The sequence below is a fragment of the Stegostoma tigrinum genome, chromosome 2 (genome assembly GCF_030684315.1).
Source record: "Stegostoma tigrinum isolate sSteTig4 chromosome 2, sSteTig4.hap1, whole genome shotgun sequence".
In the NCBI taxonomy this organism is placed as follows: domain Eukaryota; kingdom Metazoa; phylum Chordata; class Chondrichthyes; order Orectolobiformes; family Stegostomatidae; genus Stegostoma; species Stegostoma tigrinum.
Window position 1 is genome coordinate 97,922,731 of NC_081355.1, and position 72,089 is coordinate 97,994,819.

Here is a 72,089-nt window from a genome sequence, read left to right on the forward strand (position 1 = left end):
AATTAATAATTGTCATGGACTCTCGCTGTGTAAAAATCATACAGTTCATTGGATGACATATAAGTGCTGAACAGTGAAGACAAGGTAAAGTTTTACATGTTCGTTCATTAAAACCATTTTTAAATCAATAGGCATTTTTGCAAGGAGATACAATCAAGTCTTGATGTGTTAATTGATGGAACTGACATGGAAAACATGACAGTCATAGAGTTATTCAGCATGGAAACAGACTCTTCGGTCTACCTGACCAGCGCCAATCAATATTCTGAACTGATCTAGTCCCATTTGCCAGCATTTGGTCCATGTTGCTCTAAAGCCTTCCTTTTCATATACCCTTCCAGTTGCCTTTTAAATGTTGTAATCGTGCACACTTCCACCACTTCCCCTGGTAGCCCGTTCCATGTATGCATCACTCTGTGCATGAAAAAGTTGTCCTTTAGATCCCTTATAAATCTTTCCCAACTCATCTTAAACCTATGCTTTCTCGTTTTGGGCTCGCCTATGCTGGGAAAAAGGACCTTGAATATTCACCCTATCCAACCCCTCACAATTTTATAAGCCTCTATAAGGTCACCCTTTGCATGTGACACTCCAGGGGAAAACAGTCCCAGCCTATTCAGCCTCTCCCTATAGCTCAAACTTTTTGACTGTGGCAACATCCTTGTAAATCTTTTCTGAGCCCTTTCAAGTTTCACAACATATTTCCTCTAGCAGGGAGACCAGAATTGCACTGAATATTCTAAAAGTGGCCTCACCGATGTCCATGTTTGTAATATTTGCCAGTTGTCAAACTGACTATTTTCGACAGACTGGATAATATCAAGAGTGTAAAAGCATTGCTTCTTTGGATGGAAAGCATATAATGCAACTTGCCTCACAGGAGCAATTTAGCTAGCTGAGTTGGGGGGTTAATTAATTAATGAGGAGAAGTTCTTACTGAATGGGCTGATCAACAGCCAAGTCCACTTGTGACTGTAAAAGTTTTGCAGCATTTTGATTGTATATTTTGCTTTAATAAAGAGAATTGGGTATGTTGTTGAAACTGTCTTGAGTTTTTGATATCCAGAGTAACCCCAGAGAACCAAGGAAAATGTGAATAAAAGTCTACAGTTACTCGCTGTAGAATTCCCAGCTATTGTAGTCTTAATGAAAACAGAAGTTCCTGGGAAAGCTCAGCAGATGTGGCAGCATCTGTAAAGAAAAAAATCGGAGTTAACGTCTCAGGTCCGGTGACCCTCTCTCAGAAGTGTAGTCTTAATATTTATAAGGCTGGTCCAGTAAGTTTCTCATGAATCGTAAACCCTAGGAGGCAGATGATGTAGGAATTAAGCGATGGCAATGCCATTGAATGTTCTTTTTCCGCAAAACTATCCCTATATTCTGATTTTCTGATGAAGGGTCTAGGCGCGAAACGTCAGCTTTCCTGCTCCTAAGATGCTGCTTGGCCTGCTGTGTTCATCCAGATCTACACCTTGTTAGCCCTATATTCCAATTGGTATTTAGAAATCTGTTAATTTCTAAATATCCTCGAAGGCTGAGCTTCCTCTCGGGTAAAGAACTGGGATTTTGAATTGCGACCATCACCTTACAAGTCTTGACAAACAGCGCCAGTCTGCGCGTTGAACCTTTCAAATGTAAAACCTCATGTGACTCAGGTTTATGTTAAATGTAACGCTTTGTGCACACCCAGGCGGTAAAATCAATGCAAATCATTCCCACGGCCAAGCCCCGCTCCTCGGCCACTCACTCACTCCCACGTCGAGCTGCGCTCCGCTCGCTCCGCCTCTCCGACCCTCCGAGTGGCACCATCCCATTGGGCCGCGTGACCAACCAATAGGAAACGGGCAGCTCAGGGAAGGCCGTCGAATGGGAAGAGAGACGTGTCTCCGTCCGACTCGCGCAGGCGCGACGGCCCGAGGATATACCCGTTAGAGAGCGCGAGCAAAGCGTTTTCCAGGTGGAGGGCGGTTAGAGAGCGCGAGGTAGAGTCTCCGAGGTGGGGGAGGGGGGGGGAAAAAGACACCGCTTGAGCTCCTCTGGGATTAGGACCGCACTGAGCTCGAATGGAGCTGAAGAAAGCGTCGTCGTTGCTGCTGCTCCTCCTCTTCGCGCAGCTCGCCCTGACTGCGCTGGCCCAGGATGAGACGGGTAAGCACCGTTCCGGTGGTATTCACGGATCCCAACCTGTGCGTCCGTCGCCTCCCTCCCCCAACCCCCGAATGCTTGCAAACTCTCCGGCGATCGGTTCTTTTTTAGATCGTTTTCGCGCTCGCTCCCGTTCCCCAAATCCACCGTCGCGACAACCCTTGAAGTTGTCCGAGCTCGATGATGAAGACCTCCAAAGAGAGGGGAAAAAAACACGACCTTTTGCGCTGGCGCAGGCAAAGTCGAGAGTTTGTTCTACGTGTGTCTTGAGACCAGAATTTTACGTGTTATGCCGGCTGAACGATGCTGATGGACTCAGTTGTGTATATATACAAAGAGACTGCTTTGTATTCGGTTTAGTTGCACGTTTGCTGAACAAGCAAAATACAAGTTAACTTGCGCTAACGACGGGACCAACATCAGGAGATAGTAGGAACTGCAGATGCTGGAGAATCTGAGATAACAAGGTGTAGAGCTGGGTGAACGCAGCAGGCCGAGCAGCATCAGAAGAGCAGAAAGGCTGACGTTTCGGGCCTAGACCCTGCTTCATAAATGACCCTTCTTTCCTGAAGAAGGGTCTAGGCCTGAAACGTCAACTTTCCTGCTCCTCTGATGCTACTTGGCCTGCTGTGTTCATCCAGCTCCACACCTTGTTATCTCGGACCAACGTTAGGATTTGCAATCTGTCCACTGTGACTTGTTAGGATTGAAGATAACGTACACGTGGAACAAGTTCGTGCGCTTAAGCACTTGATATTAGTATGAAATATTGTTAGCATCTGGTTTCAACGTTGTACTAAATTTTTAAAAATCCGTGGATGCTGGGAATCTGAAATAAGAACATAAGATGCTAGAGGAACTCAGTGGGTCTGGCAATATCTGTGGGGAGAAAACAGATAACACTTCTCATCCAGCGACTCTTCAGAACTGATTGTAGCTAGGGAAAGGTTGGTATGCTTGCGGAGCATGGGATGAGGGGGAGGATAAACGTCTGGAGATGTTCCCATAGAGGGAACAGCAGCACTTGACTAGACAAAGGAATGAGTAAAGATCAGTCTGGAAGAATTGGTAGCTGCTAATGGGGTCCATTAGTGGCTGACGGTTGATGAAAAGGTCTAGTATGTGGGGTTTGGGAGGTGAAGGACATGGAGGAAGGTGATCAGACCCTTTGTATTTTTTTCAGCTCTTTGCAAATGGTTACCTTGATTCAGCAGTGTTCAAGATCAGGTCTAGGTATTTTGATCAAATCAAAGGTAATTAAAATTCTGGAGAGCCCCTTGGATGTAGTGGTTAAAGATGTTGGCTCCCTTTTTTTTTCAGGAATCTGGTTTTAGGTTAAGAAAAAAGAGCCAAAGTCTGCAGATGCTGGAAATCAGAAATGAGAACACAAATTGCTAGAAAATCTCAGAAGGGTTACTGGACCTGAAATATTAATTCTGCTTGCTCTCTATTGCTGATGCTGCCTGGCCAGCTGTGTTCCTCCAGCTCCACACTGTTAACTGGGGTTTCTTAAATTTGCTTTTCAAAACCATTATTTTGTGCTTTTAACAAGCAAAGTTCATGCATACACTGTGAGAAATTTATTCAAAATGTAAACCAATTTTCTTACCAAAGAGTTGATGGGTGACAAGCAGCAAAAAATGAGTTAACAGAGAAATTGCCAGAGGAATCCAACAGGTCTATCAGCATCGTTGGAAGAAAAAAGTTCAAGTCCAGTGCTTCAGAACTAAATAGGATTAGTTGTGTATTAATGTGACATTGGCTATCTTGTGCAGACGGTAAACAATTGTGTCCTTTTTGAGAATATTTTGGTCCCTTTAAAAGTTGAGATAAAGAATGTTTTATACACATTTGCTGGCATGTTTGAAGGTAGGCATTGTACTTTGGAAATGGATTGTTAAATGTAAAACAAATTGCCAATAGATCATTTAAAAAGCTTAATATTTAAATGAGCAGATTGGACACATGTAAAAGCTGAAAAATGCCACATACAGAATTGTGGATCTGGATATCCAAAATAAAAGCAAATTTGCTGAAGATACTTAGCAGGTCAAGCAATGTCTGTGGAGAGAAAGCAAGAGTCAGATCCAGTAATCTAACTTCAGCAATTTCCGTTTTTATCTGACTTCCGTTTTTGAATTCCTTTCTGAGATTTCATGGCCACAGAATAGTGGAAAATCTTCAGACTAGATTTCAAATTTAGATGATAAACTGTTGGGGACTTTGCTATTTTAAACTTTTTTCAGTTTTTTTTTGTCCAAACTGTACCAGAGACACAGATTCTCCAGCATCTGCAGCTCCTACTGAGACAACAAGGTGTAGAGCTAGATGAACACAGCAGGCCAAGCAGCCTCATAGGAGTGGGAAAGCTGATGTTTCGGGCCTAGAACCGAAATGTCGGCTTTCCTGCTCCTATGATGCTTCTTAGCCTCCTGTGTTCATCCAGCTCTACACCTTGTACCAGAGACAGTGCTGCTTTCAGCTCCAAGCTCTAATTTTTACTGGCAAACAGGTCCTGCAAAGGTCTAGTATTCTCCAGCAACTGCACAAAGCTCTTAAGTGTACTAAACACACCTCAGTGTAAAGGCTTCTGTTAGGTGACAGTTGTTGAGATCCTTCAAAGTCCCTTTTTTTTGTAAATAGGTGAACCGTGGTGTGCACAGCCTTTTTGGACACTCCAGTTTCAAGCAAATTGCTGTTCATTCATGTCTAATCTTGTCCATGTTCTTATTTGCATAATTCATAAATATATCGATTTTTCAACATTCATTCAATGAAGAATACAGTAAGGAGGGAATACCAAATGCAGCACCACACATACCTAAAAATGAGATGTCAGCCCAGTAATGCTGCAGCACAGGATTATATGCATGCCATATAATGGTTGCAGTATGCAATTGATCAAGCTTTGTAAGCCTGAAACCAACAGATTGAAGTTTTACAGTACTCTCACATTCCGCCTTTAACGATGGTGGGCAATTAAACAACTAGCAGATTAGAAATACTGAAATACCTCCATTTTCAACAATTCAAGAGACAGGCACATCTCTGCAACAGATGAGACCAAATCCTTTGTATCCATCTTCAGTTAGGAGTGGCACATAGCTGATCAATTTATAACTCCTGAATTTCTAGCTAGGGGCTAGTCTTCAACTGAACCGTTTCAGCCCATGTGATGCCAACAGATGCCTGAAGGCACTGAGTATGGCAAAGTCTGCAGACCATGATAATGATCCCGTGGAAATTCTGAAGACTTAATATTCCAGAACTAGCTGCACCCAGTCAAATGACTCCAATACAGATACAACACTGCCATCTCCCTGACAATGTGGAAAATTGGACAAGAACTCCAGGGCAATCAAGCAGAACAAATCCAACTTTGCCACCCTATCATTCTGCACTTGACAATAGATGTCAACAGTGTTATCAAGCAGTACGTGCAAAAGAATAATCTGCCTGCTGATGTTCTGTTTGGGTTGCGCAAGTGTGTTCCAGTCCTTGACTCATTCACAGATTTGGTCCAGTGGACAAAAGAGCTGAAAACTTTGAGGTGAGAATGGCAGTCCTGGACATCAAGACAGCAGTTGACCAAGTATGGTGTCAGAACTCCATGTAAAACAAGTGAACGTGAATCATGGAAAACTCTCCATTGGTTAGAATCCTATCAAGCATAGAGATTGTGGTTGTTGGAGGGTAATCCGTTCGGCTGTAGGTTATCTGTGCAGAAGTGCCTCATTAGTGTCTGAGGCCCATGCATCCTAAACTGGTTCATCAATGATCTTTCCTCCATCATGAGGTCAAAAGTGGGAATGTTTTCCATCTGCAGCAAACAGTGTTCAGAATCATTCATGACTCCTCAGACTGAAGCAGCCCATGTGCATATGCAGCAAAAATCTGGATAATGCCTAGGCTTGGGCTGAAGTGGCGGTAGCACTTGTGAGACAATGATCATCTCCAACAATCTGAACATTCTGTGGTTTTTTTTGTGCGATGTTCAGTGGCATGACCATTCAAGGATTTCCCCCACTGCAATGGCTGTATGCTACCATTGATCAGAAAATGAACTGGACCAGCCATATGTATGTGCATTGACACAAAAACAAGTCACCGCGTAAGAATTCTACAACTCCCCTCCTGTCTCTACAGTACGTGCCTACCATTTACAAGGCTCAAGTCTGGAGTAAGATGTAATGCTTTCCATTTGTGCCTGGATAAGTGCAGCTCCTATAATCCTTCCATTCAGACACCCAATCCACAACCTTCCATGTTCACTCTCTGCTGCTAGCATGCAATAGCAGAAGTATGTACCACCTACATGATGCAGTACAATAACTCGCCAAGCTGCTGTCAACGCCAATATCTTCAAGTTCATTTCAAATCCCCTGCCACGTACAGTTAGAACAGTAGTGCAGTTTCTTTTCAGTCTGAGTCAAAGTCCCTGGAACTCTGACCAATTTGGACTACAGGATTTCAAGCAGTAGCTCGCCTCTTCTCTAGGACAATTGGGAATGGACAATAAATCCAGTGTAACCTATGTCTCTCAAATGAATAATTTTTACAAAACTTTGCCTCCCATTGCAGCACTATGGATGCCTGTAGACTTAATGATCTTCTGCAATTATACAAAAGTTCTAACCAGCACACAATCACTACCACTGAACTGCTCATTGTACATTAATCACTGTTGGCCAAAGTTCAAAAATGTACAGAGGCAGTAATTACTTGCAAAGAACTCAGCCAGTACATTTCTTTTAATGAATGTGCAAGTTAATCTCTTGCTAAACGCTTTGCCTGTGCTGACCTGCAAATAGAGTTATACAAAGTTTGGAGGATGTGGAAGTAATAGTGCATGATAATGCGTACTGAGTAGCAAATTGGTATTGACTTACATGTGATGTGGTATGTCATCTTGGAGTATTTACTTTTATCTACTTGTAGTTGTCTGGTATGGTTAACATAGCATTTGCCTATTTTTAATTCCACTTGCTGGCTGTAGTGAATCATCATTTTTAAACTTCTGCAGTCCACGTGATGAAGATATTCCTACAGTGCCATTAGGTCAAAATCCTGAACTCTTTACCCAGTAACATCGAAAAGAGAGCGGTGTTAAAGGGAGTTACTTTTTTACTTTTGTTTCTGTGCACCTGCTGTTATTTTCCTTCTGTAAGTGATTGAATTTAGGAAGGTCATGTAGAAATTACTTGGAGTGAGTTGTGCAGGTGAGTGGCTCCTGGTAAGGATACAATATTCTGTTCTAGGTGTGACTAATGCATAGAGACTTTTCCCCTTGGTTTTCCATTGAGCTCAATTGTCACCATCTATGCCATTTAAAGCCTGTAATTAACTACTTTGCCAGGATGCATATTTAAAGTTTTCGCAAAGATCTGTAGCTCGGTGGATGAGGTTGTTGACTTACTGAGCTGGCTTGTTTGTGTTCAGACGTTTCATCACCATGTTAGGTGACATCATCAAGCATAGCAACGAAACATCTCGGGGTGTACACTTTTCCTAACCCTAGTGTTTTGACTCTAGATATTCATAAGCATTTTGTTTCTCAGTGTTGTCAGATAAGTGAACTGGGATAACTTGACTAGAGAAATTTCTAATTCTGAAACACAAGTCTTCAGCACTCAGGTTGAGATCAGGGTTGATGGTTTTAGTTTATCCAGTATGTTTTGTCATGTAAATGGAATAGGTGGAACCCCAGATTATGATGATGGAGAGGTTGAGATGATGACAAATCATCCAGTCAGCACTTTTGACTGAAGTTGTGAATGTTTTCTGCCTCAGTCTTTGCAAATGTTTGAGGGTGGAGAGAATTTTATGGAGCTACCTCCTAATTAATTAATTGTCCCACTGCCATTCCCAGTTACCAAAATATATCAGGACTGGAAAGTGAGCTAAGAACATATAATGGAGAAAAGTCGGGCATTCAGTTATTGTCTGCTCTGCCATTCAGTGAGATTCATGATTGATAATCTTGTTTACTTTCCTACCTTATCCCTTTAACCTTTGATTTCTTTACTAGCTAAAAATGTTCATCTCAGCCTTGAAGATACTTAGACAACAAAATGTGAGGCTGGATGAACACAGCAGGCCAAGCAGCATCTCAGGAGCACAAAAGCTGACGTTTCGGGCCTAGACCCTTCATCAGAGAGGGGGATGGGGTGAGGGTTCTGGAATAAATAGGGAGAGAGGGGGAGGCGGACCGAAGATGGAGAGAAAAGATGGGTGGGGAGGTAGGGAGGGGATAGGTCAGTCCAGGGAAGACGGACAGGTCAAGGAGGTGGGATTAGGTTAGTAGGTAGATGGGGGTGCGGCTTGGGGTGGGAGGAAGGGATGGGTGAGAGGAAGAACAGGTTAGGGAGGCGGAAACAGGTTGGACTGGTTTTGGGATGCAGTGGGTGGAGGGGAAGAGCTGGGCTGGTTGTGTGGTGCAGTGGGGGGAGGAGACAAACTGGGCTTGTTTAGGGATGCAGTTGGGGAAGGGGAGATTTTGAAACTGGTGAAGTCCACATTGATACCATATGGCTGCAGGGTTCCCAGGCGGAATATGAGTTGCTGTTCCTGCAACCTTCGGGTGGCATCATTGTGGCACTGCAGGAGGTCCATGATGGACATGTCATCTAAAGAATGGGAGGGGGAGTGGAAATGGTTTGCGACTGGGAGGTGCAGTAGTTTGTTGCGAACTGAGCGGAGGTGTTCTGCAAAGCGGTCTCCAAGCCTCCGCTTGGTTTCCCCAATGTAGAGGAAGCCACACCGAGTACAGTGGATGCAGTATACCACATTGGCAGATGTGCAGGTGAACCTCTGCTTAATGTAGAATGTCATCTTGGGGCCTGGGATAGGGGTGAGGGAGGAGGTGTGGGGGCAAGTGTAGCATTTCCTGCGGTTGCAGGGGAAGGTGCCGGGTGTGGTGGGATTGGAGGGCAGTGTGGAGTGAACAAGGGAGCCACTGAGAGAGCGGTCTCTCCGGAAAGCCGACAGGGGTGGGGATGGAAAAATGTCTTGGGTGGTGGGGTCGGATTGTAGATGGCAGAAGTGTCGGAGGATGATGCGTTGTATCCGGAGGTTGGTGGGGTGGTGTGTGTGAACGAGGGGGATCCTCTTTGGGCGGTTGTGGCGGGGGCGGGGTGTGAGGGACGTGTTGCGGGAAATACGGGAGACGCGGTCGAGGGCGTTGAGACTTCTGCCATCTACAATCCGACCCCACCACCCAAGACGTTTTTCCATCCCTACCCCTGTCGGCTTTCCGGAGACCGCTTTGCAGAACACCTCCGCTCAGTTAGCAACAAACTACTGCACCTCCCAGTCGCAAACCATTTCCACTCCCCCTCCCATTCTTTAGATGACATGTCCGTCATGGGCCTCCTGCAGTGCCACCATGATGCCACCCGAAGGTTGCAGGAACAGCAACTCATATTCCGCCTGGGAACCCTGCAGCCTAATGGTATCAATGTGGACTTCACCAGTTTCAAAATCTCCCCTTCTCCAAGTGCATCCCTAAACCAGCCCAGTTCGTCCCCTCCCCCCACTGCACCACACAACCAACCCAGCTCTTCCCCTCCACCCACTGCATCCCAAAACCAGTCCAACCTGTCTCTGCCTCCCTAACCTGTTCTTCCTCTCACCCATCCCTTCCTCCCACCCCAAGCCCGACCCCCATCTACCTACTAACTTCATCCCACCTCCTTGACCTGTCCGTCTTCCCTGGACTGACCTATCCCCTCCCTACCTCCCCACCTATACTCTCTCCACCTATCTTCTTTTCTCTCCATCTTCGGTCCGCCTCCCCCTCTCTCTCCCTATTTTTTCCAGAACCCTCACCCCATCCCCCTCTCTGATGAAGGGTCTAGGCCCGAAACGTCAGCTTTTGTGCTGCTGAGATGCTGCTTGGCCTGCTGTGTACATCCAGCCTCACATTTTGTTGTCTTGGATTCTCCAGCATCTGCAGTTCCCATTACCCTTGAAGATACTTAACCATCTAACTCAGCAGTTCTCTGTGATTTTTTTTTTAAATCCAGAAATTCACTACCTTCCAAGAAATTCCTCCTCTTATCTGTCCTCCATGTGCAACCTCTTATTTGGAATTAAGCCGTCTAGTCCTAGATTCTTCCACGAGGGGCAGGAACATTTTCACATCTACCTGTTCCCCAAGATTGTTGTGTTCTTCTATGAAGTCACCTGTCAGGCATTCTATTGAAATGGCAACAAGTACAGGCCTGTCTACTCAACCTCTCCTCATAAGACGTTAATCCAGGCACGGTGGCTCAGTTGTTAGCACTGCCGCCTCGCAGCGCCAGGGACCCGCGTTCAATTCCAGCTTCAGGTAACTGTCTGTGGTGAGTTTGCACATTCTCCCCGTGTCTGCGTGGGTTTTCTCCAGGTGCTCCGGTTTCCTCCCACAGCCCAAAGATGTGCAGACTAGGTGGATTGGCCATACTAAATTGCCCGTAGTGTTCAGGGATGTGTGGGTTGTAGGGGGGTGGGTGTGGACTTGTTGGGCCGAAGGGCCTGTTTCCACACCGTAGAGAATCTAACCTATGCTAATCTGCAGACCTGGTGTCAGTCTAGTGAATATGCCCTGACCTGCCTTTAGTATCCTGTTTAGGAGTTTAACTGTATTCCCAGTGTTAGAGGTATGGCCTGACGAGTGCCTTGTATTAGATTACATCAGATGTGTGTCATATGTAGCAAAACCTCTGTACTTTTAATATTCAGTTCTCTGAAATAAAGGCCAGCATTCAATTTGCTCTCCCAATAACCTGCTGAATTTAGATACTAGCTTTTTGTGCTTCATTGACAAAGACTCCCAAATCTCTCTTCCATTGATCTATTGATCTGTTTGTCGATCTCCCCCAAGCTGTGGGTTGCGGCTCAGTGAGATCACAAGTCAAGATTTTTAACAATACAGGCTTTGGGGCAGCAATGCTTTGTTTTGTTTTCTTTTTAAAAGAAAACAAAACAATCAGCTTCTTCAGCACCACCTGTACTGCCTAGGAGATAAACTAAGGTATGTGCTGAGCTGTGAACCTCCAGATTATATGTTGGAATGCAAACTACTGATGGCCTGAAAGGCATTCTGAATGCCCAGCTTTGAATTGCTGACCTTGAGCTAGTCATGCCTAAATCAGGTGCTACTGTGTTTAAAAACCAAAAGAACTACAGGTACTGTAAATCAAACAGAAGCAGAAATTACTGGCAAAGCTCAGCAGCTCTGGCAGCATCTGTGGAGAGAAATCAGTTAAAGTTTTGGGTCAAGTGCCCCTTGTTCTTAGGAACGGTCACTTGATCTGAAACATAACTCTGATTTCTCTCCACAAATGCTGAGCTTTTCCAGCCAATTTCTGTTCTTGTACTGCTGAGTTACTCTGGAGTTAGTGTTGAAGTTAATAATCAATATAGGGTAATTGGTGTTTACTCCCCAGGCACCCTTCACCTTAATGTTTATTTTTTCTTTGGCATAGTGGAGATGCATTCTTAGAAATCAGATCTTGCTGGAAGATATGATGCTGAGGGTATGTCTGTTGGAATGGTAACTTGTGGAGTAGTCATCTTTTGGAATGGGTCCTTTTAATATGTAGTAGGACTTCTAGACGAACTGACGAGACCAGATGTGCTTTCTATTGTGTTTGCTCCCTTGACTTTTCTTGAGGCCTGTATCTTTTCTTGTATAGAGCTACAAGCGGTGCAGTTAAGATTCATTCACATTGCAGTGTGTCTGAATTATGTGGCCCAAAATGGGTTATCATTGTCGGTTTTCTGAGCTGAAGGAAGTTTACCCAAATCTTGCAGTGATCTGATTTTTTTGGAGTTTTAAAATTGAATTCAAACTTTCTGTCTGCAGTAGTGGGTTTTGAATCTGTCTTCAGGTTACCAGAACCAGTAAACATTTTCATGATGCCACCGTATTTGTCAGTGGGTGTCTAAACTGGGAAAACTTCAGTTTGGAAATGGAAGGAAGAGTAATAGCACCTACAACTCATTGACCCTGCATTGCCATTCCATAAGATTTTGGCTAATGTGGTTGTGTCTTTGGCTTCACTTCCCTGCCTGGTGCCGTAATGCTTGATTTTCCTTGTAGATCAAAAATCTGTCTCCTTGCTTATTTCCATAGAATCCTTGCAGTGTGGAACAAGCCATTTGGTCAAACAAGCCTGCACTGACCCTTCGAAGAGCAATCCAGCCCCCTACCCTTTCCTGTACCCCTGCTTTTCCCATGGCTAACGCACCTCACCTACACATTCCTGGACACTGTAGACAATTTAGATGGCCAATCCACCTAACTTGCCTATCTTTAGACAGTGGGAGGAAACCGGAACATCCAGTGGAAGCCCACACAGACAGACCACGAGAAGAACATCCAGACTCTACACGGATGTTGCCGAAGGCTGGAATTGAACTTGGGTCACTGCTAACCACTGAGCCACAGTGCCGCCTGCTTTTTCTTTTTGAAGTACGGAATTACAAATGATGCAGTCGGAGAATGATGTTGTCTTTTTGTCTCTATCTCAAATGGCAGATTCCTTTTTTAGTTTTAAACTGTCCCATAACTTTAGATTCCACCACCCCTCAATGCGAAATTCACCACGTTCGATCACTCTTATCTGAAAGACCCTTGTTACAATTGAAGCCCTGTATCAATGAACATGGCCATGTATGTTACCCCTTCTAAAATGGGCAGTTCTTTTGATTCCAGGACACTATTCTAAGGAACCTGTCCAAATACACTCTGAACTTGCCCACCGAGATTTTCTTTTACATTTTTTTTTCATCCAGTCTACTTTGAAGACAAAAATCAGTGGGATGATGCAACATTCCTCGTGTCCACTTTCTTGCTGGTCCTTGTCTTCTCTTGTTCGCTCGCTTTCTGGCTCCACCCCGGTAACCCGTGATTCCCCTACTGATCAAGATTCTATCTATGCCTGTGGAAATGTAGAACAGTAGTTGGGCCTCAGTGCATTAAATCCCTAATCTACCAGATACCCCAGCAGAAGTACTTTGCATATGATCTCATACCAGTCTTCATGTTATTTACAGAAAGCTCAACAAAATATTTATTCCTGTACCTCTAGACAGCCATTGCTTAAAAGCTATGATTGAATATGCTCTAGTTCAGGTTCCTGTTTGTTGTAATAACCTGTTTGACTTATCCTACCCAACTGACCATCAAATCCCCTATTTCGAACTTGTATTACTTAGTGGTTGAGGATTAGCTGTATTGCAAAAAGTTGAGACCTGAAAGCAGTGGATAGCAAATTGATTTATACAACAGTCACTTGATTGTGGGTATTAACATTTACCATCTACTCTTACAGTGGACTAAGGAATATTTCTTGAACTAATTCTCCCTTGCCCTCTTTCAACTGTGCCTATGATTTCATCGTACAGCAAGCTCTTGACCTGACGTGTATGTGTCAGGAGTATGATGGTTGAATACGCAGACCTCTTCAATGTAAAAACACTCACTAATAAATGTAAAGCAGGGGTTATACACATCGCAGTTATAATCCATTAATGACTTGTGCTATAAATAAAGTAACTTTGCCTTAAATAAAACCTACCTGCAGAGAGTTTTCTGACCTTCAACTAACTAGTCTAACATTGTCCAGATTGGGATATTACAATAAACTTGTGTTTTAAGGTATATCATTCTAGTTGGTTTACGATGAGCACTGGTTCATAAGGTGCCAGTTAAAACATGGTTTCAGGATCATTAAGTATGATAGCATATATTGTGTGTATTTGAAAAGAAACATAGTTAACGACTAGCAATTTTTATTTAAATATTCAGATTGATCATTATTTTAGGCAAAAAGCAGGGAAATATTTAAAATGCCTATTTAGTATCCTTGTGTTTTCACTGTTTCTAGAATCTGATGGAGAAGGCGATAGTGATAGTGATGAGGAAGAGGAGGACGACGATGAAGAGGACGAAGATGACACTGTCAAGGAAGAAAATGGCGTTTGGATTTTGACGGATGCAAATTATGATTCCTTTATTGCAGACAAGGAAATTGTGCTAATTGAATTTCATGCCCCTTGGTATGTAATACTTTAATGAAATTTATGATTATTGATGCAAAGAAATGAGTGAGTCTTTGACTATAAAGTTAGTTCAAGAATTCTTCCACACAGGGCATTCATTAAAGAAGTGAGGGTCTAGGCCCGAAACGTCAGCCTTCCTGCTCCTCTGATGCTGCTAGGCCTGCTGTATTCATCCAACTCTATACCTTGTTATCTCTACATAATTCAGCCCATTGTGTTTGTGCCTTCTGTCTGATGCAGATATCTCATGAGTTCCATTTACTCTGCTCCTTGTCTAAAGCACTTGTAAATGGTTTCTTTTGGTCATTACTATTGAAACTATTTTTCTGACAGTTTAATCAATATACTCAGTAGTTTTTCAGTCCACATTTTTCTTTCTGCTCTGTGATTTAGGCAGTTAAAAGCACAGATTCCTCGTAGAAGCATATTTTGATGATAAGAAGGGCAAGACCCAAGTATTAAATATTCCTGCAAACAGTTGTCAGAAAAGATCAAGAAAGAGGGTTTAACTGGTGCTGGTGAAAGAGGACATCTGAGGGTTCAAGGGCAGAAATCCAGAGCTAAAGAACAAAATAGTTATGTTGCTGGATATACTCTATATACCACCAACTGGTGGGGAAAAATGTAGAGGAAAAAATCTGCAGTAAAATTGGCTGCTAACATTTATATAGTTGTAATTAGGGACTTCTGATTATCCAAATACAGGCTGAAGATATTGATAGTGAGGGGCACATGTTCTTAGGTTGTCGTAGGAAATTATTCTGTAAATGTTGTGTCCTGACCAAAACAAAAGGATGCATTCTTGGACGTGGCTGTTAGAAATGAGGTGTGTCAAGTGTAATGCAGGAATATTTTGGGGCACGCTGGTCGTTATATCATCGGGTTTAGAATGACACTGGAGAATGAACTGACTTTTCTTACTCTGGAATGTTTTCAATGGGACAAGAACAGAATTGAGCAGATAAAAGGAAAAATAGTGCTGATTAGGGATCAAAAAGGGGATTTTCAAATGGATGCAGGGAACGTGATTAAAATATTAAATTTAATACTGCCAAAGGAAGTAAATGCTCTCCAGTCCATGATAACAAGAGGAAATTGTCACTAATTCAAATTGAAGTATCAGACTGTTGGGGGTGGGTGCGGTGGTGGGGAGAGAGAATGGAAGGGAAGAGGGAAATTGTAGGGCACTGACTGTCATCTTGCAGTCCTCCATAAACTAAGGAGGTTCTAGAAGACTGGAGAATGGGAAGCATACCTTAGTTCAATAGAGATTGTAAAGATAAGCTCAGTAGTTGTGTTCATTTTAACATCAGTGGTGGGGAAGCTTCTGAAAACAATTATTCAGGATAGAATTAGTGGTTTCATGGAAGAAGGTGATTTGAGAGCAAGTATGGATCCCTAGGGAAATCATATTTGACTAATTTGGAGGTTTTTTTATCAGGTAACAAAGATTGAGGGTAGGTCTGTGGTGTATATGGAGTTTCAAAAGGCCTTCAGTACAGTGGTACGCAACAGGATTGTGTGAGAAGTCTTGTAGCTCATGGAATAAAAGGGGCAATAGAAACCTCGGCAATGGTCAATCAGGGTTTCTTGGACTGCAGGAAGGTATGTTGTAGTTCACCAGGATTGAAATTGACACCTTTCTTTTCCTACAGCACGCCATTTCAGAATTGCAAATGTTAATGAAGCTTGGAAGCATCATAAACTATGAGGAAGCAGAGCTTGGGCAAGTTGGAGTGGGAAGATAGGTGGCTGGTGAAGCTTAGTGCAGTGTGGTGAGATGCTGTGTTTTGATGTTTGTAAAGATCACTTCCCTTTTATTTCTAATTTTGGATCGAAATAGTAAAATAACTGGTTTAAAAGGCAAGTATTGCTACATTATTTTAAAAGTAAATTCCATTTGCCAGTTTCTAATAGGTCTGAAATGATGCTCGGTTATCGGTGGCCAAGGCCTTCTGCCCTCCAACAATTGTGATTGGTTTTTCCAGGTAGCTGGATAGCTTGTGGGTGTGAATGCTTGTTTGAGGAAGAATCCTGGGGGCAAGGGGTGCGTGCTGGAAAGATCTGTAGCCTAAAATCAGTCCATTTATTTCCTCTTCTAACAGTAGCTCTATGGTATGACTTTTAATTAAGTCAGAGCCCTTTATTATGAACTAATAATCCTCTGCCTCTTGAAATCAAATGTAAGAACTTGGAGATGGAAGATCGAGAAGTCAGAATCAGCGAAAAGGTTATCTCTGCAAGTGCTGTGGACGGGGGCCATTAAACTCCGTGGCACCCATTTTTATTGCCTATCTGTCTGTGCGCATCTGTACGTGTAGGGGAGTTTCCTAAGTAGGTTAGTATTTTAACTGATATAGTTATGGTTAATAATTGTTATCTGGAGTTACAGATGTTACTGACAAATAGTACCTTATCAACCAGAGCCCAAAAGACAGGTAGATTGAAGAATTTTGCATACTTTTAAAAAAATTTAGCTCTGACAATTCCAAGAAGAGCAGTGCTTGCTTTTACTACATGGTATCCTGGAATAGGAAGGATGTGGACAGACCAAATTAGCTAGTGCATGCAGGAGCAGACAGACCTAGGTCTATACTTGCATGGTGCTTTGAAGATGGCAGGACAAGTGAAGAGAGCTGTTAATAAAGAACACAGTATACTGGGCTTTATTAATAATAAGACCAAGAAAGTGACAATGAACTTGTATTAAACACTTTTATACTCTCATTGAGGTCTCATATGTACAGCCTGAGTGGTACACTGTGGGAGCTATGTGAGCACATTGAAGAGCTTGCAGAAGAAATTTAAAAGAAGGGTTCCAAGGTTGAAAAGCTTCACTTATGAGGATAGGTTGGTTTTCCTTGCAGCAAAGAAGAGTAGGAGAACATGCGATAGAACCTTCAACATCAGAAGAGGCTGGATAGGTTAGATTGAGAGACTGTTCCTGCTCTCTCAAAAAAAAATATAGTGACTGAGGGGGCCACAGGTTTATATTGATTTGCAAAGCAGCAGACTTAATGAATGTGGTTTAAATGTGAAATGCACTTCCTGAAAGTGTGTTAGAGACAAGTTCTTTTGAACCTTTCAAGATGTCATTGGATAATTGTTTGTTTACATGTGCAAGGCTATGGAAAAAGGCAGAAGAATGGCCCAAGTTATGCTGCTGACTTGGAGAGGTGATGAATCTGATGGCCTCCTGAGCCATGGCATTTGTGATTCTGTAACTTTGCACACTTGTAATAAACCTCCCATATAGTGTTTGCTCTAATCAGCACATCTGTAGTGTCAGAACCCTTGTACCCTTGATGATGATTTTTTTTGACGTGCATTTATAGGCTTTGACATCCTTTCTGAATAATATTATATCCTGAGGGATAACCAGTGATCTGTAAAGTTTACATAGATTCCTATTGTATTCTGAATTCTGTTTACAAAATGTAGAACGTCAAGGCTTTTTGACAGCTGTATCAACTTGACACACCACCTTCTCACACTGTTTATTTGTGCGACTAGGTTTCTATTCCTAAACCGCACTTCAAAAATTTAACCAGTCCTCCCTATTAAAATGTGTTAGGTCACTTCTCTGCATTAAATTTTGTTGCCACCTCCTTGGTGAGTTTTTATAAAAATGGCTTTTCTGTGTAATTAGTGAAGCTTGAAATTGACGACATTAGAAAATAAATTGTTTAGGAAAACCACAGGAAGTGCTACATCTGCCCCCACACCACCTCCCTCACCCCCATCCCAGGCCTCAAGATGACTTTTCACATCAAGCAGATGTTCACCTGCACATCTGTCACTGTGGTATACGGCATCTGCAGTACCCATTGTGGCCTCCTCTACATCGGGAAAGCAAAGCGGAGGCTTGGGGACCATTTTGCAGAACGCCTACACTTGGTTCACAATAAACAACTGTATCTCCCAGTCGTGAACCATTTCAACTCCCTCTCCCATTCCTCAGGCGACATGTCCATCCTGGGCCTCCTGCCGTGCCACAACGATGCCACCCAAAGGTTGCAGGAACAGCAACTCATATTCTGCTTTGATACCACTGGGCTGCAGGGTTCCCATGTGGATTTCACAAGCTTCAAAATCTCCCCTCCCCCTACTGCATCCCAAAACCAACCCAGCTCATCCCTGCCTCCCTAACCTGTTCTTCCTCTCAGCTATCCCCACCTCAAGCCGCACCCCCAGTTCCTACCTACTAACCTCATTCCCCCTGTCCGTCTCCCCAGACTGACCTATCCCCTTCCTGCGTCCCCACCTACACTCGCCTCTGCTGGCTCTGTCGCCGCCTCTTTAACTTGTCTGCCTCCTCTCCACCTATCTTCTCCTCCGTCTGTCTTCGATCCGCCTCTCCCTCTCTCCCTATTTATTTCAGAACCCTCTTCCCCCTCCCCCATTTCTGATGAAGGGTCTAGACCCGAAACGTCAGCTTTTATGCTCCTAAGATGCTGCTTGGCCTGCTGTGTTCTTCCAGCTCTATACTTTGTTATCAAGAATTTTTAAACTGTTTTGAAGCTTCAACTGATCCACGGCTCAGCGGATAGCTTTGCAGACTGAGTCAGAGCGTTGTGGCTTAACACTCTCACTGCAAAGACTCAAACACAAACATCTAGACTGCTTTTTCCAGTGCAGTACTGAGGAAGGGCTGCCATGTTTCAGATGAAACACAGAACCATGTGTGAGAAATCCCATAGTACTAGTTGAAAAACAAAGTTTGTTCCAGATTTCTTGGCCTACGTTTATCCCTTGATCACAAATAAAACAGACTATCTTGCCAGTATCACTTTTTCACCTTGCTGAGTATAAGTTGTGTTTCTTACATTACAATAGCATCTACACTTTTAAAATATACTTATACTTATTACACTGTGTAACACTGGGGCACCCAAGTTCTAAAAGATGCTACGTAAAAGACAGTTTTCAGAATTAATATTTCAAAATATCTCATTGGAATGTTCTATGTATGTATTGAATTTTGCAAAGGTACCTTGCTTATGATATGTCATTAATCTCTTGAACTCTTCAAACATTTGATCTGTAGGTGTGAACATTGTAAGCAGTTTGCGGCAGCATACGAAAAGATTGCCAGTGAACTAAAAGAACATGATCCTCCTATCCATGTTGCCAAAGTTGATGGTTCATCACAATCTGGCCTGGGCATGAGGTTTGATATTGGTATATACCCCACATTCAAAATTATAAAAAATGGAGAACCAATTCACTACAAAGGACAAGTCTCAAAGGATGGTAAGTAAGAATTTTTTTACTCTCTTTTTCTAAGTAAATATTGAGGATTTTAATGAGTGCATCAAATTTTTTTGCAATGGGCTGAATCCTTCATAAATTGATCAATCAAATTTATTTATCCTAGAATTTAACTGTGCAATTGCTGTAGCCTTGCTTGCTTTGTTCACGGTGAACAAAGTATAAAGTGCTACTGTTTTCCAAGCAGAGAGGTTTACATTTTATTGAATGTTTTAAACATCTCAGCCAGTTGGATGAGGGATGATAACCCTCCGGAAATCCTGCAGGTTGATCTCTGTAATGTGAGCATGTCGTACCCAGTTATGAGTTCTACAAATGTTAGTGTGTTTTTGTTTATAAACATATACTCTCCAGTAGTTAGTTTTTTGCTTGTGTCCTGCCAGCAGTTATTATGCATAAATTTAAAGAACCAGATGTCATTTCATCCACCAGAAGGTAGTGGGAAGTTAATTCATACAACCTTTCATGTTAGAATGATTCATCATGGCCATTCAGTCCATCATGTCTACTCTGGCTCTTCAGTAGAGCTGTCCAATTGTGCTCATCCCATTTTACCCTTTTACCCCAATTGTTTTGTTTTTGTTTTGAAATTGATGCTTTTTATCCAGTTCACTTACGATTATTGCCATTTAATCTGCTTCCAGCATGCTTTAATGCATTCCATCCTAAACTCCTCAACTCCTGTGCTTATTTTAGAAAGCATCCATGCATCGTCTAATTATTTTACAGATTTTTAATTTTTCTGAATGAAAGGACGGGAGAGTAGCAGTAAACAAATTATTTACTCCACGATTACTCGGTGATTTTTGTTTGCCCCATCAAACAATCGTTCCTTAAGGATGGCGAATCCTTGGACTATACGCTGGTTGGAGTCAGACCTGGCAGATAGGATGATGGTTGTGGGTCAGGTCATCATAGCTCCAGAACATCGCTGCAGATGTTCCTCAAGTTAAGCTGTAGGCCCAACCATCTACAGCTGCTGCATCAATGACATGTCTTCCATCATAAAAGGACAAGGAGGTAGGCAGAGATAGCAGGCTTGCCTCGTTAGTTAAGGATGAAATTAAATCTATGGCACTGAATGACATAGGGTCAGAGAATGTGGAGTCTGTGTGGGTGGAGGTGAGGAATGACAAAGGCAAGAAAACCATAATGGGAGTTATCTACAGACCTCCTAACGGTGATCAGGACCAGGGGTGCAAGATGCACTGGGACATAGATAGGGCATGTCAGAAAAGCAAGGTCACGGTGATCATGGGGGACTTCAATATGCAGGTGGACTGGGTGAATAATGTTGCCGGTGGATCCAAAGAAAGGGAATTCATGGAATGTTTACAGGATGGCTTTTTGGAACAGCTTGTGATGGAGCCCACCAGGGAGCAGGCTATTCTGGACTTAGTGCTATGTAATGAGCCTGACTTTATAAAAGATCTTGGGAACATTTAGGAGGCAGCGATCATAAAATGGTAGAGTTCAGTCTGCAGTCTGAAAGAGAGAAGGCAAAGTCGGATATAATGGTGTTACAGTTAAATAAAGGTATTTACAGGGGTGTGGGAGAGGAACTGACGAAAATCGACTGGAAGTAGAGCCTAGCGGGAAAGATAGTAGAGCAGCAATGGCAGGAGTTTCTGGGTGTAATTGAGGACACAGTCCAGAGGTTCATTCCAAAGAAAAGAAAGATTATCCAGGGGCGGATTAGACAGCCATTGCTCACAAATGAAGTCAGGAAATTTATCAAAGAAAAAGAGACAGCCTATTAAGTGGCCAAGAGCAATGGGAAATCAGAAGATTGTTTTTGTAGCCTTCCCAAACAGAGGATAACAAAGCGAAATAAGGAAGGAGAGGATCAAATATAAAAGTAGGCTAGCCAGTAACATTAGAAATGATAGTAAAAGTTACTTTCAATGCAGAAGAAACAAACGAGAGGCAAAAGCATATATTGGGCTGCTCCAAATTGATGCTTGAAGGCTAGTGATGGGAGATAAGGAAATAGCTGAAGAACTTAAGTACTTTGCGTCAGTCTTCACAGTAGAAGACATGAGTAGTATCCCAACAATTAAGGAGAGTCAGGGGGCAGGCTTGAGTTTGGTAGGCATTACAAAAGAGAAAGCGCTGGAAGAGCTAAAAGGTCTAAAAATTGATAAATCACCTGGTCCCGATGGGATACATCCTAGAGGTCTGAGGGAGGTGGCTGAGGAAATAGTTGAGGCTTCGGTTGTGATCTCTCAAAAGTCACTGGAGTCTGGGAAAGTCCCAGATGATTGGAAAATCGCTGTTGTAACCCCTTGTTTAAGAAAGGATCAAGACAAAAGATGGAAAATTATAGGCCGATTTAGCCTAGCCTCGGTTGTTGGTAAAATTCTGGAATCCATTAAGGATGAGATTTCTAAATTCCTGGAAGTGCAGGGTCGGATTAGAACAAGTCAGCGTGGATTTAGTGAGGGGAGGTTGTGCCTGGCAAACCTATTAGAATTCTTTGAAGAGGTAACAAGTAGGTTAGACCAGGGAAACCCAGTAGATGTTATCCGTCTAGACTTCCAAAAGGCCTTTGATAAGGTGCCACACGGGAGGCTGCTGAGTAAGATGAGGGCCCATGCTGTTTGAGGTGAGCTACTGGCTTGGATTGAGGATTGGCTGTCTGACAGGCAGAGTGTTGGGATAAAAGGCTCTTTTTTGGAACGGCAACATGTGACAAGTTGTGTCCCGCAGGTTTCGGTGTTAGGGCCAGAGCTGTTCACTTTATATATTAATGATCTGGATGAAGGGACTGGGGGCATTCTGGCGAAGTTTGCAGATAATACGAAGATCGGTGGACAGGCAGTTAGTACTGAGGTGAGGACGCTGCAGAAAGATTTAGACAGTTTAGGAGAGTGGTCCAGGAAATGGCTGATTAAATTCAACGTGAGCAAGTGTGCGGTCTTGCACTTTGGAAAAAAGAATACAGGCATGGACTATTTTCTAAATGGTCAGAAAATTCATAAAGCAGAAGTACAACGGGATCTGGGAGTGTTGGTCCAGGATTCCCTAAAGGTTAACTTGCAGGTAGAGCCTGTGATTAAGAAGGCGAATGTAATGTGGTCATTTATTTCAAGAGGTTTGGAATATAAAAGCAGTGATGTGCCTCTGAGACTTTATAAAGCCCTAGTTAGGACCCATTTAGAATACTGTCCAATTTGGGCCTCACCTCAGGAAGGACATACTAGCGCTGGAGCGTGTCCAGTAGGCATTCACATGGATGATCCCTGGAATGCTAGGTTTAACGTACGCTGAATGACTGAAGATCCTGGGATTGTATTCCATAGAGTTTAGCAGGTTGAGGGGAGATCTAATAGAAACTTACAAGATAATGTATGGCTTAGAAAGAGTGGGCGCTGGGAAGTTGTTTCCATTATGTGGGGAGACTCGGACCCGTGGGCACAGCCTTAGACTTAGAGGGGGTAAATTTAAAACAGAAATGAGGAGACATTTCTTTAGCCAGAGGGTGGTGGGCCTGTGGAATTCATTGCTGCGGAGCGCAGTGGAGGCCGGGACGTTAAATGTCTTCAAGGCGCAGATTGATTAAATTCTTGATCTCACAAGGAATTAAGGGCTGTGGGGAGAGTGCAGGGAAGTGGAGTTGAAATGCCCATCGGCCATGATTAAATGGCGGAGTGGACTCGATGGGCCAAATGACCTTACTTCCACTCCTGTGTCTTATGGTCAGAAGTGGGGGTTTTGCCAATGTTTGTTTAGTACCATTCATGACAACTTGGATACTGAACCAATCCATGTCCAAATGCAACAAACCCTGGGCAATAACTAGGCTTAAGTTGAAAGTGGCAAGTAGGATTTATGCCACAAATGCCAGGCAATCTAACAACCACCTTTTAACATTGAGTTGAATTCCCCCCCACACAGACATGCACACAACGCACGTGCACACAACGCACGTGCACACACAGACACTGGACACACTGGCCTGCCTGATGGGATCTGCATCCCCACGCATTCATTTGCTCCACCACAGACACAGCAGCAGTGTATACTATGTACAATCTGCACTGCAGAAATTCGCCAAAACTCTTCAGTTCAACACCTTCCCAACCCACAACTACTTCCACCAAGAAGGATAAGGGCAACTGATAACATGGGAACACCACCTGCAAGTACCCCTCCAAGCTGCTCACCACCCTAACTTGAAAATATATTGCCATTTCTTCATTTTCACTGGGTCAAAATCATGGTATTCCCTTAAGGGTATTGTGGGTCCTCCTATAACCATGACGGCAGCAGTTCAGAAGGCCCCTTATGACTGCCTTATGAAGAGTAACTGGGGACCAGCAATAAATGCTGTGCCAGCCTGCGATGCCCACGTTCCACGAGTGAATTTTTAAAAAACGTACACGCCTGAGCACTAACCAGTGATGCCACTTTTGTAATAGTCTTTGTGCCTTTTGTCCACTTAAAAGTGTCCTTTAGCTCAGAGAGAAACTGACTTCTTGGACAGAAAGTGTTTTTGTTTTTTTATGGGGTGAGTTTTACAAGCAAAAAGAGAAAATAGTTGTAGGTTAAGATTCAGTTGGTATGGTCTGGAATTGTTTTGTAACTTCATTGAAGTGCCTGTAATTGGGAAAGCTTTTTGACTTCAGTTTGGTGGCTTTGCAGAAGTCTTGGCTAAGGCTGGGTGTGGGAAAGGGTTCCTAACAGGAGATAGTTTATAACTGTTAAAGTACCTCACTGAAGAAGTTTTAGTTTGAACGTTCCAGACCAGAAATGACTGACTGCTTAAAACCTAAAAGTTTAAGTTGAAGCTGAGCCCATATGAGTCTTTTCCCTGAATCTTACTATTGAGCTATCAGTCTCAGTAGGATTTGAAGCCACATATGGATTAATCCCTTTGAATGTGGTCGAGATTAGAATTCTCTGATTTGAGTACAATAAGGGAATGTTGTTGAGATTGGTGGGGTTTTTATTATACTTTAGACCTTTAAACTTGTTGTAAGTAGTTTGGTTTATTCTATTTCATTATGCAAATGAATCAAAACTTATTCTGTTTATAAACTAAATCTGCAGCATTGTATACTTGTATTTTAGGGAAAACACTACCTTGTTGAAACCTTAAGACTGCAATCCATAATGCCAAATATGTTTTGTAACAGATTTAACCATGTCATCAAATGTTTTTTACAAATTTGTAATGATTCTGTTAGAACAGTTTGAACTAATTACAGCTATAACAAGAGATACTTCTACCAAGTAAACACGAAATGAGAACGTAATGCAGTCTTTTATGTGCGTGTTCATTTTTTTATATTTTGGATGTTCAATTAGCCTGTGACATCAATGTTTTTATTCTGAATGAGAACCTTGGATAAAAATTAACTTTGGACAATTGTGGCTTAAGGAGTGTAGAGAACAAGCAGATCACAGTCTGTGATTGAAATGAAACAACACTGTCAAAAGCTGCCCGTAGGGTTTGGAAAATTGGAATGTAACAACTTGACACAGTGGTCGTGAAGGCACATCAAAATAAAACTAGTCTGGTATTTAAAATGTGACATGAGGCTCAGAGTCCTTGTTGCTCTCTGCAGAAATGTGTTTATTTTTAATACTTCATATTTTGTTTATTGGAGAAATGGGTGTATTAATTTCTCTTCCTGAAAATTGAAAAGCAACAAAATCTCATTTTGAAGTGCAACAGCTAGCAGAGCATGCAGCTTTTTTGAAATTTGTTTCTATGATTGGAATTCCGCAGTTATTCACTTTAAATGTCATTGTTAGATCATTTTTACAGCTGTAGAATCAAGGACAGCAGTGGTTTTCATAATATTTTTCACAACTTAAACCACTTAGCCTCACTGTCTTGGATCCTGCTTGTTCCCCATATCCTTGAATAATTGTGTTTTCAAATGGGTATGTAATGCCAATTCCCAAACGTTATCCTTTGTTCTAATGTTATGAAACTTTCCACAGAAATTTTATCTAAAGTGAAAGAAATCGCTTCCCCTGACTGGGTTCCTCCACCCGAAGCAACTATTGTCCTGACGGAAGATAATTTTGATGATGTGATTAATAAAGCTGATATCATCCTAGTTGAGTTTTACGCTCCTTGGTGAGTACACAAGTTTTTTTTAACTAATGTATCTGAAAATTTGAGCGCTACCGTTTTTAAAAGTGTGCATCAAAGCAGTGGAAATAGTGAAATAATGCCTTATTCTATGTCTGCAGAATAATATGTGAAGCTATGCAATTTTGAAAGAAATACTACCTTACAAAGCTTTCAAAAAGAAATGTGTGTACGTTTTAATCCATAGCTTGCACTTCTATTATGGTCTTATACATAATGCCAGTTGTGTTGACTTTGTTGCAGGTGTGGACACTGTAAAAAGCTTGCTCCACAGTACGAGGAAGCTGCTCAGGAACTTAGCAAGCGCCCTGTGCCGATTTTACTTGCTAAAGTAGATGCTACTACTGAAACAAAACTTGCTAATAAGTATCAGGTTACTGGCTATCCTACCCTGAAAATTTTCCGCAAGGGTAAACCCTCTGAATATAATGGACCAAGGGATACATATGGTAATATAGCATTTTGATTGTCTGTTTAAACCTGGTTCTTTGAAGTAGTGACATTCTGTAATGTGTTTTTTTATTTCTAAAAGCAGAAGTTGGAATGAAGCTGTGCCTAATGCTAGGTGTTGAGCAGGGCCATTGTTATGGGGATATTCTATGAAAGGCCTTAAATATTCATTCCAGCTCCCAGTTTTGCATTGCAGCTGATTATAAAAGCTGATATAAAAAGATATGACTCGAGAAATATAAACATGGAAATTCAGCAAACCAGTTTGAACAAGTAATGTCCTGTATGATCACTAAAACAAAGTTTGTGGGATGCAGCAATCCATTGGAGGAGTGAGGTGGAACATAGGGCCCTTGGAGTTCTGGCACACAGTTCTCCAAAAGTGGGGCCCACACCAGTTTACAGATTTTGTTTATAAACTGGTATGAAGGATTCTGTATTGCTGTCTTGGCTTGATTCTATCCAAGCGTGTTCCCTCTTTCCCATCCCATTAATTTCGTGGAAGTCAGCGTTACTAACCTAATTATGCAATCCAGTATCGTTCAGTGCAGATCTCCTTTTACACAGTGCTGATGCCAGTATTCCATAATCATTATCCCCTTCTCCCACACCAGCCTTTGAATAAGACATATACTTCTCAAATCATCTGTGCCCTATGTCAGTTTGCAAGTGGCTTAGTAAGTAATCCAGAGACCATTGCCTGTGAGGTACTGCCTTTGAACTTAACAGCCAGTTTCTCACGTTTTTTCCTAGTTTTACCTCTGGTACTGACATGGACCACGACCACTAGATCTCCCTTCACACGCTCTCGCTCTCGCTCTCGCTCTCGCCCTCTCTTTCCCCCCCCCCCCCCCCCCCCCCGGGTCACTGCATGTTGTAAAGCCCAGATATCCTGATCCCTAGGACTGGACAGACAGCCACAGCCAATTAGACTTTTGCTGTTTCCTCACTATACTGTGCTCAGTAGTTCATCAGTTAGCTCACTTACCCTATTGTCCTTGCTCTCATCCAAACAAGCTGGAAAAACCTGTGAGACTGCTCTTGATCTCCCCTTGCCTGACTCACTAGCTGTCATGTAGCCCTGTTTTTGACTCATGACCAAATCAGATGACCCTCTCCCCGGTCATGTCATTGTCTCCTGGAATAGCATCTAGATTTCTTTCCTTTTTCCTGGTGTGCTGCAGCATCTACGGCTAGATCTCCTGCCCACTCACTGAGCCAAAGCTCTTGCAGCTACAGGCAGCCTTCCTTTTTAATAGTCATGTTGAATGTCCTTGATTAATCCATACCCCTCTAAGTGATGATTTGTTTCATACCTCGGACCTTTTTCCAATAATTTTATCTACTGCCAGGTTTAGGCCAACTGGCATGTAATTACTATAAGGGTTGTTCCTCATTTCAAACATAGGCATATACTACATAGGCATGGTGCCAGAGGACTAACAATCACCATACCAACATGGTGGTCAGAGTCTAAGGTAATCTGGGCTGCCTTTTTCATTTAGCATAGTGGTTTATTCCATTTTCAGGGTTGTTGAGCACATCGATATTTTATCTCTTGTCTGTTCAATCCCATTGTGTCATTCCTCCGCTTCAACACTTGTGCTTTCTTCTACCACCACCACCACCGGAAAAAGATCCAAAATCCATGATAGGAAAATGACTTAATTGAAACTGATAGTATGCAGGTGGTGGGTTTTAACCAAGGACTCCCTTGTGTACCTGCGAATTTAACATCCACTGAAATGCTGGGTTATGTGGTATTATGTTTTCATTGCCCTAGAGGTAAAGTACATGTATGATTCCAAAACTATCCTTCAATACCTAGTATGGTGGAATATAGAAGTATCTGAATTTTCAATCTTCACCCACCAATTACCTTTTTTGTCTCTGAGACACTGCTTTTTAAGGTATGTTTTTTTTTTGGAGCTTTATGTATTTGTTAACCACTTTTTGGTTTTCTCTTTTATATTATTCGTAAATATTTTGTCAGACCTTTATCTTTTGGTAATTTTCTTCTTCTTTTTACCCTTTTACTATTATCTCTCTTTTTTTCTTTCTGCAGTACTGTTCTGGGATCTGACACTTTTTTCCTTTGCTTATCCTGCATTGTATGCTCATTTGATAGCTGACAGGATTGGTCTAACTTTTGAGTCCCACCCTGTTTACTGATATGTATTCTGAAACACCTTGAACTCTTCTTTTTTAATGCCATCTGCTGCTCTGACACTTTTACCATCGAGTTGTTTTCAATCTACTTTCGCAAAATCACGTCTCGGCTTGGTAGAAATGTTGTTTACTCCTCCTCAAAATGGATAAAAATGTGAGTTTCCCATAATAGTCTATCAAACTGTCCCCTTTCACCTGTTCAAATTGCCTAAAGCCAAGCCTAGAACTTGGTTTGCTACAGGCTAGCCTTCTTTTAAAAATAATTTGTGTATAGCAGTTTAAGCATTTACTGAGGTCTGCTTTTTATTGACTTGCTAAAATGCTCATTTTTTTTTTGTGAGGTTATACGTAGTATTCCGCTAAAGAAATGTTTTATTGCACTTTTTTAATATGTGAATTGTGCTACAAAAGATGTCAGTATCTCTTGTGTTGAAAGAATTAGAATACAGTGTAGCATGAGCTCTGTTAATTATGGTAAATGTTATTATCTTAAGTTATGCTTTGTACTTTTATTTACTTAGGTATTATTGAATATATGATTGAACAGTCTGGCCCACCGTCCAAACAAATTCAAGCTCTTAAACAAGTTCAAGAATTCCTTAAGGATGGTGATGATGTCATAATTGTTGGGATTTTTAATAGTGAACAAGATCCAGCTTATGACATTTATCAAGATGCTGGTGAGTAATTTTATAATGTTGTACTAGATAATCATACAGTCCATGGATTTAGCCTCTCTCATAATTCATGTATCCAGTTTGGAAATTCTATTTTGATCCTTATGTCGAGTCAGCTTCAAAGCTGTTGTCTTTCCACAAGTTCATTGGTTCAGTCTGTATTTTTAAAACATATCTCTTTTTGTATTTGAACCATATGTCATTTTTATGCAGCCTCATCACATTAGAATGCCTCCTTTTAAAACAACCATCAATTTTCATAACATTATTAAGACATTCAGTGTCAACAGTTAAGGGTTAATAGGCAGAGGGCTAAAATTTCAAGAGTGGCTTCCATGCTGCCCAACTCCAAAAAAAAAATCGTACTGGAGATTGATTTTATAGATGTGAAATTGTTTTCAGCTGTCCAATGAATATTTTGTAATGGAGGTTGTCATTGGAGCCATCTAACAGAAATCCATAACCAAGCGGCTTCAGGTGATTATAAGAAAATGCATTACTCGCGCATCAAATTTGGAATATTAATTTTGCCTGTTTTTAAACAAAAAGGGACTCGACATTCTTTCCTATGGCCATTGATATTTTAACTTAACAGGTATAATGAGTGGCTAGTCATATTCTTGCAGTGAACGTCATGAGGTCTGTTAGGGTGCATGTGTAATAACTTTTTAAATAATTTTTAGGTAACTCTATCAGAGAAGACTACAGGTTACATCACACCTTCAGCCCTGAAATACAAAAATTCTTAAAAGCATCACCGGGACAGCTACTTATGATGCAACCTGAAAAATTTAATTCTGCATATGAGCCCAAAGTACATACCTTCACCATCAAGGTACATTTCTTTCCTCTGAATTGCTGCCTGTACAGTCCTTGATTTGTGCTATGAACACCAGTTCTAGATATTAAGTTCCTAATGCGCCAAGCTGCCCACATCCTCCCATATGACAAAGAGAATATGTGCATATAATAGCATTTAACTTTTCTAGTTGGAGGAGACTATAGAATCCCAAAGTTGAGATTTTCTGCTTTTTAAATCAGCGTCTCAAGATTAAATACTGTCTTCACTCTTACACATTTGCCCCATATTAAATTTGTTTCCAAGAATTTAGTTGGAATATTAATTTTTGTTTTGCCTTATGAATTAAATTTCCATTGATGCAAATTCTATTCACACATTATCATTGCAGGACTCATCACCTCCGTCAGAAGTGACAGATTTTATTACAAATAATGCTTTGCCTTTAGTTGGGCATCGTAAGCAAAGCAACGATGCAAAAAGATACAGCAAGCGCCCATTGGTGGTGGTGTACTATGGCGTAGACTTCAGTTTTGATTATCGTGTGGGTAAGTGTTGTGCATAGCATTCTAAAACCAATCTAGAAATAACTTTTATGTTTGAGTACCATTAAAAAACCAATGTACATATTCCAAATACTCAAAATTCTTACAAGTTGCGATCAGTTTGATACAATAGAATCGTGCAGTACAGAAGTGGCCCTTCAACCAATTATGTCTACATCGATAAAAATTGACTCTTCGCCCACTTTCCACTATTTGACCGATTAGTCTTGAATGTTATGAGATATCAAGTGCTCAACTAATTCCTTTTCCTTTGTAAAGGAGCTGAGGTTTTCTGCTACTCCTACTCTTTGGAGTATTCTGAAATGTCACCACCCTCTGGGTGAAAAATAATTCCTTAAATCCTCTCTACATCTCCTGCATTTCACCTTTTAAAATTACGCCTTCTTGTTATTGAGTCTTTACGAAGGGGAGATAGGGAGGATAGAAAGCAGGTATCTACGCGCTCAATCTTGTACACTTCAATCAGATCCCCTGTCAGCCTTCTCCGCTCCAAAGAAAACAGTCTGAATTTATCCAGTTCTCGTGATCTAATCAAAGTCCCATACAGCTCTAAAATAACCTCTCTGCTGTTATAATCTGTGCAGTGACTGACTAAAGGCAAGTGTCCCGTATACTGTCTTAACCATCCCACTACCTTGATTTCCTGTCTGCAAGGCTCTGTGGACAAGTACCCCAGAATCGCTCTGTTCAGTGAACTTTCTAGTGTCCTGCCATTTTTTTGAGTGCATCACCTCCCCCCCCCCCCCCCCCCCCCACCAAGTTTAAGTTCCATCTGCCACTGATTTGACTATTCCCAACTATAACCTCCTGTAATCAAAGTCCTCCTTGCTATCATTCAGACTCACCAACTTCATGTCACTTGCAAACCAACTTAACTCCTTCCACCCCCCAAAAACTTTTGTTTTTTTAATATATATTGTAAACAATAAGGAACCCAGTGCTGGTCCCTGTAGCCACTGCCAACCTACAGTCACATAATAACCTCTCTCTCTCTCTCTCTCTCTCTCTCTCTCTCTCTCTCTCTCTCTCTCTCTCTCTCTCTCTCTCTCTCTCTCTCTCTCTCTCTCTCTCTCTCTCTCTCTCTCTCTCTCTCTCTCTCTCTCTCTCTCTCTCTCTCTTTCCCCCCCCCCCCCCCCCCCACCACCACTACTTTTTTTTTTCCTATCACCTAAGCCAATTGGATCTATTTTGTCAAGTTCCCCTGGATTCCATGGGCTTTCATTGTCCTTGTCAGTCTTCCCATGCAGGACCTTGTCAAAGGATCTGCTGAAATCCATACAAATTGCATCAACTGCACTACCCTCATCTACACCATCTTGTCACCACCACCACCACCTCAAAAAAAGTAGAATTTGTTAGGCATGACCTTCCTCTGACACAGCCATCTGACTATCCCTGATTTATATTTTCCCTCTCCAAGTGGAGATTAATTCTCTGCTTTAGCATTTTCGCCAATACTTCCCCTACTATTGTTCTGATACTCACCAGTCTGAAAATCTGTTTTTTTTCTCTACTAGCCTATTAAAAGGTGAACCACGTTAACTGTCCTCCGACTCCTATGTGACCAGAGAGGAATTAAAATTTTGCATTGTGGGTCAAACTTCTGAAGGACCTCAGTCTCCCTCCTTGAGTTCTGTACCTTTGTTCCCCCCTTCTGCCAAGTAAAGACAGAAGTGAAGCGCTTGTTTTGAAAACCCTACCTGTGTCCTACAGCTGCTAGCACATAATGAGCCCTGGTTATCTTGTTACCCTTGATTTTAGTCTTTTGTCTTGCCAGTAATTTTGAATGCCCCCCCCCACTTTGTTCACATTGTTTACTTAAGCTACCCCGCCACCCCCGTACTTTGAACACTCAATGAGGGCCTCTGTTGAATTGGTACCTTTCGTACACGTCAAATAAACTCTGTCTTCCTTATCCAGTTCTGAATGGTCCTAAACATCCAGAGTTTTCTTGTTGCTCTTTATTGGAAATGTGGAGATTTTGTTTGTTTCTGGAGCACTTGCTACAAGTGCTGGATAGGTTTATCCCACTGATGCAGGGAAGGGATGGTAAGCTGAAGGATGACCAGACATGTGGAACATCTCTTCAAGAGGAAGAACGAAGATTACTTAAGGGTGAGGAAGTACGGATTGGACAGGGCTCAAGAGGGTTATAAGGTAGCTGGGAAGAAACTGAAGAATGGACTTGGGAGAGCTAGAAGCGGGTATGATAAAGCCTTGGCAGGTAGGATTAAGGAAAACCCCATTGCGTTGTATGTATGTTTGCGTGAGGTACAAGAGGATGGCCAGAGTGAAGGTAGGGCTGATCAGGGAAAGTGGAGGTAACTTGTGCATGGAGTCAGGAGGTAGGGGAGGTCCTCAATGAATACTTTGCTTCAGCATTCACCAATGAGAGGGGCCTTGTAGTTTGCGAAACAGCGTGAAACAGCTTAATATGTTCAAACAGATTGATGTTAGGAAAGAGGACAGATAATACCCCGGGCTAGACGGAATATACCCAAGGTTACTACAAGAAGTGAGGGAAGAGATTGCTGTTCCTTTGGCGATGATCTTTGCGTCCTCACTGTCCACTGGAGTAGTACCAGATGATTGGAGGGTGGCAAATGTTATTCCCTTTTTCAAGCAAGGGAATAACAATAACCCTAGGAATTACAAGACCAGTTAGTCTTACTATTGTGGTGGGCAAATTATTGGAGAGGATTCTGAGAGAGTATTTATGATTATTTGGAAAAGCATAATTTGATTAGAAATAGTCAGCATGGCTTTGTGAGGGGCAGGTCATGCCTTGTTGAATTCTTTGAGGATTTGACAAAACACATTGAAGGCAGGGCAGTGGATGTGGTGCATATGGATTTTATCAAGGTATTTGGTAAGGTTACCCATAGCAGGTTCATTCAGAAAGTAAGGAGTAATGAGATTCAGGGAAATTTGGCTGTCCAATAGAAGACAGAGGGTGGTAGTAGATGGAAGTATTCATCCTGGAGGCTGGTGACCAGTGGTGTTCCTCTGGGATCTGTTCTGGACCCCAGAATTCAGGGTTAATGGCAGGATTCTTGGCAATATGGAGGAACAGAGGGATTTTGGGGTCCACGTCCGTAGATCCCTCAAAGTTACCAACCAAGTAGACATAGTTGTTAAGAAGGCAGTATGGTGTGTTGGCTTTCATTGGCAGGGGAATTGAGTTTTAGAGCCACGAGGTTATGCTGCAGCTTTATAAAACCCTGGTTTGACCACATTTGGTTTATTGTGTTCAGTTCTGGTCACCTCATTATAGGAAGGATGTGGAGGCTTTAGACAAGGTGCAGAGGAGATTTACCAGGATGCTGCCTGGACTGGATGAGGAAAAATTGAGGGACCTAGGGCATTTCTCATTGGAGTGAAGGAGGATGAGAGGTGACTTGATAGAAGTATACAAGATGATAAGCATAGATAGAGTGGATAGCCAGCGACTTTTTCCCAGGGTGGAAATGTGATTGGAGGAAGGTATAAGGAGATGTCAGAGGTAGGTTCTTTACATAGAGTGGTTGGTGCATGGAATGCATTGCTAGTGGTGGTAGTGGAATCAGAGGGACATCGCTTGGCACATTTCAAGCAACTCTTGGGTAGGCACGTGGATGATAGTAAAATGGAGGGAATGCAGGGTAGTTTGATCTTAAGAGTAGGATAAGAGGTTGGCACAATATTGTGGACCATAGGGCCTGTAGTATGCTGTACCGTTCTACGTTCTGTTTTGTGGCAGGAACAAAAACGTAAGTTGCTGAAAAACTTAGCAGGTCTGGCATCATCGGTGAAGAAAAAAATTGGTTAATGTTATGGGTCTGTGATGAATTGAATGATGACCCACAGAATGAGCAAACTTCACCACTAATGTCACAAACCTGGAGCTTTCAATTGGATCTGAAACGTGAACCAGGAACACTGATTCAAGAAAGCGAATTGGTATGGTGGGGAGTCAGCAAGTATAAGAGCTGGCAAGAGGAAGGGTGAGGCATGGACAAAGCCTGCTAATTGAGAACTAAAGGGGTAGTTCCAAGTGGTATTAATTGTCGCTGAACACTGAAAATCATTTGAACAAAATTACCGTGCCAATTACTGTCACTTAAATCCAAACAAAGTTATGTTGATTGTTGAACAGGGATTTACTGTCCCCTCATCTAAGTGTTCTCTTCCTTTTACAACTTTTCCTGTTCCCATTCTTCTTTTCTTTGGGCATTTCTCTATGTATCCATATAAAAAAGCAATGTAACTGTTATCACTGAAAATGTTGGCTGGCGCATTTGCATTTGGGAGTGTCAAAAATGATTCCTTTTCCATATTGTGTACTCTAGTCCAAAATGTTGAATACTGAATATTAAGTTCACTCTTGTGTATTGCTTTTACTTCCAGCAACGCAGTACTGGCGGAAGAAAGTGTTGGAGGTAGCTAAGGATTTTCCTGAATATACTTTTGCCATTGCCGATGAAGAGGATTATTCATCGGAACTAAATAGCCTGGGCCTGGCAGACAGTGGTGAAGAAGTGAATGCAGCAATTCTAGATGTAGCTGGCAAGAAGTATGCAATGGAACCAGAAGAATTTGATACTGATACACTGAGAGACTTCGTGATGGCATTTAAGAAAGGTATGATATCTTAAAATCTGACTACTGTGAAGAAAATTAACTACCCCATTTGAATTTAGTTTGAGGATGCTTGTTGAATTCAGGACATTTTCTCTTCTATTTGAGTCTGCTTATTTATTAATGTTGTAGAACAGTGGGACATAGGGGTTTAGGTACTAAATTCTTTGAAGTTTGCATCATGTATAGATAAGGTGGTTAAAAAGGCATTTGGCAGGCTTCCCTTCATTGCTTAGGAGTTGGGAAGTCTTGTTGAAGTGATGCAGGACATTGAGGCCTCCCCTGGAGTGCTGTGTCCAGTTCTCATCGCCCAGTTGCAGAAACATTATTATTAAGCCGGAGAGGGTTCAGAAGAGATTGACCAGGATGTTATCTAGTATCGAAAGGTTTGAGCTTTAAAGAAAGGCTGGAAAGGTTGGGCCTCTTTTCACTGGAGTGTGGGAGGTTGAGTGATGACCTAATAGGAATTTATCAAATAATGAGGGGTATAGATGAGGTTAATGGTAGTTGTCTTTTCCCTAGGATGGTGGCTTTCAAGACTACGGGGCACATTTTTAAGGCGACAGGAAAGAGATTTTAAAAAGACATGAGGCAATTTTTTAGACAGAAGTGGGTTTGCATGTGGAATGAACTTCCTCAGGAAGTGATGAATATGGGTACAGTTACAACATTTGGATAAGTACGTAAAAGAAAAAAGGTTTTGGAGGGATATGTGTCAGGGCAGGCAGATGGGACTTAGTGTAGTTATGGATTATGTTCGGCATGGACTGGTTGGACCAAAGGTCTGTTTCTGTGCTGTCTGTCTGTTGACTCTGGGGAGGAAAGGGGTGGGGTGGGGGGGGGGGGGGGGGGGGGGAGGGAAATTTTATAGTTTACTCAGTATGATAAAGTATGAGTGCTAACTTTGGAATAGAAGTTCATTATTAACAGACTGACTTAGCAATTAGAATTTGGGTGAGAGTTCTCTTTTTAAACATAGGTGGGTTTTGCTAATAGTGCAGGAATCTGGAATGTGGGGAGGCTACAACAAGGTGCAGATTCTAGCTTGAAATTTTCATACTGCTGTAGCTGCATTGTTGTCCATTCATTTAACCTGTATATATTTGCAACATTTGTCACCATCTTTGATTGCATTCCCACCTAACTTTGCTAGGGATGCAAACCTCAATACATTATATTCTCTCTAGTCAAATAAAACATCAGACACAAGAGCAGAGGTGGGCCATTGGCTCACTGAGACTGCCGCTAAATGCGATCATGACTGATCTGACAATCCTCAACCCCACTTCCCTGCTTTTTTCCTTAAAACACTTGATCCCTTAATCTTCAAAATCTTAATATAGATTGTAAATAAATAAGACTCCAGTACTCATGTTTGTGCTTGAGCTATAATCTTATGGCATCTTCAGTCACAGGAGGTGGGCATCATTGACAATACCAGCATTTGTCCTTGTCAAGCAAACAGGCTTATGATTTTGGTTTTCTGTCTTTCCTTTGTCAAGTAGTGGTCTTACTTGCTAATATCTACCCTGCTGGGATAGTTCTAAAATTTGGGAAATCCTAACTCGTGCATCCATTGGCCATTCAACCATCTCTGTTAGAACCTTTTTACGTTGTAGGCCATCGGGTTCTGGCATTTGACTTTTTTCTTGCATTTTCTGCAATATTTTTTCCTATTCTTCATGGTTTCCTCGCCAATTTCTCTTTATCATCACTTCTTCCTCTTTCACTTTCCAGCGAATGTGCCGCCTCATGTATTCTAGAATTGTATTCTTAAACATCTATTTGTGTGTTTTTGTTTAAAGGAAGGGTTTAACCCTACTTCAAACTTTTCGATGCACTAATATTTCTCTTAATTGTTGCACCTCTGAAGAGCCTTGATTTTTCTATTAACTTGCTGTAGATCTGCTTAATAACTAGTTCTGAATTGTTGTTTTCTGCATTAAGGGCTGTATGTATTCACAAATTCCTTACCTATCTTTCTAACAGGTAAATTAAAGCCAGTTGTGAAGTCACAACCAGTTCCAAAGAGTAACAAAGGACCAGTAAAAGTGGTGGTGGGCAAAACATTTTCTGAAATAGTTATGGACAAAAAGAAAGATGTCCTGATAGAATTCTATGCACCGTGGTGTGGACATTGCAAACAACTGGAACCAGTATATTTAGAACTTGGAAAGAAGTACAAAAATGATGAAAATATAGTAATTGCAAAGATGGATGCAACAGCAAATGATGTACCAAATGATAAGTACAAAACTGAGGGATTCCCTACCATCTATTTTGCTCGAAGTAATGATAAAGACAATCCTATTCAGTATGATAAGGGTGACCGAGATCTTGAATCTCTGAGCAAATTTGTGGAAGAACATGCAACCAAACTATCAAGAAGAAAAGTTGAACTATAAGGAGCTTTTGTTACTTTATTCAGTTATAGGGAACCTTGGAAGCTTTCAACCATGCAGTTTGGGTTTAAGGTGAAATGACCAGTTTCAAAATCTTAATACCTAAAAATAAATCACTGGGAATAAGAGATTGAACTTTTGCCTGCCAGAGAAATTTTGTTTCTACCTGTGTAATTGAGGTATTTACCTAGAATGTGTGAAATCACTATTTTGTGAAGTTTGTATGGTTTGTCATTCGATTTATATTTTGGTTAAAAAAACCTTCTTCAAATAAAGACAACCTAAGGAATTTAATTTTGAAGATTCTTTTTCATCTAACCACTTTAATTTCCCTTGTCCTTCATGTTAACTGGATTAGTAATTGTTTTGTCTTTTTTGAAATTACTTCTTGTGTAATCTGAGATGAATATTTTTTCCATAACAAAGTAACCTTCCTGAAGTTTGAATTTTCCTATTCAGTTGTGGTTTCAATTTAAGAATCTTGTATTCGATCAGTGAACAAGAATATTGTGCAGTTACACTCTGCAAGGGGCTGTAGAGATGCTTTTAATCTTGATCAAACTTCTGACAGCAGGTTTGGCTTTACAACCAATTCCAAAAGCAAACACTTAGTGTATACCATTTGAGAAGCCATGGATCGTGAACAGTTTTTTTTTTTGTCTTCTACTCTCTTGTCTGTTTGTAGGCCCCATCTTCCAGCTTGTTGGGGTTCTCAGGATAAGCCCAATGCTGTATTCTTGGGTCACCATTGGAGGTTCATCTGAATTATAAATCTTCATTTAAAAGTCCCAACAGGAGTTTGCCTGTTCAAGGTTCAGGGCTTGCTTTGTGCCCCGCAATGGTTACAAGATGAACAATACAAGGGAAACAAAGTGCATGCAATTATTAGATCCCACAAAGGTTTCCTACATTTTTTTTTGCTCCATTGTGCCACTTCTGTTCCACTTCTTCAATAACTATGCAGTACAGTGATTCTTCAATCAGCTACAGCAGAAACTACTATTCTATACAGTGCCACATGCTTCTAATCCCAATTTTGGCTTAACCAAGCATGATGGAAAAAAGAAGGAACTTGGAGTTGTAGAGCTCCTGTCATTTCTTGGACACCACATACTTTCTTTCGTCTGTAAAAACTGTTAGTGTACTGTGAAATTTTGTGCAAGTTTTTTTTAAATTTGCCAAATATTCGATCAAGCAAAATTACAACTGAAACTCATGGTCATGAATTATCAAATTGAGGTATAAGCATTTCAGTTCTAAAATCAGATGACAAAATGGCAAAATTGAGAAAACGTGAGAGCCTTTGCTAGTGACCATAGAAGCCAAGCAATGTTGAAGGGCCTTTTTTTTCGGTTAGCTTGTTTTTATCTCATTTTGCTGACATCAGCATTTGTAACTAAATTGACCATATCCACTTTTCTTTGCAAAATTTTTTTTTTTGTTTCCTGCTCCTGATCTAAGAAATGGTTACGTTTCATGTCAAAAGAGGTGATTCTTCTGCTAATTCAGTAATTGAAACGTCCAAATCCAAAGGGAAGAAAAACCAAGAACTGTTCAGGTAATGAACAAATAAGACCTTTGGATTATCATGAACAGGAGATGCTTGCCTGTTAGGATGGAACATTAGGGGAGTTGGCAAAGCACTGGTACCAAGTAAGTCAAAAAGCCATTTTCAGACAAAACGTCCATCTCTTGCAAACCAAAGTTTTTGGTACCTTTTGTGCTTGAAAGAACAAAACATGAAGCAAACTGTGCGAAGTGTGTGCAGGTTTCAGATAAAGAGCCTGGTTACCTGGCAATTTGATTTTGTAAGTGCGTTCAAAGAACCCCATACCACTGTCAAAGCCTTTATCATGCCTGCACATATGGGGGAAAGGAAGTAGTTGAGATGTTAGGAGCTGATGCTGAAAAAGAGATCAACCAAATCAGAAAGTGGAATTTTATCAAAGAACAAATTGACAGTTGGCTGATATCAAGGAGGTACTGCAAGAGAAGTTAGCTACTAGCAGGAAGTTTGCAGATTGACATACTCATTGATGTAAGAGGAAGGGTTGCTGGACCCATAACATCCACTCTGATTTTTTTTTTCTCCCACAGATGTTGCAAAACCTGCTGAGCTATTCCAGCAACTTGTGTTTTTGTTCCTGATTTACAGCATCTGTTGTTCTTTTTCTTTTTATTTGTTATGTTGATGTCACCTCCACGAGAATTTTTTTGTGTATGGAGCTACTGCAGTTAGTGAAAATAGTCAAGATATTTGATACTTGAAGGAAAGTAAACTTACGTGGGCTGACCTGGGAGCAGCACTGATGAAGCAGACTCCATGGTGGGGAAAGTCAAAAGGATCTGTCAGTAATATGAAAGAGCACAATACTGACCTTTGAATCAATCGTTTGCATCCTCTGCTGCAAGCCTCCTGTAGTCAAAACAATGCCACCAGAGCAAGCTGTGGAAATCCTTGAATTAAATGAAATTGCATCCACTGAAATTGTGCTTATTTATTATTTGTTGTTCTACATCATAGTGTAATGTTTATTGGAGGGCAAGGTTCATGAGCTCCTGAAAGATCTGAGTTTTGAACAATGCAAGAACTGCCTTAAGAGTTTCTATATGATTGCTGGTGGCCATATCTCGCAGTCATCTTCAGCCATTTAAATGAGCTGAAATACTAAAATGCACGGGAAGGATGTAACAATCCTGAGCATTGCAAAAGTTTAAGACTTTGCTTTTTTGTCTTCAGACTTTTTACGATTTTAGGTCAACTGAGATTTTTGAAAGAGACAATGACAGCAGCAGCAACAGACAAGTGTACAGCTTCATATTCAAGCGTCTCCACTCTGCAACAGAAGTTTTGAATTCTACTTCTCTCTCAAGTGCATGACCTTCCTGGAAGACTCCATCCCATTTTGTCATTTCCTCTGTCCAGCTGCGTATGTTCAGATAAAGCCACCTTCAAAAAGGATCCTCCAAATTGTCCACCACCTTCCTTTTGATGGAGGATTCCCCAGCTCTGCTGGCGACAGGGCCCTCAACCAAGTCTGACCCATCTCCCGCACTTCAACATTCACCCCTTCTCTCCCGCAAGAGCAATAGGTTCTCCTTGTTCTTACCTACAATCCCACCAGCATCCACATCCAAAAGATCTTCAGATACAGTTTTCTGCCACCTCCAGAGCAATGCCAGCACTAGACACATTACCCTCCCCTCCCTTGTCTGCCGTCCACTGGGACCATTCCCTTTGGGACACCTTGGCCCACTTTTCCTTTTCCTTCACCTTCCCGTACAACTGGCAAAGACGCAACATCTGCCCATTTACCTCCTTCATCCCGAATATCCAAGGGCCCAAACATACCTTTTGAGGTGGGAAAACTAGGCGTAGGCTGGGTAATTGCTTCGCAAAACATCTGTGTTCTGCTCACAAAAAAGACTGAGGTACCTGCTGACTGCCACTTTTTCACACATCACCCTGTTCCCTGACCAATATCTCCATCCCTGGCTTGCTGTAGTGTTCCAGTGAAGTTCAACACAAGCTGGAAGAACAACACCTCATTTTCTACAATTTTTTGGGTCTAAACTCTTCCCATACCCTAGCCACTTCTCCCACACACCAGGCCTTGTTATCTCTCGGCCTACCATTACACGCTAACTGTTGTTAGTCACCTACAGTCCCCATTAACAATATTCACTCTGCTAGCGAGATCATTATCAACTCCTTTGACTATCCTTGCTCTTCAGGATCTATCCTGTCTTTTCCCCCTTACCCCATACCCCTCCCTGTTTTCTGCATGTAGATGGATGTTTTCCCAGCAACCATCAGTTTTGAGAAAAGGGCATCCGACCTGAAACACAAACTGATTTTTTTTTTTCTTCACAGATGCTGCCAGACCTGCTGAGCTTCCACCAACTTCTGTTTTTGTTCCTGATTTACAGCGTTCGTGGTTCTTTTGGTTTTTAAGTCCATGATCTATTTCACTATATTCTGATTAATCACAAAAGCTGATGCAAAAAGAAAAAGGAATATGCAGAACTATGGATGGAATGCAGAATAAAGTTGAAGTTTGGAGAGGTGACTGTGTTATATGAATATCTGGCAATCTGAGACTATGCTATTGTTTCTAACAGCACACCTTTTGCAAATTTGCATATTGAACATTGATGTTTAAGAATAAAAGGAGGGAGCACTTACCTGTGGAGCAAGGTTTGCAATTGGCCCTTTCAATGCCTCCTTGGATCAAAAGGCCTTGCACATGCCAGCAGGCCCAGGTTTCCCACTAACTTGTACATTGTAATTTACTTTGTGTTTTGCACTGCATTGGCTTTTTTAATTCTGTATCAATTCAATTATTTAGTGGTAATTTATAAAATATTATTACAAATATGAAATGCTCTCTGTGAAATTCTGACCCATGAACTGAATGCAGTGTGGAACAGATGCAGGGCTATTAAGAGTTAGAAATAGTTGACTTGAGTAGATTTTGAAAATGTCTGCACTTGTGATCAAGGACAGTGTACTTTTTCTAGTGAATTTGAAACCATATGTTTGATCCTTCTCTAGCTTCTCGCATTCATTAGGTCAGAGTTTGTAACATAAACATCACATTTATTACTGTTATTATAAGCAATCAATTCAGCTGCAAAGAGGGGTATGTTTTGGAACTTTGTTTGTCAAATGTGGTGTTATTGAAAAGATAGGGAATGAACAAACAAAAGAAAATTACAGCACAGGAACAGGCCCTTCGGCCCTCCAAGCCTGCAACCTTCAAGAGCCTCTGTCTCAGCCTATCATCTATTTTCTAAGCGTCTGTATCCCTTTGCTCCCTGCTCATGATTTTGTAGACCTCAATCAGGTTCCCCCTCAATCTCCATCTTTCTAACAAAAATAATCCTAAACTACTCAACCTTTCTTCATAGTTAGCACCCTCCATACCAGGCAACATCCTGGTGAGAGATAATGGGAACTGCAGATGCTGGAGAATCCAAGATCATAAAGTGTGAAGCTGGATGAACACAGCAGGCCAAACAGCATCTCAGGAGCACAAAAGCTGACGTTTCAGGCCTAGACCCTTCATCAGAGAGGGTGGTGAACCTCCTCTGCACCCTCTCCAAAGCATCCATATCCTTTTGGTAATGTGGCGACCAGAACAGAACACATTACTCTAAATGTGGCTGAACCAAAGTCTTATGCAACTGCAACATAACCTGCCAACTCTTGTACTCAATACCCTGTCCAATGAAGGAAAGCATGCCATGTGCCTTCTTGACCACCCTATTGACCTGCCTTGCCACCTTCAGGGAACAATGGATCTGAACACCCAGATCTCTCTGTTCATCAATTTTCCCCAGGACTTTTCCGTTTACTGTATAATTCGCTCTTGAATTAGATCTTCCAAAATGCATCACCTCGCATTTGCCAGATTGAACTTTATCTGCCCAACTCTCCAATCTATCTATATTCTGCTGCAATCTTTGACAGTCCCCTTCACTGTCTGCTACTCCACCAATCTTAGTGTCATCTGCAAACTTGCTAATCAGACCACCTATACCTTCCTCCAGATCATTTACATGTATCACAAACAACAGTGGTCCCAGCACAGATCCCTGTGGAACACCACGGTCACAGATCTCCAATTTGAGAAACCCCCTTCCACTACTACCCTCTATCTCCTGTTGCCTAGCCAGTTATTTATCCATCTAGCTAGCACACCCTGGACCCCATGTGACTTCACTTTCTCCATCAGCCTGCCAAGGGGAACCTTATCAAATGCCTTACTGAAGTTCATGTATATGACATCTACAGCCTTTCCCTCATCAATCAACTTTGTCACGTCCTCAAAGAATTCTATTAAGTTGGTAAGACATGCCCTTCCCTGCACAAGACCATGTTGCCTATCACTGATAAGCCCATTTTCTTCCAAATGGGAATAGATCCTATCCCTTAGTATCTTCTCCAGCAGCTTCCCTACCACTGATGTCAGGCTCACCGGTCGATAATTACCTGGATTATCCTTGCTACCCTTCTTAAACAAGGGAACAACATTAGCAATTCTCCAGGACTTTGCTTTAGGTAACAAAGCACACTTTAAGTGCAATCACTGAAATTTGTTGACAGCCAATCCCCTTAAACAGCAATGATATATTTAATGATGTTGGTTCAAAGATAAGTACTGACTAGAACGCACTAAGAACTGTGACTTCCATTCCACCATTACCTCTGGAGTCAACAGTAACTTACTTGATCAATGCTGCCTCTGCCTGAACCTTTAGCAACATAGTGCAGAAATTGGATCAGATTCTATATACCGTACTGGTACTTCGCCATCCATGTCGGCACCTCCACTGATCAATCATCTAATGATGTGGAGGTGCTGGTGTTGGATTGGGGTGAACATCTTGTGTTTGTTTAGTACGTCTCAGCAATGGTGTAACCTTTGATTTTTTCCTTAAATTCTGTCTGATATTATCTATCCCACTAACATCTGAAGGAGGACTGAGGCTCCAAAAGCTGGTGTTTTCAAATAAACCTGTTGGACATAACCTGGCGTCATGTGATTTCTGACCATGTTCTCACCCCATCATACACCATCTTATCCAAATCCCTGCTGCCCATCTCCTATGTCAGGTCCTGTTCTGCTATTATTCATCCGCCCATCCACTTTCTTTACAGAATTCTATCAATGTGTATGGTTCAATTCCATCATCTCAGGTCACTTTATGTCTCTCAAGCTTTCCAGACCTACAACTGCCCGCCAGATCCCCAGGAACTTACCCTTATTTTCCGTTTCCTACACCGCAGGTAGGTATGAATAGTGTTTTCAGTCTTCTAGATCACTAGAGTAGGATTCCCTCCTTGAATTCCTCAACCGCACCACTACAAACTCACCACCTCCTGGTTATGTTTTTGGCATGCTATCCTTTTAAGTTGTCAGTTCAAACGAAAACTACCGAAACTGCGTTCTTGTCTTCTCCGTGCCTGCCTGTTCTGTACTTGAGCTTTTGTTCTAAATCTTGTCTTTTTGTTATCACCTTGCCACATTCCGGGGAGGCGGAGGGGAGGTGTTTGCGGGCGAATGGTGAAATTCTGTTCTCCTGATCATTTACTGCTGAGGTATCCGTTTTTCTAAAGTTTACTGAATTTGGGCCACTGTGCAATTTGCTTTCTGGTATTGCGGTCCTAGTACAATCAATTTAGATGAAATGTTGATATCTAGGAGCCATGTTTAAATATCCATCAAACTGCTCGATAGCCTTTATAATTTTGTTTTCCAAGGATTCTATCCAGCAACACCATTCCAACATGAGCTTCTCTTTGCCTTATAGTGTAATTTGTACATAATTGTTCAAAATGTGGTTATTCCAGTTTGAAGACAGCGAAGTAAAACAGCACTTGAGAACTTTATTCAAGCAAAACACCGGTGCAGATGCAGGGGTTGGGGGTACAAGACTCACTCAGGAGTTTGAACTCTCTCCGAATACAATGGTAAGAAAGTACTTATTTTGTACCATTACACAAACAGGCTGACACATCCCGAAACTATATTAATTACTATCCACATCTAATATGAGCAGTAAATTTAAGCACATCGCAGCTTATTATCAGTAATATACAGCTCCTACGCTATCGGGGGGAGGCAATAGACTAGTGGTATTATCGCTGGGCTGTTCACCCAGAGACCTAGATAACATTCAAGGTTTAAGCCTTGCCATAGCAGATGGTAGAAGTTGAATTTAATGAATATCTGGAATTAAGAATCAAATATTGACCACGAATCCGTTATTGATTGTCGGGGGGAAATCCCATCTGCTTCCGTAATGCCCCTTACGGAAGGAAACAGCCATTCTTACTTGGACTGGCCTACATGTGACTCCAGACCCACAGCAATGTGGTTGACTTGTGAACTGCCCTCTGAGCAATTAGTGCTGGGCAATAAATGCTGCCTAGCCAGCGACGCCCTCATCCCATGAATGAATGAAAAAAACACGGCGCTATTGTCCATTGAAGCCTTTATCAAAAATAAACATGCAATTATTCATTGTGTCTGGCCCTGACCCCTTGCCACCAACATCTGCAGACTAGTTTGCTTCCTGCAACAGCAAGTGTTCTTTTAATAGATAACAAGGTGTAGAGCTGGATGAACGCAGCGGGCCAGGCAACATCAGAGGAGCAGGGAAAGCTGATGTTTCGGTATTTGTCCCTCTGTAGACTTATATAAGAAATCTACCACCTTCACTCTTTTCCCCGTTCAGCCAGCCACCCTCTTAGCCCATGGGGCACAACAGTATTACAATTGCTGAGCCCATGATCCTGTGTTGAGATCGTTGCGAGATCCTATCTCTAAACTGATCGACAACCCTATCAACAGTTTGATGTAGCTCATGTCTAATGGCAGTTTTCGTAAACTGCTTTTTAATCAGGAAAAGTATACACGATTAGTATAAGCAAGATAACTAGCTGGATAATAACGAGACAATGTGGACCCACGGATGGACCTTCATATTTAACCTCTAGTTCCACAGTCTTATTCACTGTAGCTAAACATTAAGTGTCTGCGATATGTCCTCTTTCTCCCTTACAATGATTATTATCAGGTTATGCCACTCGTGTCAGTTCGGTGGCTGCCCTCGGAAGGTCTTGCCATAGTATTTGAACATGTCTCAGTTCCGACAAGCTGCCAGAGAAGTTTCAACAGAAGCGTCGATAATAATGTCCAGGGTCATCGGCGCTTCCATGGCTGTTCTGTTCTCGAGAGTAATCATTTAAAGACTGGATCATTTAAAGACTGGATCCGTAAAGGACACTTCTTGTCCCAATAGGTGTTGAATCGGGCTCACGTGGACACATAAGTGAGCCCATGACTGGAAACGAAATCAGTACCAGATTCACACCGACTGCAATACTGAATTCTCGTCGCAAGTACGCCCGCTGCGGGCCCTAAGAGCATTTGCTAACGTCGAGCCCCACTGTGCTATTGTCCTTCCGATGAACTGTATATTCCGGGCATACTTCAGGGTGGCCCGGAGAGAACCGTTTTGTGAGCCCATGTCGTACAGCCTTATCAGAGGACAGGTATTTTGGTGGTTGTGTGGTACTCGGAGCAGGGTCGATAATTGTCCTTTGCTCCCCAACAGCACTCAGCGTATGACAAATCTCGTAGATTCAGGGGGATATTCTGAGGTAATGGAGTGTTCGTCCATCTGGATAACAGTTCGGGAGTGGCCCAAGAGGGGACGAACCCATTCCGCACGGCCAACTGTTGCACCCGCAGGGTAATATATAAAGCGGTTGCAAAAGGCTCCCGCCTTCAGCTGTGTCTCGTTGTAACAAAATCAAATAGAATCAGCGAGGTTTTGAGTGTATTTCAAATCTTTCTTCCTCTAACCTAACAGCAATTTCTTGCAAGTCTAAGTTACCTTCTAATCGTCCCTTCAGCTTCTCTTTCAACACTCTCAGTTCTTGTAATAGGGCAGAAGGCCTTGCCACTATTCGTAGGACCGCAACTTTCCCCCCACGGTGATTGAGAACGCCCTTGACCGCGTCTCCCGCATTTCCCGCGACACATCCCTCACACCCCGCCCCCGCCACAACCGCCCCAAGAGGATCCCCCTCGTTCTCACACACCACCCTACCAACCTCCGGATACAACGCATTATCCTCCGACACTTCCGCCATTTACAATCCGACCCCACCACCCAAGACATTTTTCCATCCCCTCCCCTGTCTGCTTTCCGGAGAGACCACTCTCTCCGTGACTCCCTTGTTCGCTCCACACTGCCCTCCAACCCCACCACACCCGGCACCTTCCCCTGCAACCGCAGGAAATGCTACACTTGCCCCCACACCTCCTCCCTCACCCCTATCCCAGGCCCCAAGATGACATTCCACATTAAGCAGAGATTCACCTGCACATCTGCCAATGTGGTATACTGCATCCACTGTACCCGGTGTGGCTTCCTCTACATTGGGGAAACCAAGCGGAGGCTTGGGGACCGCTTTGCAGAACACCTCCGCTCAGTTCGCAACAAACAACTGCACCTCCCAGTCGCAAACCATTTCCACTCCCCCTCCCATTCTCTAGATGACATGTCCATCATGGGCCTCCTGCACTGCCACAATGATGCCACCCGAAGGTTGCAGGAACAGCAACTCATATTCCGCCTGGGAACCCTGCAGCCATATGGTATCAATGTGGACTTCACCAGTTTCAAAATCTCCCCTTCCCCTACTGCATCCCTAAACCAGCCCAGTGCATCCCCTCCCCCCACTGCACCACACAACCAGCCCAGCTCTTCCCCCCCACCCACTGCATCCCAAAACCAGTCCAACCTGTCTCTGCCTCCCTAACCGGTTCTTCCTCTCACCCATCCCTTCCTCCCACCCCAAGCCGCACCCCCAGCTACCTACTAACCTCATTCCACCTCCTTGACCTGTCCGTCTTCCCTGGACTGACCTATCCCCTCCCTACCTCCCCACCTACACCCTCTCCACCTATCTTCTTTACTCTCCATCTTCGGTCCGCCTCCCCCTCTCTCCCTATTTATTCCAGTTCCCTCCCCCCATCCCTCTCTCTGATGAAGGGTCTAGGCCCGAAACGTCAGCTTTTGTGCTCCTGAGATGCTGCTTGGCCTGCTGTGTTCATCCAGCCTCACATTTTATTACCATATAACAAAGTGTGGGGCTGGATGAACACAGCAAGCCAAGCAACATCTTAGGAGCACAAAAGCTGACGTTTCGGGCCTAGACCCTTCATCAGAAAAAAGGGTCTAGGCCTGAAACGTCAGCTTTTGAGCTCCTGAGATGCTGCTTGGCCTGCTGTGTTCATCCAGCTTCACACTTTGTTATCTCGGATTCTCCAGCATCTGCATTATCTCATCACAATTTTAACCTCACTGCGAAGCCTCTTCTAGGGATGCCTAACCTGAAGAAGTTACCCTCCTCCCTCCGGACAAACCTCAGGGTATCTCTCTCACTCTGCAACTCTCCTGTAATCTCTTCCAACTGCTCGACTATGTTCTGAAGCAAACCAGGTACCACAGCCACCTCACCTTCCTCAGCACCTGCCTACGGAACCCACACTCTGTTATCTCGGATTCTCCAGCATCTGCAGTTCCCATTATCACTGAAGCCATCTACACAGGTTGCTTTAAGAAGATTTCCATCTGCTACATGTAAGTTCCCGTCATTGCAAATCGCACGCAGATTTTCCAGTCGGATTTTACTAAGTCCTTTTTATATGTCTGTAGTCCTTGGGTCATCCGCGGTTACATCGGAGCTTGTTAGTGGTTTGGGAGTGCCGCCTGCCCCAAGGTCCATTCCTCGAACGTATATTCTTAGGATGACCGCCGTGGCAGGAAGGAAAAAGGTCCTGTGGAGGCACAAAGTAAACATACAGGGGCCTTGCCAATGCTGTTAACTGTTAAACATTTTAAGTTGTGACAGCTGTCTCCACTTTCCTATCCCTCCTTCCTCTATCAATACTCCGCGATCACCTATGATCATTACCTCGTAAGGTCTATCCCATTTAGGGCTGAGTCCCCCTATTGGAGGCAGTACATGAACTAAGACCCTCTCCCTGGCCCTTATGGGATCGGGCGTGCCGAGGACATTCCCTCTTGTCCCAATCATGATTCTGCTGTACCTGGTTAGCTTGGTCTTTCACTTGTTGGAGATGTATGCAAAGTTCACACATACATTCTCAAATCGTCCTTTTGTGTTAATCATTTCGGGTCCCCCTGTGGTCAGGTCTTGCGGGAGGCTGATGGCCCGACCAGTCATTAGTTCAAATGGGGTCCAGTCCTGCCAGTCTGTGAGCCGGTCCCCGAGACGCCATCAGAATGGCCGGCAGAGCGGTCGTCCATGTAACTCCTTCCTGTTGGCAAGCTTTTGTTACAGCCTGCTTCAGTGACCTAATAGTCTTCTCTCCCAGACCTGAACTCCGGTAGGGGATGTGGAATCGCTGTGTGATTCCTAGCATTTTGCAAGCCGTTTTGAAGCATATTGCAGTGAAGTGATCCGTATCCCTGATCCGAATCTAGTTGGTGCGGATCTCCCCACCTTGGGATTATTTCGCTCGGATGCACGCAACAGCTCCGGTACGACAATCTCTGATTGGGAAAGCTTCTACCCAACTGATGAATTGATCGATAAAAAGTAGACTGTAGTTTGTTTTGGCTCTGGAGTAATGGCCCTATAAAATCCATGTGAACATTTCCCCAGGGTCCCTTCGGCCTAGACTGGTGTCCCATTTTTGTCTTGCGAGCCCTGCCTGGTTCGGTCCATGCACATAGGATACAACGTTGGCAGTATTTTGCCACGTCTCTGCCAAATGCCCTTCAACGCCAGATTTTGGACAGTAGGAATAGCATTTTGTCTTTACACGTGAGCCATCCATGGCACGGTGCGGCACGGTGGCTCACTGGTTAGCACTGCAGCCTCACAGCACCAGGGACCCAGGTTCAATCCCAACCTTGGGCGACTGCCTGTGCGGAGTTTGCGCATTCTCCCCGTGTCTGCGTGAGTTTCCTCCAGGTGCTCCAGTTTCCTCCCACAGTCCAAAGATGTGCAGGCTAGGTGGATCGGCCATGCGAAATTACCCATAGTGTTCAGGGATGTGTGGGTTATAGGGGAAATGGGACTGGCTGGGATGCTCCAAGAGGCGGTGTGTACTTGTTGGGCCGAAGGGCCTGTTTCCACACTGTAGGGAATCTAATCTAAATGTCAAAGAGTGTGTGGTGAGTACATTGGAGAGCGATTACTGTATGCTCTTTTCTCCAGGCCCTGTCTGGATTCTGCCTACCTCTATCGCGTGCCCATGAGACATTTTCCTCGGCCATAATAACTATATTTCCAAAATGGCATGATGAGTTGCCCTGAAATTGAGCCAGGGAAATTGACCTGGAACCTACTTGTTTTAAGGGCACTCACTATGTGTTCACCATGGAACATCTCCTTTGCTGCTAGATCTGCCCATGAATTTCCTTGTGGCTATGCGGTTGTTATTCTCTGATGTGCCCTAATTTTTATTATTGCCGCCTCCTTTGCGAGTTGGGCGGCTTCGACTAAGGCTTGAATGGGATCGCTGGAGGATGTGACAGATTCCCGCCAGTCCGAAGCTGTCATAAAATCGTGAGCTCCCCTAAAGGCATGTCTACTGTCAGTGTAAATGTTTACACGTTTTCCCCGACCCATCGTAAAGGCCTTTTGTGAAGGCTATTAATTCTGTGACCTGGGCCGAGATGACCCCGTCAATCCTGTCTCCCACTGATATTATTCCTTGTCCACCCGCCACTTACCCATGCAGTAAATGGTTCTCCATACTTCCGTGCTCCGTCTACATAGAGAGCCTCCGCGTTCAATATTTGCAATAAATCCTTCAGGACAATGCCGTTATCTACGTCCCTCTCTCTCTGTAATTGTGGGGAACCCAGTGTGACCGTAAAGGGCGTTGGAGTATCCTTTGTATCTTTAACAACCTCCACAAGCTGCCCTCCGGGTGAGAGAGTGGCTTCCCGTTTTGTGCCTTCGGGAATCAACGGTTCCTCTTAATCCCCCTGCTTCTAACAGTTGGACACTATTGTGAGGGGTGTGGAGGATGACATTTCCCGTGTAACACAGGCTCTGAGCGGCCGGACACAGCTATGTTGCGCCAGAATGACAGGATCCAGTTTCCCTGAATTGTCCCACTGGCCTTGTTCACCGTGTTCCTGAAGTTGTATTTGCTGGCTGGTGTCCATCCTCCTCCTGATAAAAGAGGTGGAATGGTTTAGGCAGCCCTAATGCTGGGGCTGACACTGATTTCTGCTTAATCTCGGTAAAGGTGCGCTCCAGTTCTGAGCTTCAGGTTGCCTAATACTGGCTCGCCCTTCCACCCACCATCAGGTCTATTGTTGGGCTGTAGTCCCCATTGAATATCCGACAGCAATTCAGGAGCCCTAGCGGCTGTCAGATTCCCTTTATGATGAAATCGGTCTCGGCATTCTTGGTGGAAATAGATCGTTGTCCCTCAGAAATCAGCTGTCTTAGGTGCCTGACTTCAGTTAGGCCGAGTTGGGTCTTGCGGAGATTTATTCTCAGCCTTGCTGTTTCTAGGGTTTGTAACAGGCCGAACAATGTTCTTAAATGCTCTCTTGCGGTCGTGGAGGTTATTAGTATGTCATCTGCGTATTGTAGGATCATACACAACGAACATTTTTCTGTCACTGGCTTCGGTACGTGTGTCACAGCCTGATGGAAAATGGCTGGGCTGTTATGAAACCCTTGAGGGAGCGGGTCCGGGTTTATTGGCGATCCCCTACAAATTTGTATTGATCTTCCTCAGCCAGGGAAATGGACCAGAATCCGTTCGCCATATCTAATACTGTGGATACATTGTGTTGGGTCCTGATCGTATTAAGGATAGTGCTCGGGTCTGCCACAATGCTCGTCAACTTATCAGCATTTTTATTCAACTCCATCCGTAGGAACTATCGGCTTTCCGAACTGGCCGTGTCGGGCGTTAGTAATGATTGGGTTTCTTTTAGCACACCCTGAGTTTCCAGTTCTTTCACTATCTTTTCAGTGACTCTAATCGTTTCCAATCTTATAGGGTTAGTAAAAACTGCCGATGCTGGAGTCAGAGTCAACACAGTGTGTAGCTGGAGGAACACAACAGGCCAGGCAGCATCAGAGGAGCAGGAAAGTTAATGTTTCGGGTCGGGACTCTAATTCAGAAATGGAGAGAGGAGCTTTGAGCTCACATCAACCTCCCCCCACCAACCATTTCTAAAGAAGGGTCCCCACCCGGAACGTCAACTTTCCTGCTTCTCTGAAGCTGTCTGGCCTCCAGCCTTGTGAGGTTAAAATAGTATCAGAGATAATCCTCCCACTTCCTACAGACTAAGGGGGTGGCCATGGGCACCCGCATGGGCCCCAGCTATGCCTGCCTCTTTGTAGGTTACGTGGAACAGTCCCTCTTCCGCACCTACACAGGCCCCAAACCCCACCTCTTCCTCCGGTACATTGATGACTGTATCGGCGCCGCCTCTTGCTCCCCAGAGGAGCTCGAACAGTTCATCCACTTCACCAACACCTTCCACCCCAACCTTCAGTTCACCTGGGCCATCTCCAGCACATCCCTCACCTTCCTGGACCTCTCAGTCTCCATCTCAGGCAACCGCCTTGTAACTGATGTCCATTTCAAGCCCACCGACTCCCACAGCTACCTAGAATACACCTCCTCCCACCCACCCTCCTGCAAAAATTCCATCCCCTATTCCCAATTCCTCCGCCTCCGCCGCATCTGCTCCCACGATAAGACATTCCACTCCCGCACATCCCAGATGTCCAAGTTCTTCAAGGACCGCAACTTTCCCCCCACAGTGATCAAGAACGCCCTTGACCGCGTCTCCCGTATTTCCCGCAACACATCCCTCACACCCCGCCCCCGCCACAACCACCCTAAGAGGATCCCCCTCGTTCTCACACACCACCCTACCAACCTCCGGATACAACGCATCATCCTCCGACACTTTCGCCATTTACAATCCGACCCCACCACCCAAGACATTTTTCCATCCCCACCCCTGTCTGCTTTCTGGAGAGACCACTCTCTCCGTGACTCCCTTGTTCGCTCCACGCTGCCCTCCAACCCCACCACACCCGGCACCTTCCCCTGCAACCGCAGGAAATGCTACACTTGCCCCCACACCTCCCCCCTCACCCCTATCCCAGGCCCCAAGATGACATTCCACATTAAGCAGAGGTTCACCTGCACATCTGCCAATGTGGTATACTGCATCCACTGTACCCGGTGTGGCTTCCTCTACATTGGGGAAACCACGCGGAGGCTTGGAGACCGCTTTGCAGAACACCTCCGCTCAGTTTGCAACAAACAACTGCACCTCCCAGTCGCAAACCATTTCCACTCCCCCTCCCATTCTTTAGATGACATGTCCATCATGGGCCTCCTGCAGTGCCACAATGATGCCACCCGAAGGTTGCAGTAACAGCAACTCATATTCCGCCTGGGAACCCTGCAGCCTAATGGTATCAATGTGGACTTCACCAGTTTCAAAATCTCCCCTTCCCCTACTGCATCCCTAAACCAGCCCAGTTCGTCCCCTCCCCCCACTGCACCACACAACCAGCCCAGCTCTTCCCCCCCCCCACCCACTGCATCCCAAAACCAGTCCAACCTGTCTCTGCCTCCCTAACCGGTTCTTCCTCTCACCCATCCCTTCCTCCCACCCCAAGCCGCACCCCCGTCTATCTACTAACCTCATCCCACCTCCTTGACCTGTCCGTCTTCCCTGGACTGACCTATCCCCTCCCTACCTCCCCACCTACACTCTCTCCACCTATCTTCTTTTCTCTCCATCTTCGGTCCGCCTCCCCCTCTCTCCCTATTTATTCCAGTTCCCTCTCCCCATCCCCCTCTCTGATGAAGGGTCTAGGCCCGAAACGTCAGCTTTTGTGCTCCTGAGATGCTGCTTGGCCTGCTGTGTTCATCCAGCTTCACACTTTATTATCTTATAGCCTTGTGATGTATTGTTTTATAGGGGGATGGGCTCGACTGGGTTATTCTCACTGATTCCATACTAGGTTTTCCACAATCTGTTTTAATTGGTGCCCACATTAGTGCTATCAGATGGTAGGGACTGCGCCGATCCCACTCCCATTCTGTTTGCGCTCTTAATACCGCAAAGTCTAAGGGTGGGGAATCGGTAAGAATATCTTCCCAGCGATCTGTCGAACAATGGTTACGTCTTAGAGTTATAAACTTCCATTTCCTATACGTAATAGTCCCGAATTTTTCCAATAAATCAATGTCCAGAATGGATCCCCCTGCACTTGGGACATGCCATATCTTGGCAGTTACAACTATATTTTTAATTTGAATGGGGATCAGATCTGTTTCTAATGCTTGCTTTCGTCCAGTGACTCCCATTACCCTGCAGGTTTTGCCCGACAGAGGGGGTCTTTGTAAGTCGGTGATGGTATCGGAGGCTCTGGTATCCATCAACAAACCAGCTCCCTAACACAGCGTCAATGTAAGATAACAAAGTGTGGAGCCGGATGAACACAGCAGGCCAAGCAGCAACTTGCTTGGCCTGCTGTGTTCATCCAGCCCCACACTTTGTTATCTTCAAGTTAAATTGTGTCAGCTCTTGTAATTTCTCCCAGAATTCTGTGTTTCTTGCCAATTTTGGGGGGTTTCGGCAGCGCATCTAGAGATTGCTGTTTCTCCCCGGGACTCAGGGGGAAATGTGCTGTTCGAAATGTCATTTTGTTAGTCTGAGGGTCCCCATCCTCTTCTGGTTTCAAGGAGCAGACTGAATTTCCTGACCAGCATTAATCGGTGTTGTGATATTCATCGTTAGCCCGCTCAGTGTCTACGTCCCAGCCAACTGTCCCTGACTTCGGGGCAGGTTGGACTGGCGCTTAAGGTGCAAACAGGCGCCTCATGGCTCATTGTACGGGGAGTTGTTCTGGCATTTCGTGGAATGGGACCCGGAGATCCCAAAGGCCATCCGTTTCCTTTGCTATGGCTAGTTGTTCCTTCTGATATTTTATTGAATTTTGACTCGACTAGTCAAAAGCAGACTCCGATAATTCTGCTCCAACCGGTGGTCACTACACCCACTTCTCATGGCCATCGCATGGGCCCCCCAGTCGGGCGCAGTCTGGGTGCCTGGGATCTGTATCCGATACAGCCATCTGTGGCCACGTTTGTTCGAACTTTAGCCAAGTTGCCTCATGACAATCAGGTACCAATCAAACACAAATACAGAGAGACAGTCGAACAATTGTGGATCCAAATATACGGAATACAATCAGGTTTGCTCTCTTCCCATTACAGGGGAATGTCTTCATACCCGCCTCAGAAGTCCCTGGAGTAGTTCCTCAGAACATCTCGAGTCAGGAGTCATATCCTCCCTGACTAACCTACAGTTCCGAGTCGGGGAAGCATTCCACGGCTAACCTAATCCCTCCAGACTCCACACTGTCCCCGCCGAGCGGACTTTGAGAGTCCGGCAGCCTGCTACCCTGTTTCTCTGCATTAAAATCGAGCTCAACGCGCAGTCTTTTCACTTTCTCAAGTGCTACCGTTCCCTGTCTCCGCACTCCGAAATTGTGATCAGTGATAATGGGAACTGCAGATGCTGGAGAATCCGAGATAACAAAGTATGAAGCTGGACGAACACAGCAGGCCAAGCAGCATCTCAGGAGCACAAAAGCCGACGTTTCGGGCCGAGACCCTTCATCAGAGAGGGGGAGGAGAGAGGGTTCTGGAATAAATAGGGAGAGAGGGGGAGGTGGACTGAAGATGGAGAGAAAAGAAGATAGGTGGAGAGGAGAGTATAGGTGGGGAGGTAGGGAGGGGATAGGTCAGTCCAGGGAGGACGGACAGGTCAAGGAGGCGGGATGAGGTTAGTAGGTGGGAAAGGGAGGTGCGGCTTGAGGTCGGAGGAGGGGATAGGTGAGAGGAAGAACAGGTTAGGGAGGCAGGGACGAGCTGGGCTGGTTTTGGGATATGGTGGGGGAAGGGGAGATTTTGAAGCTTGAAGCTTCGTGGACCTCTCTGTCTCCATCTCAGGCAACCAGCTAGAAACTGATGTCCATTTCAAGCCCACTGACTCCCACAGCTACCTAGAATACACCTCCTCCCACCCACCCTCCTGCAAAAATTCCATCCCTGATGCCCAATTCCTTCGCATCCACCGCATCTGCTCCCAGGATGAGGCATTCCACTCCCACACATCCCAGATGTCTGTGTTCTTCAAGGACTGCAACTTCCCCCCGCTCAGTGGTTGAGAATGCCCTCAACCGTGTCTCCCACATTTCCTGCAACACATCCCTCACACCTCGCCCCCCCCCCCCCGCAATGACCGCCCTAAGAGAATCCCCCTTGTTCTCACATACCAAACCCAACAACCTCCGGATACAACGCATCATCCTCCAACACTTCTGCCATCTACAATCCGATCCCACCACCCAAGAAATTTTTCCATCCCTACCCTTGTCTGCCTCCCGGAGAGACCACTCTTTCTGTGACTCCCTTGTCCGCTCCACACTCCCCTTCAACCCCACCACACCCAGCACCTTCCCCTGCAACTGCAGGAAGTGCTACACTTGCCCCCACACCTCCTCCCTCACCCCCATCCCAGGCCTCAAGATGACTTTCCATATTAAGCAGATGTTCACCTGCACATCTGCCAATGTGGTATACTGTATCCACTGTACCCGTTGTGGCTTCCTCTACATTGGGGAAACCAAGCATAGGCTTGGGGACTGCTTTGCAGAACACCTCCGCTTGGTTCGCAATAAACAACTGTACCTCCCAGTCGCGAACCATTTTAACACCCCCTCCCATTCCTTAGATGACATGTCCATCCTGGGCCTCCTGCAGTGCCATAATGATGCCACCTGCAGGTTGCAGGAATAGCAACTCATATTCCCCTTGGGAACCCTACAACCCAATGGTATCAATGTGGACATCACAAGCTTCAAAATCTCCCCTTCCCCCACCGCATCCCAAAACCAGCCCAACTCATCACCCCCCAACTGCTTCCAAAAAACTGCCCAGCTCGTCCCCGCCTCCCTAATCTGTTATTCCTCTCCCCTATCCCCTCCTCCCACCTCAAGCCGCACCCCCATTTCCTACCTACTAACCTCATCCCGCCTCCTTGACCTGTCCGTCCTCCCTGGACTGACCTATCCCCTCCCTACCTCCCCACCTATACTCTCCTCTCCACCTATCTTCCCCTCTATCCATCTTTGGTCTGCCTTCTCCTCTCTCCCTATTTATTCCAGTTCCCTCTCCCCACCCCCTCTCTGATGAAGTGTCTATGCCCGAAACGTCAGCTTTTGTGCTCCTGAGATGCTGCTTGGCCTGCTGTGTTCAGCCAGCTTCACACTTTGTTATCTCCAGACTCCGAAAGGTCTTTCAAGAAGGAAGGCTTTGACTTACAGAGGGTCAGGGCCAGGGACCACTCAAACCTACTGGGTGGTAAAAAGAAATGTACTCACCTGAATAGTGGTCCCATGTCGGATCCCTCCAGCGGAACCTCCTGGCTGGCTCGCCAAACAGTGAGAGTGTCCTCTGCAAAGGTAGTGAGAGGCTTGGAGACAGCGAAGTAGCACTTGAGAGCCTTATTCAAGCAAAACACTGTGGCAGATACAGGGGTCAGGGGGTACAAAACTCACTCAGGAGTTTGAACCCTCTCCGAATACAATGGTAAGAAAGTACTTATTATGTACCATTACACAACCCGAAGCTATATTAATTACTATCGACATCTAGCATGACCAGTAAATCTAACAACACCGCACAGTTTATTATCAGTGGTATACAGATCCTACACTGTTACACTGGGGGTTATTGTCCATTGAAACCTTTATCAAAAATAAACATGCCACTAACATCTGCAGACGAGTTTGCTTCCTTCATGGAACATCCCCTGGCCTGCTCCCTTGCAAACTATCTTTTAACTACCTACCTGTCTCTGCAACAGCAAGTGCTCTTTTAATCCTTACTTTCAACCCTTACCTATATATTTGTCCCTAACTACAGATCTGTGAGAAGGCACAGCTTATATAAGAAATCTACACTTATACTGTCTTTGAGATAGTAAGAACTGCAGATTGCTGGAAATAGAGGTAACACAGTATGGAGCTGGAGGAACTCAATGGGCTAGGCAGCATTAGAGGAATTAGAAAGCTGACATTTCTGGTGGGGGAGGGAGGGAGCTCAGAAATAAATAGATGGAGGAGGGCTGGGCTGGATGGGATGGTGATAAGTGAGTGCAGGGTAGGGGTTGGTAGGGATTGGTCAGTGAGGTGGGAGGAGAAGACCTGTCCATCTTCTCTCCCACGTATTCTCCTGTCCCACCTCACTCGCCTAACCCGACCATGCCCTACCTGCACTCACCTATCACCAAAATTAGTATGGAACCAGTGATAATACCCAGTTGAGCCCATCTGCCTATAAATCAACACCCTACAGCACTGGAAGCCAGGTAGCACATGGTGGAGTTGGCAGAGAGCTCAGAGCTCCCCCCCATCCCCCTCCAACTATTTCTGAAGAAGGGTCCCAACCCCAAACATCAACTTTCCTGCTCTTCTGATGCTGCCTGACCTGCTGTGTTCCTTCAGCTCCTCACTGTGTTATCTAATACATTCATTCCACCTTCAAAGCTGGATATACCACTTAACATGCCCACAGTTTTGGACATTGAAAACACGTTTTTATTACCACACAACAGCACTAACAATATATCACCTAAACCCAAATCTTTAATTCCCGAGTAGTGCTAGAGCCTTACCATGCTTAATCTTAAAAATTAATTGCTCTTTATAAATGCCAAATACAAAAGTGATTCTTATTTGTAAGAATAATGTTCTAATGAAAAATCTGGAAGTTTAATTATAATGATCTTTAATATCCTGATCTTGGACACACAATTATGACAGCAGTCTTTTAAATCAACATGGCTTTCGTTGTTGAGACAAGCCTTTGATTCATTTCCAAATAATGCAGGATGTGATTTACTATATTAGTGTACAATCTGATGAGAGATGTTCTTGCACATATTCAATAGTGGGTCTTTTTGGATTGTCCTAAAGCCTGATCTTCTAGTCTCTGTGTCATGTGATCATGAATTTTGTTACTACTCGTTGTGTAACAAGTTACATGCTCAATAAAACATGTAGATTGGTCTTTGGTGCTCAGTGCAAAAGATAAGGGCTTCCTATGAGGATGTTTAGAAAGCCCGTGGACACCGTTGAATACCATCCAGGATTATCTAGACTCAATGGATTTGGTGACTAGTCTCTCTGCCTGATGTTTATTCTCCTGACAACATCACTGATGATGTAATGTTTCATGTAATGACATGGATCCAGACTGCTGAAGCAAAGTAGTCTTTCTACCTCTATTCGGCAAAACTAAACCATCGAAGACCCCAAATGATCACTCCAATATTCCTAGCCAGGCTTTCTGATAATTAATTTCCATCACCAGTCTTGTATCTCAAACAAAAGACTTAACAATTTCTTAAATACAACTTAACATTAGCAGAGGAAACACAGGAAGCTGATTAGCATCTTTACTTCAAATCCAAACTTTGGTTTTCAAACCTAATCACACAAATACAGATAAATGAACCTAGTTAAGGATTAATATAAGAAAATAACACAACTGGCCAGGTTACTTCAATGTTCTTCATGGTGCATTATTTACAGGCATAAAAGTGAATTTCTTGGTTGTTTTGCCTGAAGCATTGATCACAGTCACCCCAATTCACTCAGGCAAAGGCAATAATAATTTACACTGCTTTCCTCTCTTTGGTCTTCCAGAAGCTGTATATCATATTAGGCAGGGAGCTTTCAAATCTTCTTGCTGTCTTGGCAGTAGCCTAAAACTATCTGTCAGAAGGGATAGTTCAAAAAATTTTAATTCTGGTTCAACAACGATTGATTCTCCCCAAGGCCGTAGTCAACATTCAACAACTGCCATCCACGCAAACACGGCCTCTCCCAGACCTGCAGGAACCAGCTCCCAGGTACAGACCTCATTAATAGCCAACTTCTGCTATCTGTTTAAGTACAATTCTTTTCCTGAGGAATGCTGTGTCTGTTAGAACTTCTATAATCAAGCATCAGGCTGCAATTTAGCCTCCATGCCTGGCCTCTCAAACAAACAAAGCTTGCCTGGTGTGCTGTTTTTAACCTAAGCTGTCCCAAAGGCCATCAGTCATTTCCAGCTTGTAGTTCAAAATTGATAAAACAATAAAATAATGAAGCCTCCAAGGATTTTATCATAATGATCATTTTGAAGTAACCAAAGTAAAAGCTTTTGATGTGGCAGTGGTAAGTACTTCAGCATAACAAAGAACAGATGTAATAACTAATGCCTAGCAGACAATAAACTTTGCCAGTTTCAAACAACTTTTAGTCTATAACATATATATTAAGTCTTCCAATAATTGTATTTTTAAACCCACCATTTTGTTAATTTTGACTAAGATATTTGTTAATGTATTAGGATTTCTTGCAATATGGTGGGAATAGTGCGTTCGATTTGAGTTAAGATGGCTACATCAAAATCATATGACGATGACAAGCAGGGAGAATGAGCCCAGATTGGCCAGAAATCCTGGCTTGCACAAACAGCTCCTTGTTCTTTGCTGCGCCTGCCTTCCTACAATTAACTTATAGTTAGCATGGATTCACTCTTTGAAGTTCCTCTCTGCTGCCTACTATTAGGGCCTGTTCATAACACAGATTCTTCTTGGCCTTTTGCAGAGGTGGCCGATGATTTCCTTTATTGCCCTGTGTAAAAGCATTCAATTGTGTATTGAATTCTCTGCTTAAACTGAGGAGTTAACAAATGCTGTTGTGTTAACGTCCCACTTTCATGGATTTCTTCTAGTCCTTTTATCGTTTTCAGAGCTGCTTCCCTTCCGCACTTCATAAACTGCAATTTATAGATAATTTTTAATCAATCTCATATTAATTGTAATGGGGCAGGTGTTGCACCTTCTTATGTAACATGGGAAGGTGCCATGGGAAGTGGGGTGGTGTTGGTGGTCGAGGAATGGACTATGGTGTTCCAGAGTGAGCGAGACCTGCGAAATGCAGATGAGTGGAAGATGTTTGGTGGTGCTGTTGTCTGAAATGGTGAAGAATGACCTTTTGAATGTGGAGGCTGTTGGGATGAAAAGTGAGGACAAGAGTGACCCGTATATGCTGTTCTGACTGATGGGAAGGGGCAAGGGCAGAAATATGGGTGATAGTTTGGATATGGCTGAGGGCCCTGTCAACTACAGTGGGTGGGAAACCACAGTTATGGAAGAAGGAAGCCATGTCAGCAGTGCAGTTTTGGAAGATGATATCATCTGAACAAATAGACACACCATTGCCCTGCCATTCTCACATTCTGATCAATTAATCTGGACCATCTACATTTTTTCTCTCCTTAGCCTATGACCCTGTTGCTGGACTCACTGATCATTGGGAACATCCTTCCTGAGCCAATCCTGTTTAACATTTTATTGGTAATTTTAAGATTCCTTTTTTTCTTCTAAACTCCATTGAATAAGATCCCAATCAATCCACTCTCTCTTCTTACGTCAGTCCTGCCATTCCAGGAATCAGTCTTGGAAACCTTCATTGTACCCCCCCATACCCAGAATATCCTTCCTTAGATAAGGAGGTTAAAACTGCACATAATACTCCAGGTACGGTCTCACCAAAGCCCTGTACAATTGCAACAAGACATCCCTGTTCCTGTATTCAAATCCTCTTGCTATGAAGGCCAACATATCATTTGCTGTCTTCACTGCTTGCTTCAACTAGAAGCTTACGTTCATCAATTGGTTTACATGCTGCACTCAAAGCGTCCTTGGGTACTTTTGCATGGCACATAGAAAACTAGCGCAGAGATGCTGTGGGTAATCAGAAAGCCTAATGGAATGTTGGCACTTATTTCAAGGGATTTGGAACATAGGGCTGGGTGAGACCATACCTGGATTTATATGTGCAAGTTTTAAACTTCTTATCTGAGGAAGGATGTCTAATAACAACTTTATTTGCATAGTGACAATGTCAGTGTTACATGTAGTCTGGATTCTGTTTATTAGAGTATATTGCAAACAAAACTGACTGACTGAACATGTTACATTGACTCCATAAGAGAAATTGACTGAAGGTGATGCTGGAATGTCACTTGTTACTATGCTATTGTCTTAAAAGCCTGTCTGGTCTGGAATTTTTGCCATGTTACGTTAGGAATGTGCAATTATCTGGGAACAATGTTCAGTACCAATCATGACTCCTAAATTACAATGGCAGTCTGTGGCTATTTCTAACAACAGAGACTTTATTTATTATCCTTTGACATTCAATAACATTAGTATAGCTGAATTACCACCAACATCCTGGTGGTTATCATTAACCAGAAACTGTGATGAGCCCTCCATGTAAATACAATGGTTCCAGCACCTGTTCAGAGTAACTTAACCCAATGCCCGGATGAGAAGAGTACCAACAACACCTGGCATCAAGATGGTGGCAGTAGAGTAGGCAGTATGTGGGATCCTGAGTCTGGACCTTGTCCGCTCCATCTGCTATTCTTTCTTCTTTTCTAGTTTGTGATTTTCCTATTAGTTTTTCCTTCTACCTACATTCTGAGGAGAGCTCAGTCGTGGTGGTACCAGTGGTGACTGCATCGACAACAATGGCGAAAGGCTATAAGAAGGCAGCTTCATCATGGTCTGGAGATGAAGTATAGCAGTGGCTGATGAGTCCAGAAGGGGGCTCTGAGGTGGCAGCTGTCAGAGGGGTGAGCACAGGATCTGGCATTGGCTGCTACATCAGCAGAGGTGACTTTGGCAAGGTAGGCCCAGTGGTGAAAGATGGCACCATAGGAAAGGCAAATTTGACATTGGTTGGGTCTAGTGCGGTTGGTGGCCAAGCAGTGGTGGAAGTTTACGGCTTCTATTTTACTTATACCTTTTTATTTTTATTATTATTCTTAAGCTATTCAAAATGGTGCCAGATCATAGTGACAGTGGATGCTTTTCACTCTAAAATACATGATGATAAAATCATTCATTCATTCAGTGAACACATCTGTTGCAAGTGTTTGCAGTTCAAGCAACTTTGGATCCAAGTTGAAGAGCTGGAGTTCGAGTTGCAGTCATTGTGCCATATCAGGGAGAGGGCATGTCAGCTGAACATTTTGCCCAAAGAAGTGGTTAGGTTATTCAAACTTAATCTGTAATCAAGGACTGGAGATTGTGACATGGCCTGCCTTATTTCCAAAGAGGAGGTTAGGTTTTGCTCCTTCTCTACTAGGTACACCCACGTACTGAATAAAAAAATTTTCTTGTGCACACTTAACAAATTTTTCTCCCTCCAACCCCTTAACACAATGGCAGTTCCAGTCTATATTTGGGAAGTTAAAATCCCCTACCGTTATAACCTTATCATTGTAAATATCTGAGATCTCCTTACAAATTTGCTTCTCAATTTCCTGTTGATTATTCGGGCTTCTGTAGTACAATGCCAATATGGTGACCATTCCTTTCTTATTTCTCAGTTCCACCCAAATAACTTTTCTGGACAAACTCCCTTGAATATCCTGTCTAAGCACAGCTGCTACCTTATCCCTAAACAAAAATGCCACTCCCACTCCTCTCTTGCCATTCTTTCCACCCTTCCCATAGCATCTATACCTTGGAACATTAAGCTGCCGGTCCTGTCCTTCCCTGAGCCACATTTCTAGAATAGATACGAAATCCCTGGACCATGTTCTGAACTGTTCCCCGAGTCCATCTGACTCTCCTGTGAGCCCTTTTGCATTGAAATAAATGCAGTTTAATTAATCAGTCTTACCTTGTTCTCTACATTGCCCTTGCCTGCTTTGACCTTTTGACTTGCTCATCTTCTTAACTGTACCAGCCTCAGACTTTCACTTTCACTATCTTTAGGGTCCCACTGTGCTTTTTTCAAGCCTCCTAAGTAGCACCAGCAATCCTCCCTGTCAGGATATTGGTCCCCATCCAATCCAGACGCAAACTGACCTTCTTATACAGGGCACCTCTACCCCAGAATGATCCGAAAATGGGAATCCCTATCCCCTGCACCAGCTCCTTAGGCACGCATTCATTTGCTCTATCCTCCTATTCCTACGCTACTTATTGTGTGACACTGTGACTACAGATATTGTAGGGAATGCTGAATAACAAGAGAAACTGAGGCTCTGGTCAAGAATAAAAAAGTAGGCATATGGCAGTATTGACAGCTAGGAGTGAGTAAATCCCTCAAGGAGTGTAATTGCAATTGGAGTATACTTAAGAGGGAAATCAGTAGGTCATGAGATAGTTTTGGCAAATAAGGTTAGGGAAAATCCAAAGAGATTCAATGCACATATTAAGGGCAAAGAGTAACTAGGAACAGAATAGGGCCTCGTAAAGATCAAGAAGGCTGTCTATGTATGGATTCACAAGAGAAGGATGAGTTACTAAACAAAAATTTTGTGTCAGTCTTTATTGTGAAGCATGTGGAAGCTAGAGAATGTGGGAAAATAAACAGTAATATTTTGAAAAGTGTTTATATTACAGAGGAGGAGGTACTCTCTGTCTTAAAATGCATCAAGATGGATAAATCCTTGAGACGTGATCAGGTGAAACCCAGAACTTTGTGGGAAGTTAGACAGGTATTGCTGGGCCTCTTTCTGAAGCATTTGTATCATTGATAGCCACAGGTGATGTGCCAGATATCTGGAGGGAGGCCAATGTGGTGCCATTATTTAAGAAAGATGGTAAAGGAAAGCCAGGGAACTATAGACCAGTGAGGCTGACATCAGTGGTGGTCAAGTTGTTATTGGGGATACTGAGGGACAGGGTCTGCATTCATTTGGAAAGGCAAGGCTGATTAGGGATAGTCAGCATGGCTTTATATGTGAGAAATGGTGTCTCACTACTTGGTTGAGTTTTTTGAAGAAGTGTCAAAGACGATTGATGAAAGCAGAGTGGTGGATGTTGTCTATGTGAACTTCACAAGGCATTTGACAAGGTTCCACATGGCAGATTTGTTGGCAAGGTTAGATCACATGGAGTCCAGGGAGAGCTAGCCATTTGAATACAAAATTGGCTTGAAGGTAGAAGACAGAGGGTGGTGGTGGAGTGTCTTTTTTTGGATTGGAGGCCTGTGACCAGTGATGTGTTGTAAGGATTTGTGCTGGGGCCACTGCTCTTTGTCATTTATATAACTGTTTGTATGTGAACATAGGAGGTATGGTTAGTAAGTTTACATTAACACTAAACTTGATGGTGTAGTGGACTGTGAAGAAGGTTATCTCAGAATAAAATGGGACCTTGATTGGATGGTCTAATGGCAAAAGAGTGGTAAATGGAGTTTAATTTAAATAAATGTTAGTGGTTGCATTTTGGAAAGGCAAATCAGGGCAGGACTGCTACATTTAATGGTAAGGTCTTGAGCAGTGTTGCCGAACACAGAGATCTTTGAGTTCAGCTTCATAGTTCCTTGAAGGTGAACTCACAGGTATGTTTGCCATTACTGTTCAGTGCATTGAATACAGGAGTTGGAAGGTCATGGTGCAGCTGTACAGGACATTAGTTAGGCCACTTTTGGAATACTGCATTCGGTTCTGGTCTCCCTGCTACAGGAAAGATGTTGTTAAACATGAAAGAGTGCAGAAAAGATTTACCAGGAAATTGCTGGCTTTGGAGGGTTTCTCTGTAGGGAGAGGCTATGTATGCTGGGGCTATTTTTCCTGGACTGCTGGAGACTGAGGGGAAGTAGATAGGGTGGATAGTGAAGAAAGATATAAAAGGGACCTAACGGGCAGAGGTTGGTGTGTGTATGGAATGAGCTGCCAGAGGAAGTGGTGGAGGCTGGTACAATTACAAAATTTAAAAGGAATCTGAATGAATATATGAATAGAAAAAGTTTAGAGGGATATGGATCAAATGCTGGCAAATGGGATTAGATCAATTTAAGATATCTGGTCAACATGGATGGGTTGGATCGAAAGCTTGTTTCCATACAACCGTACAACTCTATGACTCAACTTATGCCACAGGCAAATTGCATATGATAAATAAAGTCAAGGAGTTAAATGTGTGGCTCAAAGATTGGTATGGAGGAATGGGTTTCAGTTCATAGCCACTGGCACCAAGACCGGGGTAGACGGGAGTTGTCCAATGAGATGGGTTTCTCTTAAACTATCCTCGGACCAGTATCTTGGTAAATGAAATAACTATGGCTGTAGATAGAGCTTTAAAGTAAGTGTAAGGGGAGATGGTTCATAGGAGGGGATAGGTAGGCTTACAAAGCAAAAGGATATGGCACCATTTCAGGTTAACTATTTGAATAACAATACATTTGTAATGTTGTGTACAGTTCTGGTTGCCATGCTATTGGAAGGATGTGGAGGCCTTTGAGATGGTGGATGTTGCCTCTATTGGAGTCTGTTAGCTGTTAGATAAGGTTGCAGGTACTTGGATTATTTTCACTACAGCGTTGGAGGCTGACGGGTGATATAGTAGAAATGTATAAAATTATGAGGCATGAATAACCTGGATAGTTGAAGTTATTTTCCCCTGGGGGAAAATTACTGAGAGTGCATAGATTTAAGGAAAGGGGTGAAAAGTTTAAGGGAGATGATCAAGGCAAGTTTTTTTACAAAGAGAACAGTAGGTACCTGGTATGTACTGTGTGGTAGAGCAGATATGTTAGCAATGATTAGGAGGCATTTACACACTCATGACAATGGGCTTTAGCAAAGCCTTTGACAAGCTTCTACATGGTAGACTAATCAATAAAGTTAAATCACATGGGATTCATGGTGAATTTGCCAGTTGGATACAAAATTGGCTTAATGAGACAGAGAGAGGGTGGTGTTTTCTTTTAGACTGGAGGACTATTACCAGTGGCTGTTTTCCACGGGGATTGGCGCTGAATCCAGTTTTGTCTGTCATTTTATATATATTATTTAGATGAGAAAATAGGGGGCATGGTTTTGTGAGTTTGCTGATGACACCAAAGTTGGTGGTATAGTAGACAGTGAAGGTTGTCTAAGATTACAAAGAGATCTTATTCAATTAGGTCAATAGGCTGAGGAATGGTAAATGGAGTTTAATTTGGGTAAGTGTGTGGTTTTGCATTTTGGTATAACAAATAAGCACATGACTTATACAATTAAAAGTAGGGATATGGGTAGTGTTGTAGAACAGAGAGACCTCGGGATTCAGATACATGATTCTTTGAACTTTATGCCATGTGTAGATGGGTGGTTAAGAAGTGTTTCACACCCTTACCTTTGTCACTCAGGCCTTTGAGTATAGAAATTGGGACATTATGTTGAGAATGTTGAGGCCTCATCTGTAGCAGTGTGTCCAGTTTTGGTTGCCTATCATTGAAAGGATATTATTAAGCTGGAGACAATTTAGAAGAAATTTACCAGGATGTCGCTGGGAATTGAGGGTTTGAGTTATAAGAAGAGGCTGGATAGGCTGGGACTTCTTTCACTGAAGCCCAGGAGGTGGAGGGGTGACCTTTTACAGAGGTTTATAAAATCATGAGGTGAATGACAAGTGTCTTCTCCCTAGAGTGAGGAATTTCCAGACTATGGGCCATATTTTTAAGATGAAAGGAGAAAGATTTTTAAAAAAGACATGAGGCAACCTTTTTACACAGAGTGGTTTGTATGTGGAATAATCTTCTGGAGGAAGTGGTAGATGTGGACACAGCTACACCATTTAATAGATGTTTGGATAAGTACATTAATAAGAACTGTTTGAGTGACATTGGCCAAGTGCAGGCAGGTGTGAGTAGTTTAGTTTGAGATTGTGGTTGGCATAGACTGGTTGAACTGGTTAGACTGGTCTGTTTCTTTGCTGTATAATTCTATAGCAGGGAGGGAATATATAGAGACACAGATCACACGCAGGTGGACAGAATTAGTTTAGAATGACATCATGGTCAGCCAGATATGATGGGCCGAAGAGATAATGGGAACTGCAGATGCTGGAGAATCTGAGATAACAATGTTGGATGAACACAGCAGGCCAAGCAGCATCTTTGGAGCACAAAAAAGTTGACATTTCAGGTCTGGATCCTAGACCCACACTTTGTTCTCTGTTATAATGGGCCAAAGGGCCTGTTTCCGTATGGTACTGTTTTATGGAAAATAGTTGAACAAGGAAGGAAAAGAGCACCTATTTAATAAGTATTTTCTTCAACTGGTTAGAATCAAAATTAGTCTTTTAAGAAGAGAAAGAAAAGGACTAGTCAAGTGAAGTAGCGAGAAGGGGGAAGAGAGAACAAGGAAATCTGTAACTGACTTTGTAAGCAAATATCAACGATTACCCACTACCATCGGACCAGCCGAATGACACTTCTGCACAAGACTTATAAATAGTTTCAGATTTGAATACATTTCTTAGTTAGGGTAAGTTAATTTACAGAATCGTGAGATACCAAACCAAATGTAAAGCTAAAGTGAATACTTTATCAGTATGGCGTGGTTATCAGTAAATGTATTGAAATTTTATAGGAAAAAAGGGACTATTACACAGAATTGCTTCATAGGTGCATTCTGGGAAATACGAATATGCAAATAGGAGAACTCAAAACGACAGCGCTAGTTTTGGAAGATGAACAGGATATATTTTATAAGAATAAACATTCTACATTATAGTTTTTAGAAAAAATAGGCTCAATAAACATAGTCAAATGTTTTGTTTCACATGGTAATTTTCCATATTTTAACAGCCTATTATATTTGTAAAATTTCACATTTATTTTAGTTAAATACAAGATAACCACCAGATGTCACTGTAGAACAAGCAGACACGGAATTAGAAACTGCTAGTACTCCAGTTCTAATGAAGGGTCCCGACCCGAAATGTTGGCTTCCCTGTTCCTCTGATGCTGCCTGACCTGCTGCGTTCGGAGATAATGGGAACTGCAGATGCTGGAGAATCCGAGATAACAAAGAGTGGAGCTGGATGAACACAGCAGGCCAAGCAGCATCTTAGGAGCACAAAAGGGGGAGGCGGACCGAAAACGAATAGAGGAGAAGATAGGTGGAGAGGAGAGTGTAGATAGGGAGAGGCTAGGTCAGTCCAGGGAGGACGGACCGGTCGTCCAGTTCCACCCTGTGTTGACTCTGATTCTAGCATCTGCAGTTCTTGCTATTTTGGAAACACTTAAAAATACTTGCTGCTCAGTTTTAAGCACTTAATGATCAATGTACCCACTGCACAATGTACTTACTGTTACTGAGGGAGGCCATTTGGTCCATAATGTCTATGAATGTGGTGTCATTCGGGCAAGCTGCTTTTCCTGAATGTTGTCAAGCTTCTTGGGCGTTGTTGGAGCTGTGCCATCCAAGCACCCATCCAGTGGATATATATATATAAAGGCGGTTAGTTCAGTTCCTGGACCAGTTTCTGGTTTCCAATGCTGAAGGTATTCATAAGGAACTGCATTCTCTGCCGACCTTTGCTGTTTGTTAAATGCGACATGAAGTTGTACAGGGCATTAGTAAGGCCTCTTCTGGAGTACTGTGTCCAGTCCTGGTTGCCCAGTTGAAGGATATTATTAAGCTAGAAAGGGTTCAGATGAGATTTATCAGGATGTTAGTAGGTATGGAGTGTTTGAGTTAAGGGGAGAGGCTGGATAAGTTGCAACATCTTTTGTAGGAGCATAGAAAATTGGGTGGTGACCCAACAGAGGTTTGCAGAGGCGTTTCAGTAAGGCAGGCGCGGGATTTCAAGACTAGGGGGCATATTTTTAAGGTGAGAAGAGAAAGATTTGAAAAAGAAAGGAAGGGCATTCTATTTAAACAGAATGGTTTGTTTGTGGAAAGAACCTTTAGACAAAATGCTGGATGTGGACACAGTTACGTTTAAAAGACATTTAGATAAGTACGTGAATCAGAAATGTTTGAAAAGATATTGGCCAAGTGCAGGCAGATGGAATTATGGTTGGCATGGACTGGTTGGACCGAAGAGTCTGTTTCAATGCGGTATGACTCTTATGATTTGCAAGTAGAAACTGCCTACAGCACCCAGGTTGGGCAGTGTCAGTTTGTTGGGCGAAAATACAGGTTCCAATTCTGCTGGATGGCAGGACATTGAAGAGACAAAGGCATCAGTCATACATTTGCAAAATGTAGATACACTTCATTTGCAGTTGTACCATTGCATATCTGAATTGCAGGCAGTGTGAAAGCATTTGGGGTTCAAATGCTGGTCACAGGCAATGTGTACCATATCACTGGCTTTTGCAAATTGCTTATGGAGATCTTGGTGAAGTAGTTGTTATGGTCAGAACAAATTACTGCAGAAACTGAACTGAAAACAAAAAAAATCCAAGGGATCACAGTGGGTCAGACAGCATCCATGGAAAGAGAGCAAGCTAACATTTCGAATTTTGATGACTCTTCATCAGAGCAAAAGTGTGGAGGGGACAGCATTTATGCTATAGATTGGAGTGGGGATGAGGGTTGTGTGTAGGGTGCTGGTGAAGAAAAGATGTTGATAGTTCAGATTAAGTGATCCTGAATGTGAGAATGGCAGAAAAATGGTTTGTCTGCTGCCAGATTTGAAACAACAGTAACTGGGATTGGAAGAGTGGAGGACATGATAACAAACTAAAAGAAAGGGAGGAAATGGTTCACAATTTAAAGGTGTTGAATTCAAATATTAAGTCCAGAAGGCTGTAAAGTGCCTAGTCTCAAGATGAGATGTTGATCCTCCAAGTTGCACTGTGATTTACCGGAACATTGCAGCATGCCAAGGACAGGCATGTCGGCAGATGAGCAGGACATTGTGTTAAAATGACTTGCCACAGGAAGGTTGGGGTCCTGCTTGCGGACACAGACTGGAGGGGTTGCGCAAAGTGGTCATTCTTCCTACTGTCTCCTGGATCATGACCTGACATCTGACATCAAGCCATTGTTGCCAGAACTGTTACCGACATCATTACCTCCAGAGATCTTTCCTCACTGCCTCCAACCTAGTAGTCTCCCAACCTCAGACAACCCACTTCTACCTCCTTCCCAAAATCCACAAACCAGTTTGCCCAAGTAGGCCCAATGTATCAGCCTGTTCCTGCCCCACTGAGCTCACTTCCTCCTACCTTGACTCCATCATCTCTCCACCTGTCCAAACCCTGCTCATCTACTTCCTCCATTGCTCTGATGCCCTCTGCCATATTGACAATTTCCAGTTCTTTGGCCCTAACTGCCTCCTGTTCACCATGGATGTCCAATCCCTATGTACCTCCATTCCCCATCAGGATGATCTGAGACTTGTAAGCTTCTTCCTCGATCAGATGCCTGAACAATTCCCATGCACCAACCACTCTCCTCTGCCGGCTGAACTTGTTCTCCCACTGAACAATTTTTCCTTCAATTTATCTCATTTCTGCAATGTTAAAGAAGTGGCTATGGGCACCTGCATGGGTCCCAGTTCTGCCTGCCTCTTTATGTATGTCAAACAGCTCTTGTTCCAGTCTTAGACTGGCCCCTCCCAAAACTCTGTTTCTGGTACATCAGTGACTGTGTCAGTGCTGCTTCATGCTTTCACCAGGACCTTGAAAACGTCATTTATTTTGCCTCCAATTTCCATCCCTCCATAACTTTCACATGATCCATTTCATCTATTTCTTTCCTTGTTCTCGCTTTCTCCATTTCAGGGAATAAATTGTCCACTGACATCCACTACAAAGCTACTGACTCCCATAGCTACCTTCACTACAGTTCATCACAGCCCATGTCCTGCAAGGATTCCATCCATTCTCCTTGTCTGCGTTTCATCTGTTTGGATGATGCCACCTTCCAAAATAATGCTGCTGATGTGGCTTGCTTCTTCTATGACCATGGTTTCCTGCCCACTGTGGTTGACGGTCATCAATCGTAGCCAACCTATCACCCTTGTTTCTGCCCATGCCCCTTCCAATAACTCACAACAGTGTGATCGGGTTTCCCTTGTCCTCACTTTTCGTCCCATCAACCTCCCCATTCGAAGGGTCATTGTCCATCATTTCAGACAACTCCAGCAGAATGCCACCACCAAACCACATCACCTCCTCACTCGCCATTTCTGCATTTCACAGGGATTCTTCCCTCTGGGACACCTTAGTACATTCGACAATCACCACCCCTCTCCACAGCATCTTCCCATGTAAACACAGATGGTACAACACCTGCCCCTTCAACTGCTCTCTGCTCACCATCCGAGGCCCTGAACAGTCTTGCAAAGCTGCATTTCACCTGTACCTCCTTCAATCTTATGTATTGTATTCGCTGCACCCAAAGTGACCTACTA

General features: G+C 43.4%; 1 protein-coding gene across 1 annotated transcript; it reads left to right on the top strand.

Moving 5' to 3' along the window:
* Window positions 1–1,943: 1,943 nt before the first annotated feature.
* Window positions 1,944–37,544, top strand: pdia4 (protein disulfide isomerase family A, member 4). The gene is made up of 10 exons (XM_048522287.2): window positions 1,944–2,148; window positions 14,019–14,190; window positions 19,241–19,446; window positions 25,417–25,555; window positions 25,814–26,019; window positions 28,711–28,869; window positions 29,550–29,701; window positions 30,057–30,213; window positions 34,618–34,851; window positions 36,838–37,544. The coding sequence occupies exons 1-10, from the start codon at window positions 2,064–2,066 to the stop codon at window positions 37,251–37,253; spliced, it is 1,926 nt and encodes a 641-aa protein (XP_048378244.1). The 5' UTR covers window positions 1,944–2,063; the 3' UTR covers window positions 37,254–37,544.
* The last annotated feature ends 34,545 nt before the right edge of the window (window positions 37,545–72,089 follow it).

Coding starts and splice junctions, on each gene's coding strand:
- pdia4 (XM_048522287.2), top strand. CDS start 2,064: ATGGAGCTGAAGAAAGCGTCGTCGTTGCTGCTGCTCCTCCTCTTCGCG. Junction 2,149..14,018: donor GCTGGCCCAGGATGAGACGG/GTAAGCACCGTT, acceptor CACTGTTTCTAG/AATCTGATGGAGAAGGCGAT. Junction 28,870..29,549: donor TGACATTTATCAAGATGCTG/GTGAGTAATTTT, acceptor AATAATTTTTAG/GTAACTCTATCAGAGAAGAC.